The sequence below is a fragment of the Lithobates pipiens genome, unplaced genomic scaffold (genome assembly GCF_037356315.1).
Source record: "Lithobates pipiens isolate NorthernLeopardFrog02 unplaced genomic scaffold, aLitPip1_a1.2 Scaffold_19, whole genome shotgun sequence".
Taxonomy (NCBI): Eukaryota; Metazoa; Chordata; class Amphibia; order Anura; family Ranidae; genus Lithobates; species Lithobates pipiens.
In genome coordinates this window covers 587503548-587564495 of record NW_027507764.1, presented here as the reverse complement: position 1 = coordinate 587564495, position 60948 = coordinate 587503548, and the positions used below count along the sequence as shown (strand labels likewise).

The 60948-nt window shown below is 45.9% G+C and overlaps 3 protein-coding genes across 3 annotated transcripts in view; all 3 read right to left on the bottom strand.

Moving 5' to 3' along the window:
* Positions 1 to 1556: 1556 nt before the first annotated feature.
* On the bottom strand, positions 1557 to 14704 carry LOC143997739 (uncharacterized). Its single transcript, XM_077493527.1, has 4 exons — positions 14450 to 14704; positions 13285 to 13392; positions 4796 to 4867; positions 1557 to 1729 (listed from the first exon to the last, which is right to left on the bottom strand). The coding sequence occupies exons 1-4, from the start codon at positions 14687 to 14689 to the stop codon at positions 1628 to 1630; spliced, it is 522 nt and encodes a 173-aa protein (XP_077349653.1). The 5' UTR covers positions 14690 to 14704; the 3' UTR covers positions 1557 to 1627.
* Positions 14705 to 26777: 12073 nt separating this feature from the next.
* LOC143997740 (uncharacterized) lies at positions 26778 to 39049 on the bottom strand. Its single transcript, XM_077493528.1, has 4 exons — positions 38786 to 39049; positions 31536 to 31649; positions 28010 to 28081; positions 26778 to 26947 (listed from the first exon to the last, which is right to left on the bottom strand). The coding sequence occupies exons 1-4, from the start codon at positions 39023 to 39025 to the stop codon at positions 26879 to 26881; spliced, it is 495 nt and encodes a 164-aa protein (XP_077349654.1). The 5' UTR covers positions 39026 to 39049; the 3' UTR covers positions 26778 to 26878.
* A 17756-nt stretch (positions 39050 to 56805) lies between these two features.
* The window catches only part of LOC143998417 (cathelicidin antimicrobial peptide-like), a 12258-nt gene continuing 8115 nt past the window's right edge, over positions 56806 to 60948 (bottom strand). Inside the window, exon 4 of the mRNA XM_077493969.1 lies at positions 56806 to 57114. Within this exon, the coding sequence (XP_077350095.1) occupies positions 56998 to 57114 (117 nt within the window). The 3' untranslated portion in view covers positions 56806 to 56997. The remainder of the gene's footprint in view (positions 57115 to 60948) is intronic.

The window sequence follows — 60948 nt, the reverse complement described above, 5'->3', positions numbered from 1 at the left end:
ATATTTGTTTACCAGGTGTGCCAGAGGGGCTTGTTCTTGGGGTTGAGAGGCAGAACCTAAAATTATCAAATGGCTCCTATGGGGGTGGCACTACAAGTGGGGGCTCGTCTGCGATACCTTTTGTACTGATATCAAATCTCCAACACGGCACCCCAGAAATCATCAAGATGGACCCTGCTACTGCGATCTAGTGATGTAAAGAAGAAAACGGCAGCTGAGAGTCAAGTGTGGTAATCAAATTCCCTGGGGATGCCTGGACTGAGGAGCTGATCAGTCAAACGGTGAAGACATTGGTCCCAGACAAGAGGGTGTGGGTGATCGATGTTAGACCAAACTGTGGGACCCCCCGCACATATGCACTAATAGGGTGGAAGCGAGGAGTCCCTGACAGTTTCCGAGGGGCCAACGTGCAACTGGATAACAAGGATGAGGCTTTTCTAATCCAGCTGAATGCACCAGATATGTGTCCAGGTAGTCCCAGCCAAGCAGTGTCCGCAGAGGAAGAGGTCACTTTGACTGCACCCCCGGCCATGATTGGGCCGGAGTTCTTCACTGCATTGGGTCAAAATGAGACTGTTCTTGGAGTTGAGAGGAAAAACATAAAACCTAAAATTATCAAGGGGCTCCTACAGGGGTGGCGCTACTTGTGGGGGCTTGTCCGGGATACCTTTGTTCTGCTATCAAATCTCCAAGACAGCCCCCCCTCAAAGCATCACGATGGACCCTGCTACTGCGATCCCGTGGTGTAAAGATGAAAATGAAAGCCGGGAGTCAAGTGTGGTAATCAAATTGCCTGGGAAGGCCCGGATGGATGAGTAGATCAGTCAAGCGGTAAAGACATTGCTCTCGGACAAGAAGGTGTGGGTGATTGATGTTAGACCAGACTGTGGGACATACCGTACATATGCACTGATAGAGTGGAAGTAAGGAGTCCCTGACAGCTTCCGAGGGACGAACGTGCAACTGCGGCTCCTACTGGGGTGGCGCTACAGATGGGATGGGATCAAGGTCAGAATAGGATATGGGACTGTAAGGAAGTTTTGTATTATATTATATGATAAAGGATAGAATAAGATATCTGATAGGATAGGAAAGTATAGAGTATAGAATAGGATATAGGAATTAAAAAGATATGGGAAAGTTTACAGCCTAGGATATAGAATAGTACAAGTAGTGTAGGATATAGGAAGGATAGGATAAGATATAGGATAGTATGGGATGGATAGGATATAGGACAGTATAGGAAGGATAGGATAAGATATAGGATAGTATGGGACGGATAGGATATAGGACAGTATAGGAAGGATCGGACTTAGGATAGGAAAGTAGATATAATATTATAGGAAGGAAATCTTCACACAATGTTTTTTTACTCACAATCTCGATTTCATACATTGGTGAATAATGAGTGACATGAAGAAATGGGACGATCGTCTTTTCATGGTTGAAGACAATGGTGTGTATTGGTCCGGCAATGTGAGCCAAAATGTACCCATCCCCCCCACCATACATTATAACCCGGATCTGGTGCATCAATGACAATTCCGAGAGTCACATGATTTTCATTCTTTATTTTACTCCTTTATGTGACATTTCATAGAGAACGTTCCATAGAATTAATTTCTCTTCATTGAAGGACCGCCCGCTCTTTTGCGCTTCGTAGGAAACCAATACTGCTGTTACAGCCTGGACGGTTGGGTCTACAGGGACGTCGTCTCCTCTTTGAAAACTGAAGGAGAAAGTGAGATTTCACAATAATTACATTAGAAGTCTGATTTACATTCGGGGGGGAGGGGCTCGGGAATGTCACCACCCTGAAGAAGGACTGCTGAGAGAAAACCAATTACACTGAGGAGACAGGTAAACAGCCGTGCACTTACTGTACAGACATTCAATGCAGGAAAGACCTACCTGTGTATGTAATGATTTGTACTGCAGAGTATTTCAGGAGAGGAGAGTTACAGAGGAAGGAGAAGAGTCCTCCAGCAGTGCAGAGTATTTCAGGAGAGGAGAGTTATAGAGGAAGAAGCAGAGTCCTCCAGCAGTGCAGAGTATTTCAGGAGAGGAGAGTTATAGAGGAAGGAGCAGAGTCCTCCAGCAGTGCAGAGTATTTCAGGAGAGGAGAGTTATAGAGGAAGGAGCAGAGTCCTCCAGCAGTGCAGAGTATTTCAAGAGATGAGAGTTATAGAGGAAGGAGCAGAGTCCTCCATCAGTGCAGAGTATTTCAGGAGAGGAGAGTTATAGAGGAAGCAGCAGAGTCCTCCAGCAGTGCAGAGTATTTCAGGAGAGGAGAGTTACAGAGGAAGGAGCAGAGTCCTCCAGCAGTGCAGAGTATTTCAGGAGAGGAGAGTTAAGCCGCGTACACACGTAGCCGTCTGTCCGACGTACTTAGTCTGGCGGACTTCCCGCCAGACTGTCCGTCGGACTTTCCGAACGGGCTACTTGCCCACACACGGCACTTTTTCAGCGGACTAATATGGCGTACTAAGTCCGCTGTACTATCCGCCCTACTTTTGAAATGAACGGACTCGCCCACACACGCGGAGGAAAGTCCGCTCATTTCGAGCACGTCTCCAGGTAGGCGGGGCCCGCGAAGGAGACGTCGCTGGCCCCGCCGCCTGGTATGGACTTAAAGGGGAACCCCAACGCCGAAAAAAATCGGCGTGGGGGTCCCCCCCCAGTCCACAACAGACCCTTGTCCGAGCACGCTACCCGGCCGGCCAGGAAAGGGGGGGGCGAGCGAGCGCCCCCCCTCCTGAGCCGTACCAGGCCGCGTGCCCTCAACATGGGGGGTGCTTTGGGGAAGGGGGGGGCGCGCGGCCCCCCCACCCCAAAGCACCTTGTCCCCATGTTGATGAGGACAAGGGCCTCTTCCCGACAACCCTGGCCGTTGGTTGTCGGTCTGTGGGCAGGGGGCTTATCGGAATCCGGGAGCCCCCTTTAACAAGGGGGCCCCCGGATACCGGCCCCCCACCCTATATGAATGAGTATGGGGTACAATGTACCCCTACCCATTCACCTGTAAAATAAAAGTACAAAAAAAAACACAACACGAGATAAAATACTTTATTGCACAGCTCCGGGGGTCTTCCGTCTTCGGGGGTCTTCTCGCCAGACTTTTTCGCTATCTTCTTCTAGCTCTTTTGCTAGCGGAGGAGTCCGGCTTTCTTCCTCGCCGCCGGCATCTTCTTCCGACTTCGGTTCTTCTGCCGGGCCACCGCGCCTTCTTATAGCTCTTTTACAGGCGGTGGCCCGGTCTTCTGTCGCCGCCTTCCGTTCTTCTTCTTCTTCTTCTTCTTCTTCTCCAGGAGATGTTGACTCGACGATCTCTCTGGCCGCAATGCCAGGGACGCGCTGCGCGGCCACTTATATAGGGACAAGGGGCAGTGTCACATGGGTTTATGTCACATGGGTTGGTGTCATATGGTGACCCCGCCCCCTTACGATGTCACAGTCCTGGAGGCTGCTGGGACTGTCGCCATGTGACATCAACCCATGTGACCAACCCATGTGACATAAACCCATGTGACACCGCCCCTTGTCCCTATATAAGTGGCAGCGCAACGCGTCCCTGGCATTGCGGCCAGAGAGATCGTCGAGTCAACATCTCCTGGAGAAGATGAAGAAGAAGAAGAATGGAAGGCGGCGGCGGCGGCGACAGAAGACCGGGCCACCGCCTGTAAAAGAGCTATAAGAAGGCGTGGTGTCCCGGCAGAAGAACCGAAGAGGGGGACAAGACCCCCGAAGTTGGAAGAAGAGGCCGGCGGCGAGGAAGAAATCCGGACTCCTCCGCTAGCAAAAGAGCTACAAGAAGATAGCGGAGGAGTACGGCGAGAAGACCCCCGAAGACGGAAGACCCCCGGAGCTGTGCAATAAAGTATTTTTATCTCGTGTGTTGTGTTTTTTTTGTACTTTTATTTTACAGGTACCCCATACTCATTCACATAGGGTGGGGGGCCGGTATCCGGGGGCCCCCTTATTAAAGGGGGCTCCCGGATTCCGATAAGTCCCCCCGCCCGCAGACCCCGACAACCAACGGCCAGGGTTGTCGGGAAGAGGCCCTTGCCCTCATCAACATGGGGACAAGGTGCTTTGGGGTGGGGGGTCGCGCGGCCCCCCCTTCCCCAAGGCACCCCCCATGTTGAGGGCATGCGGCCTGGTACGGCTCAGGAGGGGGGGGGGGGCGCTCGCTCGCCCCCCCTTTCCTGGCCGGCCGGGTAGCGTGCTCGGACAAGGGTCTGTTGTGGACTTGGGGGGGGACCCCCACGCCGATTTTTTTAGGCGTTGGGGTTCCCCTTTAAGTCCATACCAGGCGGCGGGGCCAGCGACGTCTCCTTCGCGGGCCCTGCCTACCTGGAGACCCGCTCAAAATGAGCGGACTTTTCTCCGGGCGGGAAAAGTCCGCTCATTTCAAAAGTACGGCGGACTGGCATACACACGGCCGGATTGTCCACCGAAATGCGAGTCCGGCGGGAAGATTGGAGTGCAACACGGCATTCTAAGTCCGCCGTACTTTTGGGTCAAAAAAGTATGCCGGAGGCAACACACGGGGGGATTGTCCGGCGGACTTGAGTTTGCCGGACTTTTCCACCCGCTTGTTTGATCGTGTGTACGCGGCTTAATAGAGGAAGCAGCAGAGTCCTCCAGCAGTGCAGAGTATTTCAGGAGAGGAGAGTTACAGAGGAAGGAGCAGAGTCATCCAGCAGTGCAGAGTATTTCAGTAGAGGAGAGTTATGGAGGAAGGAGCAGAGTCCTCCAGTAGGGGGTGAGGATGGATTTTATGTCGGTCACTTACCTTGGTTATGATGTCACACTGCATGTTCTCTTTGCCGGGTGCAGTCAGGTTCAGATCACAAATTTTAACTTTCTGCGTATTCAGAGAAAATAAGAGCTGAATGTCTCTCACCTATACCAGAGCACCGACCTCCTAAGACCGACACTCCAAATAATCTGCTGTCTGTGCCCGCCCCTCTCTGATGATAGAGACAGAATTTTAACCAAAAATCCTGAAAAAAACCCATAAAACAAATGCTATAAATGAAGTTGCATTTCTGTGAGTAAAATAAGTATTTGATCCCCAAGCAAAACATGACTTGGTAGTTGTAGAGAAACCCTTGTTGGGAAGCACAGAGGTCAGACGTTTCTTGTAGGTGGTGATGAGGTTTGCAAACATCTCAGGAGAGGTTTTGGTCCTCTCTTCTCTACAGATCTTCTCTAAATCCTTAAGGTTTCTTGGCTGCCGTTTGGCAACTCAAAGTTCCAGCTCCCTCCGTACATTTCCTATGGGGTTAAGCTCTGCAGAATCACTAGGCCACTCCATAATCTTAATGTGCTTCTTCTGGAGCCACTTTATTGCCTTGGCGGTATGTTTTGGGTCATTGTCATGCTGGAAGACCCATCCACGGCAAAGTTGGCCTGTACCTTTAGCAGAGAAATAGCCCCAAAGCATCATGTTTCCACCTCTGTGCTTGACTATAAGGATGGTGTCCTTAGGGCATGGGCATCTGCAGAACTTTTTTCAAGGGGGGGGGCATAATTTTAGGGTCACCCATGCGCCGCCCCTTTTCGACAATGTCATTATCACATTATCATGGTCAGACTGCAGATATAGTACAGTCCCTAGGATAAGTAATGGATAATGGCCAACAGGCCCTCTTACCAGACCCAGCGAAACAACACCAGTGATCCCTCCGGCTGGACGATTGCTGACTCGCCCCGGGGACGACTCTGGTCAGTAGTGTGGCATGTCTGTACCATGGCAGTGACTCAGTCTTTCTCTCTGGTGGTGCTGGGCAGCGTGGCTCTCTCTGGCGGTGCTGGGCAGCATGGCTCTCTCTGGTGGTGCTGGGCAGCGTGGCTCTCTCTGGTGGTGCTGGGCAGCGTGGCTCTCTCTGGTGGTGCTGGGCAGCGTGGCTCTCTCTGGTGGTGCTGGGCAGCGTGGCTCTCTCTGGTGGTGCTGGGCAGCGTGGCTCTCTCTGGTGGTGCTGGGCAGCGTGGCTCTCTCTGGTGGTGCTGGGCAGCATGGCTCTCTCTGGTGGTGCTGGGCAGCATGCAGGGGCGGACTGACCATTGGGCTACTCGGGCACTGCCTGAGGGCCCCATACCACTAGGGGGCCCCATCAGGGTTGCCAGCCTCAGTAAAACCAGGGACAGTATGTCAAAAATGTGTTTTTTTGTTGTTTTTTTTTTACATCTGTCTTTGAAATGTCCCTTACCGACATCCTTTTGGTCTAAAAATCCTGAGATTATAGCTGCCCCGCCTCTCCAGTACCTTCTCAGCCAATAAAAATATGTCTGTGTATACTGTGTGTGTGTTTGTGTGTACTGTGTGGCCCCATAATCTGATTGCCTGGGGGCCCCATAATTTCTTATTGTCTGGGGGCCCCATGAGTTGTCAGTCCGCCCCTGGCAGCATGGCTCTCTCTGGTGGTGTGGGGCAGTGTAGTTCTCTCTCTGGTGGTGCTGGGCAGCATGGCTCTCTCTGGTGGTGCTGGGCAGTATGGCTCTCCCTGATGGTGTGGGGCAGTGTAGTTCTCTCTCTGGTGGTGCTGGGCAGTGTGGCTCTCTCTGGTGGTGTGGGGCAGTGTAGTTCTCTCTGGTGGTGCTGGGCAGTGTGGCTCTCTCTGGTGGTGTGGGGCAGTGTAGTTCTCTCTCTGGTGGTGCTGGGCAGCATGGCTCTCTCTGGTGGTGCTGGGCAGTATGGCTCTCCCTGATGGTGTGGGGCAGTGTAGTTCTCTCTCTGGTGGTGCTGGGCAGCATGGCTCTCTCTGGTGGTGCTGGGCAGTATGGCTCTCCCTGATGGTGTGGGGCAGTGTAGTTCTCTCTCTGGTGGTGCTGGGCAGTGTGGCTCTCTCTCTCTGGCTTCTGCCCAGCACAATCCTTGTGCTTTTTCCTGTAGCACTCTCTCCCTCAGCTTTTTTCCCAGGCTGCAGTCTCTCAATCTCTCTCTTGATCGAGCTGTAGCCTCCTCCCTGTGGAATATGGGGCCTCCAATCTTTGGGACTACATGTCCCATGATTCTCTCCTCTCCTACTCTCCTTTGATTGGCCCTTAGTTAAGGCCAATAGGAAGGAACAGAGCGGGCAGGAAGCTGGGCAAGGAACCTGATGAAAGCTGTCGTCTCTTCTCCCTGACAGGAGAAGGGGGGGGGGGGTGACTGGGGGAAACCTGATAGCACCGCCGCCGAGCTCTCTGCTGGACTGAGCACGGAAAAGAGCCCGCAGTCACACTACACTGATAGGGGGGGCTTGGCAGAACCTTGATGGTGTCACCCCACTGGCGGGTTGCACGCGGGTGTGGGCTGCCCGCACCCCGATAGCGATGGAACTGTGCTGAATTTAAGACCTCATCCCTGATTCCAGGGGGGGGGGCACTTGACTCCCCTTGCCCCTACCTGCGGACGCCCATGACTTAGGGTCATAGTCAGCATTCTTCTTCCCTAAACACAGCAAGTCAAGTTAATGCCAAAGAGCTCAATATTGGCCTCATATGACCACTTTCTCCCAATCCTTCTCTGACTCATTTAGATGTTTATTGGCATGACTGTACATGTGCCTTACTGAGGAGGGGGACTCGCCTTGTTTGGAGGAAGAAAAATGCTGACTATGACCCTAAAAACACCATCCCTACAGTCAAGCACGGAGGTGGAAACATGATGATTTGGGGCTGTTCCTCTACTAAAGGTACAGGCCGACTTTTCTGCATTGAGGGGCCAATGGACGGGGCCATGTATTGTAAGATCTTGGATGAGAGCCTTTTTGGGTTGGGGATGGGTCTTCCAGCATGACAATGAACCCAAAACATACCCCCAATGCAACAAAGGAGTTGCCCAAGAAGAAGCACATTAAGGTGAAGGAAAGGACTAGCCAGTCTCCAGACCTTAATCCTATAGGAAATGTATGGAGGGAGCTGAAACTTCGAGTTGCCAAGAGACAACCAAGAGACCTTAAGGATTTAGAGAAGATCTGTAAAGAAGAGAGGACCAAAATCCCTCCTGAGATGTGCAAACCTGGTCACCACCTACAAGAAACGTCTGACCTCTGTGCTTCCCAACAAGGGTTTCTCCACCAACTACTAAGTCATGTTTTGCTTGGGGATCAAATACTTATTTTACTGACTGAACTGCAACTCCATTTATAACATTTGTATCATTTTCTTTCCTGGATGTTTGGTTGATATTCTGTCTCGATCATTTACAATACACCTATGATAAAAATGATAGACCCTTCATTGCTTTGCAAGTGGGCAAAGCTACAAAATCTGCAGGGGGTCAAATAATGCCTTGGTCCTTAATGCCTACATGTTGCACACATGGGCTCCCTGCACGGCGATCGAGCTGTCAGAGAGACATCAGAATCAGAGATACAAAGTGATAATATTGTTACATTGTATTACTCTGTATCATTGATATTACCTGTCATCTGCATGTGGCTTTTAGTCATATAAACAAATGTAGCGCCCTGCTCCTAATAGGCCGACGCTATAAGTGTAAATTTAGATTTGTCTGAGCTGTAGTTTATTTCAGACTGATTATGTTAAATTTCTGGTTTCTGTTCCAGTTGAGCTGGGTTGTGTCGTTTTCCACTTGGCCCGTGGGTGGCGCTCTCCTCATCATCGGTCAGTGTTGGAAATGCAACAGTCTGGGTGTTTTGATTACCTCAGCCCAGTGGGAGTGGTTTACCCGCCGTGCATTCTGGGAGAGGGTACTTAAGGGACAGACACTGGGGTAGGGGATTGTTCCCGGACTTAATGGGCCTCCTGCCCTAAGGTGTACAGTAACCACTCAACTGTGGCTGGCCCGAGGCCTCGTCACTGAAAAGTAGGCCCAGAAGTTCTGGGGCCTTCTGATCCAGGGGTGGTCCTGTGCTGTCTTGCCTGTGGGGAGAAGCCGAGCAATTGGAGAAACCAGGGCAGTACTTTTCTCAGAGAGGATCGAGGAACAAGGCTGGTATCTCAAGAAGAGCCTGGAGACTCAATTGTAGGACGCACCAGGCCTGTACTGGCCATCGGGACTACCGGGAGATTCCCGGTGGGCCGATTGGCTCAGTGGGCCGCTGGGCCGGTTGTCAGTTTGAGTTATATTGTGGTCTCTATATTTAACGCCGGCGGCGGCCGCTACTTGATTAATAATTTATTGTCACTGTCCACGGTAATTGATTAATAATTTATTGTCACTGGTCACGATAACTGATTAATAATTTATTGTCACTGTCCACGGTAATTGATTAATAATTTATTGTCACTGGTCATGGTAATTGATTAATAATTTATTGTCACTGTCCACGGTAATTGATTAATAATTTATTGTCACTGGTCACGGTAATTGATAATTTATTGTCACTGGTTATGATAACTGATTAATAATTTATTGTCACTGGTCACGGTAACTGATTAATAATTTATTGTCACTGGTCACGGTAATTGATAATTTATTGTCACTGGTCACGGTAATTGATTAATAATTTATTGTCACTGGTCACGATAACTGATTAATAATTTATTGTCACTGGTCACGGTAATTGATTAATAATTTATTGTCACTGGTCACGATAACTGATTAATAATTTATTGTCACTGGTCACGATAACTGATTAATAATTTATTGTCACTGGTCACGGTAATTGATTATTAATTTATAGTCACTGGTTACGATAACTGATTAATAATTTATTGTCACTGGTCACGATAACTGATTAATAATTTATAGTCACTGGTCACGATAACTGATTAATAATTTATTGTCACTGGTCACGATAACTGATTAATAATTTATTGTCACTGGTCACGATAACTGATTAATAATTTATTGTCACTGGTTATGATAATTGATTATTAATTTATAGTCACTGGTTACGATAACTGATTAATAATTTATTGTCACTGGTCACGATAACTGATTAATAATTTATTGTCACTGGTCACGGTAATTGATTAATGATTTATTGTCACTGGTCACGATAACTGATTAATAATTTATTGTCACTGTCCACGGTAATTGATTAATAATTTATTTGTTTGCGCAATTGCGTATAGTTTATATACTGTTTTTGTGTGTGTTCGCAAAATTAAAGTGGGCCGGTCTGGATGAAGCCCAGGGCCAAATTTTTATCCCAGTCCAGCCCTGGGACGCACGCCCGGTCATCTACCTCACAGTATCGCCAGTGTCCTATCATATAGTGTCCCCCATCTGGGGACAGCACACACAGATTCCAAAAATAGCCGAAGATGAACGGCGCCTGCGCCATGAGTCCAGGTTATAGCCCCACCATCCAAGTGTACATAGAGTTGGAATATAAAAGAGCCGAGCGCAGCGAGGCCGAGCCCGAAGCGTGGCGAGCTAAGCGGCTAATATATCGGCAGCCCTATGTCCGCTTGGATGGTGGGGCTACCAATTCGACTCATGGCGCAGGCGCCGTCCATCTTTCGGAGATTTTCCGAAGCTTCTTCTGCTCCGTACTGCGCAAGCGCTGCGCATGCGCGGTACGGGGTAGGACAGTATCCGATACCAGAACACTATATGCCAGAACACCGGCTTGGCTGAGAGAAACTGGTACTGTGTGACTATACTCTGACTTTGCAAAGGTCATTGGTTACATAATCCTGTGGCAGAGGATTGTGCAACGGTTCTACTATATTTCTTCAAGTCTGTGGCAGAGACGATGACCGAGCATCGTACCGGCTGCTAGGTCAGTGAGAGAGTCCTATCCGGTGGTTGCTAGATCCAGTCTGTGGAAGCTGCTTGTCCTCTGGATCAAAGAAGTGATCCCAGGGCCGTCTTTAATATTGATTGGACCCTGGGCAAAAGTTTTCTTAGGGCCCTCCTCCCCCCCATGCAATTTCGCTCTCCGCCTTCTCTGAGACATACAATAAATAGCAGCTAGACTTAAAATCAGTTTACTGTATCAGATCAGGCAGTGATTGCAATTGGTTGCCAGAGGTTACAGCATATCATTACTGCTTACTGACTGGTTGCTAGAGATTACAGCACTCCCTAAGAGCCGGTTCACACTGCGGGCGATGCGAGGCGACACGACTTGCCTCGCCTCGATCTGACAAGTCGCCCCCGTTCTGTACAATGGAACCGTTCTGAGAGGAGCGACTCGAGTCGCTCCGACTCAGAAAAAAGGTTCCTGTACTACTTTCGGGCAACCTCGGGGCGACTTGCATTGACTTCTATACAGAAGTCATCTGCAAGTTGCCGCTGAGGTCGCGGCAGGTTGCGGCGAGGCAAGTCGGTGTCGCCTCGCATCGCCTGCAGTGTGAACCGGCCCTAAGGCTCACTGATTAGTTGCTAGAAGTTACAGCACATCTTCTCCTAACTGCAGGGGGGCGTGATATACCTATGAATGCTGCCTTTATTCACATATCAATGCAGTTGGCCTCAGCTATTTACATATGAATGCCAGTATTTACATGTAAACACAGGTCTGCTTGTGAGTCATCTGTACACAACAATAGGGCAGAGCTGGGCAGCATTAATAGCAGCACAGGACTAAAACTTCAAGGGACAAGGGAATGTAAACTGGGATAGTTGGCAAGTATGAGGCTGTATCTGCTTTGGGCCCCACAACAATGACAGGGCCCAGGGCAGCTGCCCCTTTTGCCCTGCCTTAAAGACGGCCCTGCATGATCCGCAATACAAGGTACCTGAATCTCCCCAAACCCTCCATCACTAAACTTGAATTTTGCTAATAAAAGCATTGGGAAAAAGAAAGTGGAGATGACATCTGTGAACAACTTTCCAATGGGACCCCCTATGACGGGCACGGTGGAACACTGAGGTAACATAGTTACATACATAGTAAGGTTGAATAAAGACACCAGTCCATCCAGTTCAACCTGAGTGAGTGTCTACAATTGTCCCTATCCCTGTACATTGAACACTCCCCCCTACACCCTCAAGGAGCCCACAATCCAAGGTCCCCATTCATATACTAGGGCTAATTTTGGACAGAAGCCAATTAGCCTACCAGCATGTCTTTGGAGTGTGGGAGGAAACCGGAGTACCTCAATGCGACGGATCCGATCCCACACTCCGATTGAGTGCTTCCATCAGTACATCCCGCTTCCTCCAATCTGACTATCAGAGAGATATATTCTCATAGCTGCATTGAATACAAGTCTAGCCGAAAATAGCTTGTAGAATCTTGAACCCTTTATTGGACAGAATACAACTTTTTATACACATTTTACACAAGGGGGTAGATAACGAGGTAGGGCTGCTCATGGATTCTCCCCCCTCCCCTATAGCAACAACTTAAAAGACAATTACACAATTAACATGTTAATTACCCCAGCACTTAAAGAGGAAGTAAACCCTGATGAGTTTACTTCCTCTTTCATTCCTTGCAAAGCATAATGGACTACTATGCATCGCATCGCATCGCATAGTAGTCCATTATGTGTCACTTACCTGACACAGGAGCCAGCGAAGTCACCGCTGTCCCCTGTAGCTCGGCGCATCCATCTTCTCGGTGGGTCTCGCTGCCCCGCCGATATCATTCGACGAACCCGCAATAACGTCCCTCCCGTGCATGCGCACGGGAGCCGACATGCGCAGCATCTTCGTCGTTGACGATGCCGCGCTCAGTGCGCATGCGCCGTAGACAGCGGTGCCTGTCTTTTGGCAAATATCTCCTAAAACCGTATATATTTAGGAGATATTTCTTGGACCTACAGGTAAGCCTTAATCTAGGCTTACCTGTAGGTCAAAGTTGGTTGTAAGGGCTTACAACCACTTTAAGGCAGCCTAGGTGACCAGACAGTCCGTCTCCGGAGCTCAATGTAATCAGCTCCTTCAAGGATTGTGTATTGTTCAAAATTAACAACCTAAGAATAGTATTTACATACAACCTGGGAGATACTGTGGATAAATATTACTTACTTACATTTTAAGTAATCCAAGATATATTTTCTCACATAAGAGTTGTACGGGGAGGTGAAACATGGGTTTCCCAACCTTTCCAAGGGATTCTGGGTTCCATGTGCCCTCCCGTCACAGCCTACCTGCATGTCTTTGGAGTGTGGGAGGAAACCGGAGTACCCGGAGGAAACCCCCCACAGGCACAGAGAGAACATGCAAACTCCAGGCAGGTAGTGTCGTGGTTGGGATTGGAACCAGCGACCCTTTTTATTGCTAGGCGAGAGTGCTAACCACTACACCACTGTGCTGCCCCTGTGCTGTAACGGTAAGCCCAAAAGAATTAAAATATCAGCAGCTCCTTCGGGGGTCAGTGCTACACAAAGATTTGCAGTTCACATGAAATACTCTCAGATAAAACTCACCCCATCCGGTTTAAATTCACACCGCGCTGCGTCACCTCCCTCCGACTTCAGACACCTCGTCTCCATTATTCCCAATCTCAGGATCTTTGTTCCCTCCTGGAAGAAGATCTGCAATGGGGACGAGCGCAAATAGACTTTTTAGATCTTGTCAACGCTAAGCGATCCGGGAATATTGATAAAAGTGACAAAGGCTCCATATTTAGGATGTATCCGGTCTATAAACCAGAGGCTCTGGGTCGATATTGGATATGGATAGTATTATTAATAAACATCTTCCAGCCCAGGCAATCTTGATCACTCGATGTACAGCGGGATAAATGGTTCTATATTTAGGATGTATCCGGTCTATAAACCAGAGGCTCTGGATGGACAGTTGGATAAATGGTTCTATATTTAGGATGTATCCGGTCTATAAACCAGAGGCTCTGGATGGACAGTTGGATAAATGGCTCTATATTTAGGATGTATCCGGTCTATAAACCAGAGGTTCTGGATGGACAGTTGGATAAATGGCTCTATATTTAGGATGTATCCGGTCTATAAACCAGAGGCTCTGGATGGACAGTTGGATAAATGGCTCTATATTTAGGATGTATCCGGTCTATAAACCAGAGGCTCTGGATGGACAGTTGGATAAATGGCTCTATATTTAGGATGTATCCGGTCTATAAACCAGAGGCTCTGGATGGACAGTTGGATAAATGGTTCTATATTTAGGACGTATCTGGTCTGTAAACCAGAGGCTCTGGATCGATATTGGATATGGATAGTATTATTAATATACATCTTCCAGCCCGGGCAGTCTTGATCATTCGATGTGCAGCGGGATAAATGGCTCTATATTTAGGATGTATCCAGTCTATAAACCAGAGGCTCTGGATGGACAGTTGGATAAATGGTTCTATATTTAGGGTGTATCTGGTCTATAAACCAGAGGCTCTGGATGGACAGTTGGATAAATGGTTCTATATTTCTGAACATTTTTTAAGGAATTAACACATTATTACATTTATAGGAATATTGGAAAATCCTTGAAAAAATACAAATGCCCTTGAAGCCTCCATCCCCCAATTTATTGCCCTTAAAGCCCTCCAAATCCTGATCTTTTGCCTTTAAAGCCCTCATTCCCCCCCCCCCCCCCCCCATATATTGCCCTGTACTCCACCTGTATAGGTATGGCTGGAAGGTCCTCCAGGGGTTTATAGAAATAGAGGACATCCTCCCTCTGGTTGTAGAGATCCAGGGCCTCTCTGATCCGTCCTTCCTGGTCCGGAGACGGAGAGTGAGCCACCTCCAATGTGACCACCGAGAGCCACACCACACACTGCCAGACCTTCATCTTGTGTCCTCCGTAATGGTGGTTTGTGTGTCTGATTCCCCCTCTATTTATCATCCGCACCTCCATCTTCCTCTTTTTTTTTTTACAAGTCTTGCACACTCTGTTTATCCGTTTATTGCTCCATTAATAACATCTTTCACAACACGTTCCAAAAAAAATAAAAAATAAAGTACATACTGCTATACATTTAAAGTAGCACTCCAGCCAGGCTTCGAAAATGAAACCCTACTAGGGATGGTCCTTATCATGGTGGCTAAGTGATTATCACACTTCAGGGACAACTACCTAAGAGGGAGGATTTTTTTGGAGGGATTTCCTGTCACTTCCTGTTGTGTCTACAGGACAGGAAGTGACAGAAAATCTCTTCATTAGGACACAGATTGACAGGGATGTTTTTTGCCTTCTCTATCCAAAATAGAAAAAGCTTTTGACTTGAGATCTACTTGCCGGCACAAAGCTGGTTCTGCCTTCCAGTGCATCCAGTAGGGTGCCTGTTGCATCTCCTTCTACTCCTGTTACCATAAAGGCAACCAGTTTTTGGCCTTGACAGCGAAGCCTCAGGGCCAGTTCTGTAGGACTCTAATGCCCCGTACACACGAGCGGACTTTTCAACATCCAAAGTCCGAAGGACCGAGTCCGTCAGACTATCCGATCGTGTGTGGGCTGCAACGGACTTTTGATTCGCCAAAGTCTGACGGACTTTAGAAATGAAGCATGCTTCAAATTTTCCCGACGGAACTCCGCCGGACCCGGTCCCCTTCGAAAACTCCGCTCGTGTGTATGCTACTCCGACGGACTAAAACCGACGCTAGGGCAGCTATTGGCTACTGGCTATGAACTTCCTTATTCGAGTCCAGTCGTACGTCATCACGTTCGAATCCGTCGGAGTTTAGTGTGATTGTGTGTGGCCAAGTCCGTTCGGCCGAAAAGTCTGTCAGAACTCCGTCGGAATTCCAGCAGAACTCCGACGGAACTCCTTTGGAAGTCTGTCGGACTTAAGTCCGCTCGTGTGTACGGGGCATAAGGCCTTTTCTCAATAAGATGGCATGCCCATGTTTGCAAGAGGTTGTTTGCTGCTGAGGATTTTCAAACGCCTTCTGTCACAAGTAGAGATCATGCTGCTTCCACTTGGTGAAAGGTTCACGGTATCTACTCCAACCTCTTGTGGTCCCAAGCCAAGGGGCGATGTTGTTCCCAACAAGTTTGTTAGGTACGGACCTGGGCCAACCACCTAGGGGTCCAGGTCCCATGAGGTTGTCTGTGCCCACTTGGTGCCTGCATGTGACCCCTGGAAAGGGGGGGGGGGGCTGCCCTTCCAGGAGTGGGAATTGGCGCCTACGGCAGTGGCCTTGCTGTAAATACAAAGAATTACCGCTCTAAGGTAATGACTTCTCCCAAAACAGCTGTCTCCACAATCCCACTAGGCTTGTGCAATTCGTTTCGTAACGAATCGAAATTCGGCCGAATTTTGCATCTTTCGGACATTCGGATGCATCCGAATGTCTGAATAAAAAAAATAACAAATTACAACGAATACGAAAGAAATATAACGAATGAATTCGACATGATTCGAAATGATTTCAACTGCATTCGACATTATTTCAACCACATTCGAAAATATTTTGTGACCCGAATTTAGGGCCATGTATCTTGGGGTCACTTGGTGCTAGACACTTCAAATTTGGATATGTTGTAGTGCTAGTATTATTGTGTTTGCATACCAAATTTGACCCCGAGATATGTAGCCCCAAAATCGGGTCGCAAAATGTTATTAGTTATTAGAGCAGAGAATGACATTTTGCGACCTGAATTTGGGGACACATATATCGGGGTCACTTATAGCTAGAAACCCCAAATTTGGTATGCAAACACAATTGTACGAACACTACAACATATCCAAATTTGGAGTTTCTAGCACCAAGTGACCCCGAGATACATGGCCCTAAATTCGGGTCACAAAATATTTTCGAATGTGGTTGAAATAATGTCGAATCATGTTGAAATCATTTAGAATCCGGTAGAAATATTTTCAAATTTGGTTGAAATATTTTCAAATGTGGCCAATTTTTCGAATTCGGTAGAAAACTAAATGAAATCCGAAAACGAATTTAAGGAAGTTAACGAATATAACTAAAAGAAATGAATGAATTAACGAATTAAAACGAAACTAAACAAATTTTTTCCTTTTGCACATGTCTAAATCCCACAGGGTTTCCGGCTCTGTTTGCAACAGGAACTGAAGTAGAAAAGATGCAGCTGGATAGCCGCACTCCGAATTACTCAACTTTATTTAAAAAAATGTAGCTAATGCTATGACTAAGCACCCTGTTCGGTGTGAAACATGTCAGCGGCTGTGCGGTTAGTCTGTTTGCCAGCCAAGATGCTATGATTTTAATTAAATTTTTGAAATAAAGTTGAGTAATTCGGAGTGCGGCTATCCAGCTACAGGTTCTTTTCTACTTCAGTGGCCTTGCTGTAGCCAGGGTTTCCTTGCTTTGGTAGATGTAAAAGATGCTGCCTAAATGTTCCAATTTTTATCTCCTTACCTAAACTTTTCTTGTGATGGAGGACTAGCATTTTCAGTGCAGGGCCCTACCATTAGTGCTGCCCACAGCCCAACTATTCTGGGGTACCTGGATTATCTGCTGCTCATGGGGCAATGTTATATAACAAATCCTTATATTTCCCACCACTCGATATTATCCATGTGTTTGTAGCATGGAATTATCATGTAGGGAACCGCGTCTGACGGTTCGTTTCATTATGTGTGCTTGTTATCGGCTACTAATCGGCTTACTTGTACTGCAAACAAGGATTTTGTCACTTCCAGCTTCGGCTTGTGTGTTGACAAGGTGTTACCAGCTTGTAAATCAGCCGATCAAACTGATATAAGTTTGAGCATATGCATTGGAGGCAGGGGCGGACTGACCATTGGGCCACTCGGGCACTGCCCGAGGGCCCCATGCCACTAGGGGGCCCCATCAGGGTTGCCAGCCTGTTTTTTTTTTCACATCTGTCTCTGAAATGTCCCTTACCGACATCCTTTTGGTCTAAAAATCCTGAGATTATAGCTGCCCCACCTCTCCAGTACCTTCTCAGCCAATAGAAAGATGTCTGTGTATACGGTGTGATTGTATACTGTGTGTGTGTGTGTTTGTGTCTACTGTGTGGCCACATAATCTCTGATATCCTGGGGGCCCCATAATCTCCTATTGCCCGGGGGCCCCATGAGTTGTCAGTCCACCCCTGATTGGAGGCCAGAGGGGAGAGATACTGGGTCCTATAACACCCATAAAGAAGACCTTCTACCACCCATGCTATCACAAGGGATGTTGACCATCCCTTGTGATAGCAATAAAGTTGATTTAAAAAAAAAAAAAAAAAAAGGACAATTTGAATAGAATTAGGCCAAAAAAATAATCATTTAAAGCACCCGCCCTATGCTCATACGTAAAGGCGAACGTGCAGTCCTGTGGATCGCACAGCACATGTAAAGCATCGCTGTGAATGTCAGCGCGTGAACAATAATTCTAGCACCGGACCTCCTGTGTTCCTCTAAAATGATAACCTGCAGACTTTTATGGAGAATTTAATTTTTTTTTTATTTTGTTGTCGTTCCACCGCTGTGTACGAATTTAAAGTGTGACATGTTTGGTGTATGTGTAACATCATCTTTTATATTTTACCAAAAAATATATATATATATATATATATATATATATATATATATATATATATATATATATATATATATACATATATGAGTATTATATTGTGTTTGTGCTCACTAAAATTTATTTATTTTGTTGTCCTGAAAATTTGCAATAAATTAACCGCCGTGCAATTATCGTGCGACGTAAAAAAAAAAAAAAATTGCTACATTTGATATTTTATTCTCTAGGGTCTCTGCTTAAAAAAAAAAATTATAAAATGTTTGGGGATTACAAGTAATTTTCTAACAAAAAATAAATAAATCAATCAGATGCATGTTTTTTTTTTTTATATTTTACAAAAAAAAATGGGTATTATATTGTGTTTGTGCTCACTAAAATGTATTTATTTTGTTTTCCTGACAATTTGCAATAAATTAACCACTGTGCAATTGTCGTGTGACATAAAAAAAAAAGATATTGCAACATTTGATATTTTATTCTCTAGGGTCTCTGCTTAAAAAAAAAATATATATATATATATATAAAATGTTTGGGGATTACAAGTAATTTTCTAACAAAAAATAAATCAATCATTCAGATGCATGTTTCTTTTTTATATTTTACAAAAAAAAAAGGGTATTAGATTGTGTTTGTGCTCACTAAAATGTATTTATTTTGTTTTCCTGAAAATTTGCAATAAATTAAGCACTGTGCAATTGTCGTGTGACATATATATAAAAAAAAAAAAAATGCAACATTTGAAATTTTATTCTCTAGGGTTTCTGCTTAAAAAAAAAAAAAAGATATAAAATGTTTGGAGATTACACGTAATTTTCTAACAAAAAATAAATAAATCAGATACATTTTTTTATATTTTACAAAAAATAAGGGTATTATATTGTGTTTCTGCTCACTAAAATGTATTTATTTAGTTTTCCTGACATATAAAAAAAAAAAACTTGCAACAAATGATATTTTATTCTCTAGGGTCTCTGCTTAAAAAAAAAATTATAAAATGTTTGGGTATTACACGTAATTTTCTAACAAAAAATAAATCAATCAATCAGATGCATGTTTCTTTTTTATATTTTACAAAAAAAAAAATGGGTATTATATTGTGTTTGTGCTCACTAAAATGTATTTATTTAGTTTTCCTGACAATTTGCAATAAATTAACCACTGTGCAATTATCATGTGAAATAAAAAAAGATATTGCAACATTTGACATTTTATTCTCTAGGGTCTCTGCTTAAAAAAATATATATAAAATGTTTGAGGATTACAAGTAATTTTCAAAAATAAATAAATCAGATGCATGTTTTTTTTTATTTTTATTTTGTATTTTACAAAAAAAATGGGTATTATATTGTGTTTGTGCTAACTAAAATGTATTTATTTTGTTTTCCTGAAAATTTGCAATAAATTAACAACTGTGCAATTATCGTGTGACATAAAACAAAAAAAAAAAATTGCACCATTTGATATTTTATTCTCTAGGGTCTCTGCTTAAAAAAAATAAAAAAAAATGTTTGGGGATTACAAGTAATTTTCTAAAAAAAAAAAAAAAAAAAAAAAATCAATCAGATGCATTTTTTTTTTTTTTTTTTTTTTTTAATTCATTCATTTATTTTTTAATTAAAATATTTTTTTTTTTTTCTCATGTTGGTTGAACTGGATGTACAAAGGCAAATGCACACATCGCTCCCGCACGCACACAAACAGCGATCGTCCCTCACATGTGAGGTATCACCACAAACGTCAATATTTCTAGCACCAGACCTCCTTGGTGAATCTAAAGTGGTAACCTGTAAAGGCTTTTAAAGCGTCGCCTATGGATAGAAAAATGTACGTCTTTTGTCGCCATTAGAGTTTAAAAGTGTGACATGTTTGGTATCTATTTACTCGGGGGAACATCATCTTTGATATTTTACCAAAAAATGGGGGGATGTTTTGTATTTTTTTGGTATTAAAATAAAAAAAAAAGAGAACCTGTCATGCCCTATTTCTATTACAAGGGATGTTTGTTACATTCATTGTAATAGGAATAAAAGTGATAAAAAAAAAAAAAAAAATGTAAAGCCAAAGTGTAAAAATCAAAAAAAATAAATATAAAATAAATTAAAAAAAAGTAAAGCGCTCGCACGCAGAAGCGAATGCGTACGTCGCACCCACATATGAAAAAGGCATTCAAACCACACATGTGAGGTATCACAGCGAATGTCCAATCACGGGCAGTAATTCTAGCACCAGACCTCCTCTGTACATCTAAATTGGTAATCTGGAAAGGCTTTTGAAGTTTCCCCAATGCATAGAAAACTTTACATCGTTTAACCACTTTCAGCCCCCGGACCATTTTGCTGGTCAAAGACCAGACCACTTTTTGCAATTCGGCACTGCGTCGCTTTAACTGACTATTGCGCGGTCGTGCGACGTGGCTCCCCAACAAAATTGACGTCCTTTTTTTTTCCGCACAAATAGAGCTTTCTTTTGCTGGTATTTGATCACCTCTGCGGTTTTTATTTTTTGCGCTATAAACAAAAAATAGAGCGAAAATTTTGAAAAAAACGCATTATTTTTTACTTTTTGTTATAATAAATATCCCCCAAAAATATATAAAAAAACATTTTTTTCCCTCAGTTTAGACCGATACGTATTTTTCTTCATCATATTTTTGTTTAAAAAAAAATCGCAATAAGCGATTATTGATTGGTTTGCGCAAAAGTTATAGCGTCTACAAAATAGGGGATAGTTTTATGGCATTTTTATTAATATTTTTTTTTTTACTAGTAATGGCGGCGATCAGCGATTTTTATTGTGACTGCGACATTATGGCGGACACATCGGACATTTTTGACACATTTTTGGGACCATTGTCATTTATACAGCAATCACTGCTATACAAATACAGTGATTCCTGTGTAAATGACACTGCCAGTGAAGGGGTTAACCAGTGGGTGGCAGTGTAGGGGTTAAGTGTTCCTAGGGGCATGTTACTAACTGTGGGGGGGCTGGGCTTTCATTTAGTGAACACTGATCTCTGCTCCAATCACATGGAGCAGAGATCAGCGTCACTAGTTGCTAGGCAGAACGGGAAATGCTGTTTACAACAGTATTTCCTCGTTCAGCCCCCCCCCCCCCGTGAGACGATCGCAGGTATGCCTGCGGCGATCGAGTTCGGGGGACCAGCGGCACAGACTCATGGGGGTCCCGACCAGCACGCGAGCGCACTGCCAGCGGCGCGCTCGCGATGGCAGGGAGGCATTAAAGATTGGACGTACCTGTACGCTAATATGCCTGCCTGTGCCATTCTGCCGACGTACATCTGTGTGCGCTGGTCGGGAACCGGTTAAAAAAAAATCACATAGTTTGTCGCCATTGCACGGGCGTGCGCAATTTGCAAGCATGACATATCTGGTATCTGTTTACTCGGCATGACATCATCTTTTATATTTTACCAAAAAATTGGGTTATGTGTTTTTTGTATTTTTTGTTGCATTCAAATTAAAAAAATATAGAATAGGATAAGATATATGATACCAATAGGAAGGCTTTAAGAAAGGATAGAATAAGATATATGATAGAATTATAGAGTATAGAATAGGAAATAAAAGGATATTGGAAAGTTTACAGCCTAGGATAACATATAAAATAGTACAAAAGTATAGGATATAGGTTGGGATGATATAGGACACAGAATAGTAAAGGATATAATATAGGATACTATAGGAAGGATAGAATATACTGTAGGACAGTATAGGAAGGATAGGATATAGGACAGTATATGGAAGATAGGATATAGGATGGATAGGATATAGGACAGTAGGGATGAGCCGAACACCCCCTTGTTCGGTTCGCACCAGAACCTGCGAACAGACCTAAACTTCATGTGAACTTTAGAACCCTATTAAAGTCTATGGGACTCGAACGTTCACAATCTAAAGTGCTCATTTTAAAGGGTAATATGCAAGTTACTGTCCTAAAAAGTGTTTGGGGACCCGGGTCCTGCCCCAGGTGACATGGATCAATGCAAAAAAAGTTTTAAAAACGGACGTTTTTTCAGGAGCAGTGATTTTAATAATGATTGAAGTGAAACAATAAAAGTGTAATATTCCTTTAAATGTGGTACCTGGGGGGGTGTCTGTAGTATGCCTGTGAAGGGGCGCATGTTTCTGGTGCTTAGAACTGTCCCTGCACAAAGTGTCATTTGTGCAGGAAAAAAAGTCTTTTAAAATCACTTGCGGCTAAATTGTCGGCTCCCCGTAATACAGAGAACACTCAATGAGTGTTCTCTGTATTATCCGACAATTCATTTATTCATTGATAAAAAAAAAAAAGCGTGGGGGTTCCCCTAAATTCAATTACGAGGCCCTTCAGGTCTGACATGGATATGAAGGGGAACCCCGTGTCAAAATAAAAAAAAAAAAATGACGTGGGGGTCCCCCTAAATATCCATACCAGACCCTTCAGGTCTGATATGGATATTAAGGGGAACTCCGCATCAAATTTTAAAAAAAATTGACGTGGGGGTCCCCCTAAAAATCCATATCAGACCCTTTATCCGAGCACGCAACCTGGCAGGCCGCAGGAAAAGAGGGGGGGACGAGAGAGCGGCCCCCCCTCCCTCCTGAACTGTACCAGGCCACATACCCTCAACATTGGGAGGATGCTTTGGGGGTCTGTGACCCCTCAAAGCACCTTGTCCCCATGTTGATGAGGACAAGGGCCTCATCCTCACAACCCTGGCCGGTGGTTGTGAGGGTCTGTGGACGGGGGGCTTATCAGAATCTGGAAGCCCCCTTTAACAAGGGGACCCCCAGATCCCGGCCCCCCCCTGTTTGAAATGGTAAGGGGGTACAAAAGTACCCCTACCATTTCACAAAGAAAGTGTAAAAATGGTTAAATAAGGCAAACACACTTTTGAAAAATTCCTTTATTAAAAATAAAAAAAATTAAAAAAAGATTCCAGCGGTGCTAATCCACTCTTGCTATCCAGTGACGGGTCTCCGGGGTCCAGCGATGAATGATCATATCCAGCGACGGGGATCTCTCAGTCCAGCGCTGTCCATACATCCTTCTTCTGTCTCCACTCCGGAGACACTGCGGAGATCCCAGCGCTGACGTTTCTTATATTAGGAGGGCGGGGCCACCCGTCACCTGACCCCGCCCCTCTGACGCTGGTGAGGGAAGCCAGGGGTTCCCCAGTGACGTATGGGTGACCCCGCCCCCTCTGATGTAACGCAGGTTTCCGTTACATCAGAGGGGGCGGGGTCACCCACACGTCACTGGGGAACCCCTGGCTCCCTTCACCAGCGTCAGAGGGGGCGGGGTCAGGTGACGGGTGGCCCCGTCCTCCTAATATAAGAAACGTCAGCGCTGGGATCTCCGCACTGTCTCCGCAGTGGAGACAGAAGACGGATGTATGGACAGCGCTGGACTGAGAGACCCCCCTCGCTGGATATGATCATCCATCGCTGGACCCCGGAGATTCGTCGCTGGATAGCAAGAGTGGATTAGCACTGCTGGAAACTTTTTTTATTTTTTTTTATTTTTAATAAAGGAATTTTTCAAAAGTGTGTTTGTCTTATTTAACCATTTTGACACTTTCTTTGTGAAATGGTAGGGGTACTTTTGTACCCCCTTACCATTTCAAACAGGGGGGGGGGCCGGGATCTGGGTGTCCCCTTGTTAAAGGGGACTTCCAGATTCTGATAAGCCCCCCGCCTGCAGACCCTCACAACCACTGGCCAGGGTTGTGAGGATGAGGCCCTTGTCCTCATCAACATGGGGACAAGGGGCTTTGAGGGGTCACAGACCCCCAAAGCATCCTCCCAATGTTGAGGGTATGTGGCCTGGTACGGTTCAGGAGGGAGGGGGGGCCGCTCTCTCGTCCCCCCCCTCTTTTCCTGCGGCCTGCCAGGTTGCGTGCTCGGATAAAGGGTCTGGTATGGATTTTTAGGGGGACCCCACGTCAATTTTTTTTAAAATTTGATGCGGGGTTCCCCTTAATATCCATATCAGACCTGAAGGGCCTGGTAATTGAATTTAGGGGAACCCCCACACTTTTTTTTTTTATCAATGAATGAATGAATTGTCGGCTAATACAGAGAACACTCATTGAGTGTTCTCTGTATTACGGGGAGCCATGATTTTAAAAGACTTTTTTTCCTGCACAAATGACACTTTGTGCAGGGACAGTTCTAAGCACCAGAAACATGCGCCCCTTCACAGGCATACTATAGATACCCCCCAGCTACGAAATTTAAAGGAATATTACACTTTTATTGTTTCACTTTAATCATTATTAAAATCACTGCTCCTGAAAAACGTGAGTTTTTAAAACTTTTTTTTTTTGCATTGATCCATGTCCCCTGGGGCAGGACCCGGGTCCCCAAACACTTTTTAGGACAGTAACCTGCATATTACCCTTTAAAATTAGCACTTTAGATTTGTCCCATAGACTTGTATAGGGTGTTCCGGCTTTTCGAATTTGCTGTGAACAGCCCAAATTGTTCACTGTTCGCTGAACAGGCGAACAGGCAATGTTCGAGTCGAACATGAGTTCTACTCGAACTCAAAGCTCATCCCTATAGGACAGTATAGAAAGGATAGGATATAGGACAGTATAGGAAGCATAGGATATAGGACAGTATGGGAAGGATAGAATATAGGACAGTATAGGAAGCATAGGATATAGGACAGTATGGGAAGGATAGAATATAGGACAGTATAGGAAGCATAGGATATAGGACAGTATGGGAAGGATAGGATATAGGACAGTATAGGAAGCATAGGATATAGGACAGTATGGGAAGGATAGAATATAGGACAGTATAGGAAGCATAGGATATAGGACAGTATGGGAAGGATAGGATATAGGACAGTATATGGAAGATAGGATATAGGATAGTATAAGAAGGATAGGATATAGGACAGTACAGAAAGGATAGGATATAGGACAGTATGGGAAGGATAGGATACAGGACAGTATGGGAAGGATAGGATATAGGATAGTATAGGAAGGATAGGATATAGGACAGTAAGGGAAGGATAGGATATAGGACAGTATATGGAAGATAGGATAGTATAGGAGAAGAGAATATAGGACAGTACGGGAAGGATAGGATATAGGACAGTATATGAAGGATAGGATATAGGACAGTACAGGAAGGATAGGATATATGACAGTATATGGTAGATAGGATATAGGACGGTATAGGAAGGATAGGATATAGGATATAGGACAGTATAGGAAGGATAGAATATACTGTAGGACAGTATAGGAAGGATAGGATATAGGACAGTATATGGTAGATAGGATATAGGACAGTATATGGAAGATAGGATATAGGATAGTATAGGACGGATAGGATATAGGACAGTATAGAAAGGATAGGATACAGGACAGTATGGGAAGGATAGGATATAGGACAGTATAGGAAGCATAGGATATAGGACAGTATGGGAAGGATAGAATATAGGACAGTATGGGAAGGATAGGATATAGGACAGTATATGGAAGATAGGATATAGGATAGTATAAGAAGGATAGGATATAGGACAGTACAGAAAGGATAGGATATAGGACAGTATGGGAAGGATAGGATACAGGACAGTATGGGAAGGATAGGATATAGGATAGTATAGGAAGGATAGGATATAGGACAGTAAGGGAAGGATAGGATATAGGACAGTATATGGAAGATAGGATAGTATAGGAGAAGAGAATATAGGACAGTACGGGAAGGATAGGATATAGGACAGTATAGGAAGGATAGGATATAGGACAGTACAGGAAGGATAGGATATATGACAGTATATGGTAGATAGGATATAGGACAGTATAGGAAGGATAGGATATAGGACAGTATAGGAAGGATATAATATACTGTAGGACAGTATAGGAAGGATAGGATATAGGACAGTATATGGTAGATAGGATATAGGACAGTATATGGAAGATAGGATATAGGATAGTATAGGACGGATAGGATATAGGACAGTATATGGAAGATAGGATATAGGATAGTATAGAATAGGATAGGATATAGGACAGTATGGGAAGGATAGGATATAGGACAGTATAGGGAAGATAGGATATATGACAGTATATGGTAGATAGAATATAGGACAGTATAGGAAGGATAGGATATAGGATAGCATAGGACAGATAGGATATATGACAGTATAGGGAGGATAGGATATAGGACAGTATAGGGAGGATAGGATATAGGACAGTATAGGGAGGATAGGATATAGGTTAGGAACACATATATAATATTATGGGAAGGAGATCTTCACACAATGTTTTTTTACTCACAATCTCGATTTCATACATTGGTGGATAATGAGTGACATGAAGAAATGGGACGATCGTCTTTTCATGGTTGAAGACAATGGTGTGTATTGGTCCGGCAATGTGAGCCAAAATGTACCCATCCCCCCCCCCCCATAATACATTATAACCCGGATCTGGTGCATCAATGACAATTCCGAGAGTCACATGACTTTCATTCTTTATTTTACTCCTTTATGTGACATTTCATAGAGAACGTTCCATAGAAATCATTTCTCTTCATTGAAGGACCGCCCGCTCTTTTGCGCTTCATATGATACCAATACCGCTGTTAGAGCCTGGACGGTGTGGTCTGCCGGGACGTCTCCTCTTTGAAAACTGAAGGAGAAAGTGAGATTTCCCAATAATTACATTAGAAGTCTGATTTACATTCAGGGGGGAGGGGCTCGGGAATGTCACCACCCTGAAGAAGGACTGCTGAGATAAAACCAATTACACTGAGGAGACGGGTAAACAGCCGTGCACTTACTGTACAGACATTCAATGCAGGAAAGACCTACCTGTGTATGTAATGATTTGTACTGCGGAGGAACAGTAAAGTGCAATCACTGTGCAGCACTACAAAGCAGAAAGGTCCTCCCATGTATACAATTCATTACTACCCATACATAGAGGTCAGAGCAGAGTATATCAGGAGAGGAGAGTTATAGAGGAAGGAGCAGAGTCCTCCAGCAGTGCAGAGTATATCAGGAGAGGAGAGTTATAGAGGAAGGAGCAGAGTCCTCCAGCAGTGCAGAGTATTTCAGGAGAGGAGAGTTACAGAGGAAGGAGCAGAGTCCTCCAGCAGTGCAGAGTATTTCAGGAGAGGAGAGTTATAGAGGAAGGAGCAGAGTCCTCCAGCAGTGCAGAGTATTTCAGGAGAGGAGAGTTATAGAGGAAGGAGCAGAGTGCTCCAGCAGTGCAGAGTATTTCAGGAGAGGAGAGTTATAGAGGAAGGAGCAGAGTCCTCCAGCAGTGCACAGTATTTCAGAAGAGGAGAGTTATAGAGGAAGGAGCAGAGTCCTCCAGCAGTGCAGAGTGTTTCAGGATAGGAGAGTTATAGAGGAAGGAGCAGAGTCCTCCAGCAGTGCAGAGTGTTTCAGGATAGGAGAGTTATAGAGGAAGGAGCAGAGTCCTCCAGCAGAGCAGAGTATTTCAGGAGAGGAGAGTTACAGAGGAAGGAGCAGAGTCCTCCAGCAGTGCAGAGTATTTCAGGAGAGGAGAGTTATAGAGGAAGGAGCAGAGTCCTCCAGCAGTGCAGAGTATTTCAGGAGAGGAGAGTTATAGAGGAAGGAGCAGAGTCCTCCAGCAGTGCAGAGTATTTCAGGAGAGGAGAGTTATAGAGGAAGGAGCAGAGTCCTCCAGCAGGGGGTGAGGATGGATTTTGTGTCGGTCACTTACCTTGGTTATGATGTCACACTGCATGTTCTCTTTGCCGGGTGCAGTCAGGTTCAGATCACAGATTTGAACTTCCTGCGTATTCAGAGAAAATAAGAGCTGAATGTCTCTCACCTACACCAGAGCACCGACCTCCTAAAACCGACACTCCAAATAATCTGCTGTCTGTGCCCCGCCCCTCTCCCAGATCATTGGAAATCAGTGGGGGGGGGGGGGGGGGAGGTACAATTGTGTTACATTGGGACTGATCATGTGATCAAAGCAGGCCAACCCTCATACTCAGAAATGACTGCACTATCACAATATCTCCAGGGCAAAAGCAGGCAAGAATCTGAATGTAAATTATCCGAAATTCTTAAAAGTAGAATTAACAGTATAATTTCACTTTAAATAATTTGGTTGGGCAAAACTAGCAAACTGGCTGTATACTGTAAGGGAAGTATCGGCAAAAGTACGAGCGACTTCTGTAGACAATAAGAATGGTGCCGATGTTCGTAGCGAACGTAAGATTGACTCGAACATCGGGTGTTCGCTTGTTCGCAAACAAACCGAACATATGGGGCGTCCGTGGCAAGTTCGAGCGTGGCGAAGCTCCCCGTAATGCCCTGCGAGATCGCAGTGCATTGATGGCTGCTGATTGGCCAAAGCATGCACCTGACCTGCATGCTTTGGCCAATCACAGAGCGCTCTACTGTGAGAGTCATGATTGACCACTCGCAGGGTGCCTTTGGCCAATCATGGCTCAGGGGGCTAAGTCCACGTCCCACACTATATAAGGCTGCTTACACGGAGGCCGTATGTAGTGTGATACGTGGAGGAGACTGAGAGAGCTTGAGCCAGATTAGGCAGGTTAGTATATACAGTATATATACAGTGCAGTCAGTGTAGACTATGAATAAAGTGCAGTCAGTGTAGACTATATATACAGTGCAGTCAGTGTAGACTATATATACAGTGCAGTCAGTGTAGACTATGAATAAAGTGCAGTCAGTGTAGACTATATATATACAGTGTAGTCAGTGTAGACTATATATAAAGTGCAGTCAGTGTAGACTATATATACAGTGCAGTCAGTGTAGACTATATATAAAGTGCAGTCAGTGTAGACTATATATACAGTGCAGGCAGGGTATTAATACTGTGTATCTCTCTCTCTCTCTCTACATATATATATATATATATATATATATATATATATATATATATATATATATATATTTCTAGCAAAAAAATACTGATTTTAACTTTGTAAGAAACAAGTGTCAGAAAAAGCTTTAGAGGTTAAGTGGTTAAACTTCCCTCATTTACACACAGAAGTTTATCCCTTTGATCTAAAAAGGAAGAGTTACAATGTTTCTATTTATCTACCAGCACAGACAATGTTATTAAAAGACTTGCCAGACTGCCCATTTTTTTTCTTTTGACAGCTGAGTGAGCAGAGAAGTCTCTACACTTGTTTCATGAAAGAATTGGGAAACGCTGCAATAGAGATCATTGGGGGGGGGGGGGGGCAGGTTGAATCGAGATCACGATTTTTTAACGATTAATTGTGCAGCTCTAGTGTACAGTATATAAGACAGTGCATTGAAGTGGTTAAGGGGAGCCCTATGACAGAATAAAAAAAACAAAACAAAACGTCACGACAACCCACCTCCCAAAATCCATACCAGGCCCTTTGGGTCTGGCATAGATTTTATGGGGAACTATCACGTACCTGGTAGTAGAGCCTGATTGGGAGAGCAAGGCCTCCCTTACACCTCTGACTCGGGGCCTCTGATAATGTGAACAGAAGGCGCCGGCGTGCAGAGAGTCGCAGAGTCGCACGAGTTGCACAAGTGACAAGGAATCTTGCAGGCAGCAGGGCGGATGTCCTAAATGGCTGGAGAAGATACCAGAAGATCTTGGCAGGCAGCTGGCGCGGGTGACAGCAACAGATAGCAGGGTCAGCCAGGCTGGGTCATACACGGCAAGACAGTGCAGGCAGGAACGTAGTCAGGAGACAAGACAGGTCTGGAACCAGATGAGTGCAAACAGGAGCCAAGGGAGAAGAGAGGAGCCAAGGGAGAAGGGAGGGGCCAAGGGAGAAGGGAGGAGCCAAGGGAGAAGGCAGTAGAAGAGTCATAGGACAAGCTGAGATCAATGCAGATGGAGTTCAAGGGATGGTCAAAACAACCCGGGTTAACACAGAGATCAGGACACAGGTTTCACATGTAACAGAGCACACAGGAGCTGAGACAAAGCAGCACTGGAGGTAGGTACTTACTGGGTTTAAATAGACCGTTTGGCGCCAGCGACAATCACGGGCACGTGGGTGCGCACAAGCCTTGGCGCGCATTGGGAATGCGCCAATGCTTGTTTCCTTTGAGCGTTATTCTGCGCTTTGGAGTACTTCTAGAGGGGCAAACTTGTCTGCTGGCATGTGCACCCTGACAGGAACTCCACTCCAAAATGTAAAAAATAAAAATAGGGCCCCCCCCTCCCAAAATCCATACCAGGCCCTTTGGGTCTGGCATAGATTTTTAGGGGAACTCCATGGCAAAATGAAAAAAAAATTGGCGTTGGGTCCCCCCAAAATCTATACCAGACTCCTATCTGAGCAAGCAGCCTGGCAGACTAGGAAAGGGAGGTGGGACGAGTGAGCGCCCCCACCCCCCATGAACCATACCAGGCCACATGCCCTCAATGCCTTCAACATGCTCTCCATGTCTAGGTAGGTTTGCAGTTGTGTCATACTCTTTCCATTTTCCGATGATGGATTGAACAGAGCTCCGTGAGATCTTCAAAGCTTGGGAGATTTTTTTTTTTATAGCCTAACCCTGCTTTATACTTCTCCACAACTTTGTCCCTAACCCATCTGGTGTGTTCCTTGGCCTTCATGATGCTGTTTGTTCACTAAGGTTCTCTAACAAACCTCTGATGGCTTCACAGAACAGCTGCATTCATACTGAGAAATAAATGACACAAAAAAACATTTATCGTTTTCCTTCCACTTCACGCATTTTGTGTTGGTCTATCACATAAAATCCCAATAAAATACATTTACGTTTTTGGTTCTAATATGACAAAATGCGGAAAATGTCAATGGGGTGTGAATACTTTTTCAAGGCGCTGTAATTATACAGCACACACAGCAGCTCTAGATTCTGTCTGCTTGAGCCTAGGGGGAGGCCAGTCTGTGAACATGGATAGTTTCCTCGGGGTGTGTAGTATGTAACAGGGCACAGTATGCACACTTCTGCACGCTGGATTATATGCCACTACACATGGGGTGATTAGGGTGTGCCCGGGCACACCCGACACACCTCCTGAGCACGCCTATGATGCCTACATGCTGCACAAGAGGGTCTCCCAGCACAGCGATCGAGCTGTCACAAACTATCGAAATTAAGAGATACAAAGTGATAATATTGTTACATTGTATTATTCTGTATCCTTCATCATCAGAGGAGTGACCTTTCCTCTGCATGTTCCTCTCCGTCATAAACAAAGACTTCACATTTCACATGAAATACTCTCAGATAAAACTCACCCCATCCGGTTTAAATTCACACCGCGCTGCGTCACCTCCCTCCGACTTCAGACACCTCGTCTCCATTATTCCCAATCTCAGGATCTCATCCTTTGTTCCCTCCTGGAAGAAGATCTAGAATACGGATGAATGCAAACAGACTTCTCAGACGTTGTCACCTCTAAGTGATCCGGGATTGTTGATTAGAATGAAATCGGCAATTTTCTATTCCATTTTTGATTAATAAAAAAATAAAAATAAGTCCTTAGATGTGACTTGTGATGTAAATGTAATTATTCCTGATTTCTCGGGTGACATTGAAGTGGACCTGTCATCAATCAGTCATCACATCTTCCCCCATCACCAAATCATATTATTATTTATTATTATTAATGAACATCTTCCAGCCCGGGCAGACTTCATCACTCGATGTACAGCAGGATAAATGATTCTATATTTAGGATGTATCCGGTCTATAAACCAGAGGCTCTGGATGGACAGTTGGATAAATGGCTCTATATTTAGGATGTATCCGGTCTATAAACCAGAGGCTCTGGATCGACAGTTGGATAAATGGCTCTATATTTAGGATGTATCTGGTCTATAAACCAGAGGCTCTGGATGGACAGTTGGATAAATGGTTCTATATTTAGGATGTATCTGGTCTATAAACCAGAGGCTCTGGATGGACAGTTGGATAAATGGTTCTATATTTAGGATGTATCTGGTCTATAAACCAGAGGCTCTGGATGGACAGTTGGATAAATGGTTCTATATTTAGGATGTATCTGGTCTATAAACCAGAGGCTCTGGATGGACAGTTGGATAAATGGTTCTATATTTAGGATGTATCCGGTGTATAAACCAGAGGCTCTGGATCGACAGTTGGATAAATGGCTCTATATTTAGGATGTATCTGGTCTATAAACCAGAGGCTCTGGATGGACAGTTGGATAAATGGTTCTATATTTATGATGTATCTGGTCTGTAGGGATGAGCTTCGAACATCGGCTGTTCGCCCGTTCGGCGAATTCCGAAAACATTATGGGCCGTTCGCGCCAGATTCGTGTGGCGCTCACGGCCCACAATGCACTGCGTCATCGCAGTGCATTGCTGGCTCATGATTGGCCAAGCATGCACTGTGACCCCGCATGCTTGGCCAATCACAGCGCCAGCAGCGAGGAGAGCCATGATTGGCCACAGGCATGATGCCTGCGGCCAATCATAGCTCAGGCTGTGTAGTACACGCCCCACACTATATAAGGCCGCCAGCGCGGCGGCCTAGTGTAGTGTGTTGGCGTCTGAAGCAGTTAGTGGGTGTTCTGTGTACCTTCAACACAGTACACACCGATCGTTTTCGGCCGATTTTCCATCTTGCTGTTGTGTAGTGGTTGTTGTCTGTGTGCCCTGACCGCAGTATACACCACTATATTCACCTCACCTATATAGCTAGTGATCTATCTTTTATAATAGAGCTTGCAGTCAGTAGTGTTAGGAGCTTGTGCGTGCTGTCTGCGTGCTCTGTACCCAGTACATACCGCTATATCCACCTACATAGCTGTTCTCTATTTGAGCCCACTTGCCATCTGCAGGAGTTATTGGAAGTTGTGTGTGCCTCCAGCACAGCACAGTATACATCTGTATATACCCCTTTATCTCTGGTGTTCTATAATAAAGGCACTTGCAGGAGTTAGTGGGTTTTTTGTGCCTCCAGCACAATATACACCTGTATCTACCCTTTATTGCTGTTCTCTAATAGAGCCATCTGCAGGGCTTAGTGGGTGTTGTGTGACTCAATTACAGTATACCCCTTTATCTCTGGTGTTCTATAATAAAGGCATCTGCAGGAGTTAGTGGGTGTTGTGTGACTCCATTACACTGCTGTTTTACCCAACTCCCTTCAGGCCATTACCATGTCTGGAAGGCCAGCAAGGAGAGGCAGACAGGCGCGAGCCGATAAAAGAGGGCAAGCAGGCTCTGTGTCTAGAGACAACAGTGCTGGTTGTGGACGCGGTGCATTGTCATCAGCACGTGGCCATGGGACACGCTTGTCCTTCTTTTCGGCAGCTGGACATGTTGAACCGCAACATGCCAACGACTTAGTAGAGTGGATGACCAAGCCCTCTTCATCCTCCTCATTCTCTCTCACCCAGTCTCAGGGTACTAGCAAAGCAGCTGCCAACGCATCGTCTTCCCTCCTCTAAATGTCATCATCAGTGACTCCTTCCCTAGACCCACCACGTCCTCCTGAGGAGTCTCCTGAACTCTTTGAGCACAGTGTTGGGTACATGCTCCAGGAGGATGCCCAGTGTTTTGCAGGCTCTGATGATGACACTCAGCTAGAGGAAGGCAGTAGCGTGAATGCAGAGAGAGGGGATGCTCAAGAAGGACAGCAATCTGGCAGTCATGTTCCACAAGCTGCAGCATACTGCCAGGTTTGCTACAGCGATGAAGAGGGAGGGGATGATGAGGACACTGACTCCACGTGGGTGCCTGGAAGGAGAGAGGAGGAGGAGGAGGAGGAGGAGGCACATGTCCAACGAGGCAGGATGCCCTCCGGGGGCCAGCTTAGGGGCAGCACACCGACTGAATCACACCGCAGAGCTCCGCCTGTGCAGGGCGCTGCCTCTGCGCGTTATTCTAAAAGTTCTTTGGTGTGGGCCTTTTTTGAGACGAGTGCATCAGATCGCACCGCTGCTATTTGCAACATATGTCTCAAGCGTATCTCGCTTGGCCAAAACATCAGCCGGTTGGGCACCACATGCTTGACCAGACATATGTTGACCTGCCATGCAGCTCGTTGGCAAGCATACCTCAAAGACCCACACCAAAGAACAAAGCGGACCTCTCCTTGCTCCTCATCAGCTGGCATCTCCAACCCCACTAGACCTTCAGTCCTCTCTGAAACCTGCTCTGAGAGGAATGAAGGTGTAGAATTAGGTGTGTCACAGCCAAGTGCTTCCGGGAACTCTGCTAGCGGTACACCCACGTCCGATTATAGCAGGCAAATGTCCCTGCCCCAGCTGCTGGACCGGCGAAAGAAGTTCACTCCCAGCCATCCACATGCCCAGCGGTTGAATGCTAGCTTGGCTAAATTGCTAGCACTTCAACTGCTGCCTTTTCAGTTGGTAGACTCGGCCCCCTTCCGTGAGTTTGTACAATGTGCGGTTCCTCAGTGGCAGGTCCCCAAACGCCACTTTTTCTCACGGAAGGCAATTCCGGCTCTCTACCGGCATGTGGAAGGCAATGTCCTTGCCTCGCTGGACAGGGCGGTCAGCGGTAAGGTGCATATTACCGCTGACTCATGGTCCAGCAGGCATGGACAGGGACGTTACCTGTCTTTCACGGCCCATTGGGTCACTCTTCTGGCAGCTGGGAAGGATGCAGGACAAGGTGCAGTAGTGTTGGAGGTTGTTCCACCACCACGTCTCCAAAATGCTACTATTGGTTGTGACACACCTCTCTCCTCCACCCCCTCCTCTTCTTCTTCCTCCATGGCCTCTTCCAGTGCTCTGTCCTCAGAACCAGCGGTGCTTCGTAGGCGTTGCAGGGGCTACGCAAGTACGCAGGCAAAACAATGCCATGCCGTGCTTGCGCTGGTTTGTTTGGGGGACAGGAGCCACACTGGGGTGGATGTTTTGTCAGCTCTGCAGGGGCAGGCCGAGAGGTGGTTGACGCCATGCCAGCTTAAGCCAGGAATGGTGGTTTGTGACAATGGCACCAACCTCCTCTCCGCCCTCCGACAGGGACAACTGACCCATGTGCCTTGTGTAGCTCACGTCCTTAACCTGGTGGTGCAGCGGTTCTTGGGCAGGTACCCCGGCTTACAGGATGTCCTGAAGCAGGCCAGGAAAGTCTGTGTGCATTTCCGCCGATCATTTAATGCCTGTGCTCGGCTGGCTGAGCTCCAAAAGGAGTTGAACCTGCCCAAGAACCGCCTTATATGTGACATGCCCACCAGGTGGAACTCAACAGTGGCCATGCTGCAGCGGCTGCACACGCAGCAGAGGGCGATCAATGAGTACCTGTGCGACTACGGCACCAGGACAGGGTCAGGGGAGCTCAGTTTTTTTCTCACCACGCCAGTGGGGCATGATCAGGGATGCATGCACTGTCCTGTCACCGTTTGAGGAGGCCACAAGGATGGTGAGCAGTGACAGTGCATGCATCAGTGACACTGTACCTCTTGTCCACCTCTTGGAGCATACGCTGCGTGGAATAATGGACAGGGCACTTGAGGCAGAACAGAGGCAGGAAGAGGAGGACTTCCTTGCCTCTCAAGGCCCCCTTTATCCAGACAGTGTTCCTGCTGTGCCACCCATCACACAGGAAGAGGACGAGGAGGAGGAAGTGGAGGAGGATGATTGTGTCAGCATGGAGGTGGAGGCTGGCACTCAGCATCAGCAGCAGCAGCAGTCTTGTAGGGATGATTTACAGTCCCAAGAAACACGTGGACTCGTACGTGGCTGGGAGGAGGTAGCTGCGGATCATGTTGTCCTTAGTGACCCAGAGGACTCCGGACCGAATGCCTCAGCTAACCTACGCTGCATGGCCTCCCTGATCCTGCAAAGCCTGCGGAAGGATCCTTGTATTCTTCGGATCAAGGAGAGGGACCATTACTGGCTGGCCACTCTCCTTGATCCACGATACAAGGGTAAGGTTGCCGACTTTATCTTGCCATCGCAGAGGGAGCAGAGGATGAGACATCTCCGGGAGGCCTTGCAGAAAGGTCTGTGCAAAGCGTTCCCAGAGACTGGGAGGTTACAAACTCCTGGTCCTGGACAACGTGTTGCTGAGGCATCGGTCAGAAGGAGCGGTGGAGAAGGTGGCCGTCTGACCGATGCTTTCAGACAATTTTTTAGTCCGCAGCCCCAAGGTATGATTGGTTCCAGCACCCATCGCCAGCGTCTGATTTACATGGTGCAGGAATACCTAGGGGCAAGGTCAGACTTGGACACCTTTCCCACCGAAAATCCTCTGGCTTACTGGGTCTTGAGGATGGATCACTGGCCAGAGCTTGCACAGTATGCAATTGAGCTACTGGCCTGTCCTGCATCCAGAGTTCTTTCGGAACGCACCTTCAGTGCTGCTGGTGGCTTCGTTACCGATCACAGGGTGCGCCTGTCCATCGAATCAGTTGATCAACTGACCTTCATCAAGATAAATCAGTCTTGGATCACCCACAGCTACCAAGCACCTGAAGCTGATGTAACCGAATAATTTTTTTTGAAATACCACATCCCTTCAAGACTGCCTATGCTGATGCTGAGTGACTGTCCTGTTATGTTGATTGTCTATCCTCTTCCTCCTCCGCTGATATGTTGGAAGAACATTTCTGGTTCTGGGTGATGCCTAAGGCCCAATTTTTCTGCCCCTGTTTAACAGGGGCGTTTAAGTACAATTTTTGATGCAATGCTTTGCAGCAGGGCTAATTCCTGCAATAAAACTAGAGTATATGGCAGAGGTTGCAGTGTGGTGGCACCAGCACCAGTGCCTAAGGCCAAATTTTTCTGCCCCTGTTTAACAGGGACATGTAATTACAATTCTTGATATAATATTTCACAGGAGGGCCCCTTCCTGTGCCCACCCAGAGTAACGGTGAGGACTTATAGCGTTGTGGCACCAGCACCACAACCACCAAAGGTCAATTTTTCTATCACTGTTCAACAATGGCATGTAATTACAATTCTTGATATAATCGTTCACAGCAGGGCGCTCCAGCGCCCACCAAGAGTCACTTTGAGGGCTTACAATGTTGTGGCAAAACCAACACCTTGTTCCGCCATTTCTGCAGAGCATATAGGGCAGGCCCCTACTTTCAAACATCCAACTTACAAACATCTCCTACTTGCAAACGGAAGGAGACAACAGCAAGTGAGATGAAAAAAGATGGACGACATAACAAATTATACAGCGGTGATAACCCTTCCCTATGTTTTCCAAAAAGCTTAAAAATAGTTTTTTTGACTGGAGCTACACTTTAAAAATGTACCAGTTGAAAATTACAAACAGATTCAACTTAACACAACAAACCTACAGAGTCCCTGTCTTGTTTGCACCGCCTGTATACTGCTGTTCTGAGTATATAGGGCCTGGGGGCCACACGCCTTTCCTTTTTTAATATGGGTACAGGGTTCCCCTTAATATGCGTACAAGACCCAAATAGGCTGGTAATGGGCAGGGAGGGCTACCCATGCCATTTTTCTCAATGATTTTCAACCATATTGCAGGAACCAGATATAACATTAAAACCGCAAGCAGTTTTAAATGGTGTTATTTCCGTTTAATGTCATTTTGTGCAGGGACTGTTCTAAACATGGGAAACACGTGGCACTTCACAGCCATACTATAGACACCCCCCAGGCACCATATTTAAAGGAATATTTCACTTTTTTTTCCACTTTAATCGTCATTAAAATCAGTGCTCCCGCCAAAACGGCCATTTTTAAAAACATTTTAGGCATTGACCCATGTCCCCTGGGGCAGGAGCCAGGTCCCCAAACACTTTTTAGGACAGTATCTTGCATATTAGCCGTTAAAATTAGCACTTTTAATTTCGAACGTTCGAGTCCCATAGACTTCAATGGGGTTCTAAAGTTCGTTCGAATTTGGGGTCCGTTCGAAAGTTCTGGTGCGAACCGAACCGGGGGGTGTTCTGCTCATCCCTACTGGTCTGTAAACCAGAGGCTCTGGATGGACAGTTGGATAAATGGTTCTATATTTAGGATGTATCCGGTGTATAAACCAGAGGCTCTGGGTGGAGAGTTGGATAAATGGTTCTATATTTAGGATGTATCTGATCTATAAACCAGAGGCTCTGGATGGACAGTTGGATAAATGGTTCTATATTTAGGATGTATCTGGTCTATAAACCAGAGGCTCTGGGTGGAGAGTTGGATAAATGGTTCTATATTTAGGATGTATCTGATCTATAAACTGAGGCTCTGGGTGGACAGTTGGATAAATGGCTCTATATTTAGAATGTAACGAGTCTATAAACCAGAGGTTCTGGATAGACAGTTGGATAAATGGTTCTATATTTAGGATGCATCTGGTCTATAAACCAGAGGCTCTGGGTGGACAGTTGGATAAATGGCTCTATATTTAGGATGTATCTGGTCTATAAACCAGAGACTCTGGATGGACAGTTGGATAAATGACTACATTTATTACATTTATAGGAATATTGGAAAATCCTTGAAAGAATACAAATGCCCTTGAAGCCCCCATCCCTCCCCCCCCCCCCCCCCATGTATTGCCCTGTACTCCACCTGTATAGGTATGGCTGGAAGGTCCTCCAGGGGTTTATAGAAATAGAGGACATCCTCCCTCTGGTTGTAGAGATCCAGGGCCTCTCTGATTCGTCCTTCCTGATCCGGAGACGGAGAGTGAGCCACCTCCAATGTGACCGCGCAGAGCCACACCACACACTGCCAGACCTTCATCTTGTGTCCTCCGTAATGGTGATTTGTGTGTCTGATTCCCCCTCTATTTATCATCCGCACCTCCATCTTCCTCTTTTTCTACAAGTCTTGTGGAATCTGTTTATCTGTTTATTGCTCCATTAATAACACAACAAATGTCTTTCACAACACGTTGTTCCAAAAAAATAAATATATATATATATATACTGCTATACATTTAACCACTTGCTTACTGGGCACTTAAACCCCCCTCTTGCCCAGACCAATTTTCAGCTTTCAGCGCTGATGCACTTTGAATGACAATTACGCGGGCATACAACACTGTACCCAAATGAAATTTTTATAATTTTTTTCCCACAAATAGAGCTTTCTTTTGGTGGTATTTAATTACAGCTGGGAGTTTTATTTTTTGCTAAACAAACAAAAAAAGATGCAAAAAAATAAAAAAAATAAAAATCATGTTTAATAGTTTGTTATAAAATTTTGCAAACAGGTCATTTTTCTCCTTCATTGAAGTGCGCTGATGAGGCAGCACTGATAGGCTGCACTGGTGGGCACTGATGGGCTGCATTGGTGGGCACTGATAGGCTGCACTGGTGGGCACTGATAGGCATAGTTAAGGTGGCACTAATAGGCACAGATAAGGTGGCACCGATGGGCACAGATAAGGCGGCACTGATGGGCAAAGATGGGCACAGATAAGATGGCACGGATGGGGGGCACAGATGGGTGGCAAGGATGGGTGGCACGGATGGGCACTGATAGGTACCACTGATAGATGGGACTGATGGGCACTGATAGGTGGCACTGATAGGTGGCTCTGATAGGTGGCACTGCTGGGCACTGATGGGCGGCACTGCTGGGCACTGGTAGATGACACTGATGGGCACGGATATGTGGCACTGGGGTGCAGCACCTTTGTTGAGGCAGATTGTGGGCACTGCTGGGTGGCACTGTGGGCACTGCTGGGTGGCACTGCTGGGTGGCACTGTGGGCACTGCTGGGTGGCACTATGGGCACTGCTGGGTGGCACTGACGGGGGGCACTTACTTTTTATTAATGTGGCACTGGCAGGGGGCAGGTGGGCACTGGCAGGGGGCAGGTGGGCACTAGCAGGGCTGGCCGTGATCGGGACTGATGTCCCGATCACGGCCGCCGGTGATTGGCTTTTTTTTTTCTCCTCGCGCTGACAGCGCAAGGAGGAATAATAGCTGATTACCGGCTCCGTTATATCACATGATCAGCTGTCATTGGCTGACAGCTGATCACGTGGTAAGGGGTCGGGATCGACCCCTTGCACGGATCGGTGATCAGGCGAGTCTCATAGACTCGGCGATCACAGAGCACGCCGCGCGCGGCCCTCAGGGTGCACGGGACTACATCAATAGACGTAGTCCCGGAAAAGGAGATCCGCGCTGTAGCCGTCATTCGGCTATAGCGCGGGTCTCAAGTGGTTAAAGTAGCACTCCAGCCAGGCTACAAAGATAAAACCCTACTAGCAATGGTCCTTATCATGGTGGCTAAGTGATTATCACACTTCAGGGACAACTACCTAAGAGAGGATTATTTGGAGGGATTTCCTGTCACTTCCTGTTGTGTCTACAGGACAGGAAGTGACGGAAAATCACTTCATTAGGACACAGATTGACAGGGATGTTTTTTGCCTTCTCTATCCAAAATGGAAAAAGCTTTTGACTCCAGATCTACTTCCCGGCATAAAGCTGGTTCTGCCTTCGAGTGCATCCAGTAGGGTGCCTGTTCCATCTCCTTCTACTCCTGTCACCATGGGGCAATCCTTCGACGCTCGCAGGTTTTGGCCTCTATAGGGAAGCCTCAGGGCCAGTTCTTTAGGACTCTAATGTCGCGTACACACGAGCGGAATATCAGAAAAAGTCTGACGGAAGCTTTTCATCGTATATTCCGATCGTGTGTGCGCCTCATCTGACTTTTTTTTTTTTTAATATTCCGACAGACCTAGAAATAGAACACATTCTAAATATTTCCGACGGAACCAATTCCTATCGGGAAAACCGCTCGTCTGTATGCTGTTCCGACGGGCCAAAAACGGCACATGCTCTGAAGCTAATACGAGACGGCAGCTATTGGCTACTGGTTATTGAAGCTCCTTTATGTAGTCCCGTCGTATGTGTTGTACGTCACCGCGTTCTTGAAGGTTGGACTTTGGTGTGATCGTGTGTACGCAAGACAGTCGGAACTCAGAAAAACCTTCAGAGTTTATTCCAACGGGAAAACCGGTCGCGTGTACGCGGCATAAGGCCTTTTCTCAATAAGATGGCATTCCCGTGTTTGGAAGAGGTTGTTTGCTGCTGAGGGTTTTCAGTCGCCTTCTGTCACAAGTAGAGATCATGCTGCTTCCAGCTGGTGAAAGGTTCACGGTATCTACTCAAACCTCTTGGGGTCCCAAGCCAAGGGGCGATGTTCCTTCTATGTTGTTCTCAACCAGTTTGTTGGGTACGGACCTGGGCCAACCGCCTAGAGTGGTCTGTGCCCACTTGGTGCCTGCATCTGACCTCTGGAAAAGGGTGGGCTGCCCTTCCCGGCAGTGGGAATTGGCGCCTACGGCAGTGGCCTTGCTGTAGCCAGGGTTTCCTTGCTTTGGTAGATGTAAAAGACGCTGCCTACGTGTTCCAATTTTTACCTCCTTACCTAAACTTTTTTTTGTGATGGGCGACTGGCATTTTCAGTGCAGGGCCCTGCCATTAGTGCTGCCCACAGCCCAACTATTCTGGGGTACCTGGATGATCTGCTGCTCAAGGAGCATCTTTATAACAGTGTTGCCAACTGCCTGTATTTTTATAGGCAGCCTGTAAAAACAGGGCACTTTTCTCCTGCCCGTAAATGCCCGTAGCAAGAGAAAACTGCCAGTAAAAATGGCTGCAATCGGCTGGGGTCAGAACTGCGCATGAAGATCCCCCAAGACGATCCGATCCTGAGCTGACCCTGCTATCGGCCGGAGCAGGCGGGTGGTGCTCGGCCGCCGGGGGATGGGGGGCGGATCTGACAAAGGAAACATAGTTATGCAAATAAATCTAATACAATTAAAGATGCCTGTCTCTGGGGGAGTGACCTATAATAGGACAAGCAGATCACCTTACCAATCCCAATATACAGTACCCATCAGGTCCATCAGAACTTGACATTACCACATCCAGGGGACCCATGTGACATAGCACCCCAACACTCAGGGGACCCATATTCTTAGCATCTATCTTCCCTCAGCATGCAGGGGACCCCAATCCCAGGATCCAATATGAGGAACCAAGCATCCAAAACACACTCAGGGGACCCCTTCTCTGCTGGGGACAGGCATCCTATCTCCGCTGCAGAAAGGGACACTCATCTCCCCTGGGGAATGGAACCCCATCTCCCCTGGCGAAAGGGACCCCATCTCCCCTGCGGACAGGGACCCTATCTCCCCTGGGGACAGGAGACTCCATCTCCCCTGGCAACGGGGACTCCATCTCACCTAGGGACCCCATCTTCCCTGGGGACCAGGACCCGCCTCCCCTAAGAATGGGAACCTGATCACCCTGAGTGTGCCAACCTCACTGCCCTGCCTGCCATGTGTCCGGGGACAAGAACCCTCATCTTTCGGGGGACAGCGACCCCCATCTCCCCTGGGTACAAGGACTCTATCTCCCCTCGGAGAATGGGACTCCTTCTCCCCTGGGGACAGAGACACCTATCACACCTGGGGACAGGGACCCCTATCACCCCTTGGGACAGGGACCCCTTCTCCCCTGGGGATGGAGACCCATCTCTCCTGGGGATGGGGACTCCATCATGCCTAAGGACAGGAACCCCATCTCCCCTGGCAACGGGGGCTCCATCTCACCTAGGGACCCCATCTTCCCTGGGGACCAGGACCCCGCCTCCCCTAAGAATGGGAACCTGATCACCCTGAGTGTGCCAACCTCACTGCCCTGCCTGCCATGTGTCCGGGGACAAGAACCCTCATCTTTCGGGGGACAGCGACCCCCATCTCCCCTGGGTACAAGGACTCTATCTCCCCTCGGAGAATGGGACTCCTTCTCCCCTGGGGACAGAGACACCTATCACACCTGGGGACAGGGACCCCTATCACCCCTTGGGACAGGGACCCCTTCTCCCCTGGGGATGGAGACCCATCTCTCCTGGGGATGGGGACTCCATCATGCCTAAGGACAGGAACCCCATCTCCCCTGGCAACGGGGGCTCCATCTCACCTAGGGACCCCATCTTCCCTGGGGACCAGGATCCCACCTCCCTAAGAACAGGAACTTCATCACCCTGAGTGTGCCAACCTCACTGCCCCTTGCCTGATCCTCCTGAGTGTGCCAACCTCACCGCCCTGCCTGCCATGTGTCCTGTGTGAGGGCCCTCCTGTAACAGCTCTTATCAGGACTTTACCCCACTGTGTGCTCCCCCTACATGGATACATGGATGTGCTCCCACTACACGAATGACCCCTCTGTGTGCTCCACATACATGACCGACCCCTCTGTGTGCTTCCCCTACATGGGTGACTTCTCTGTGTGCTCCCCCTACATGATTGACCCCCTCTGTGTGCTCCACCTACACGGGGGACCCCTCTGTTTGCTGCCCATACATGTCTGCATACTCTGACCACCTCCTGTATCCTATGCACATCCTCTGACCACCACCTTTACCATTTCCGTATCCTCTGACTTCCTCCTTTATCCTGTCCACATCCTCTGACCACCACCTGTACCATTTCCACATCCTCTGACTGCATCCTGTATCCTGTCCGCATTCTCTGACCACCACCTGTACCATTTCCACATCCCCTGACCACCTCCAGTATCCTGTACGCATCCTCTGACCACCTCCTGTATCATGTCTGCAGCCTCTAACCACCTCCTGTATCCTGTCCACAGCCTCTAACCATCTCTTGTATCATGTCTGCAATCGCTGACTACCTATTGTCTTTTATCATGTCTGCAGTCTCTGAGGTGAAGTCTGGAGGGGAATCAAGAGTGAGAGCGCCACCAGGGTGGGGATTACTGGAGGAGTCAGACGTGTATGAACTAACTGAGCCCTGCACAGTGCACCTGAGAGGAGGTCAGTGACAGTGCTGTCAGGCCAGTCTGAGGAGGGGTCACTGATGTAAGGGGGAAGTGAATACAATAATATAAGGGGGCACTTATATAAAGGTTTCCCCTTATATCAGTAACCCCCTCCTTACCTTACTGTATTCACTCTGTGGAAGGTGGTCTCTAGTCACTAGAGCCCCCCCCCCCCCACATCACAGTTCCCAGCATTACCCTTTACATCAGAGTCTGCAAGATTCCCCCTTACAGTGCAAGGGAACTCAGATGTAAAGGAAAATGCTGCAGAGCATGATCTAAGGAGAAATTATGATGTAAGGGGTGCTCTGGTCACCAGAGACCACCTTAAATCAGAGTCCACTGCATTGCCATTTACATCAGAGTTCGCACTTAAATCAGGGTCTACAGCATTGCCCTTTATATCAGTGTTCCCCTTTACCTCAGGGTTCGCAGAGTTCCCCCTGTATGATTAAACGGGATGAAGGCCCAGAGACATGTTCAGGGAACACAGAAGATACATGGGTTAGATGAGAAAGGATGGAGGCCCAGAGACATGTCCAGAGTACACAGAGGATACATGGGATAGATTAGATGGGATAAAGGCCCAGAGACATGTCCAGAGTACACAGAGGATACATGGGATAGATTAGAAGGGATGGAGGCCCAGAGACATGTCCAGAGTACACAGAAGATACATGGGATAGATTAGATGGGATAAAGGCCCAGAGACATGTCCAGAGTACACAGAGGATACATGGGATAGATTAGAAGGGATGGAGGCCCAGAGACATGTCCAGAGTACACAGAAGATACATGGGATAGATTAGAAGGGATGGAGGCCCAGAGACATGTCCAGAGTACACAGAGGATACATGGGATAGATTAGAAGGGATGGAGGCCCAGAGACATGTCCAGAGTACACTGAGGATACATGGGATAGATTAGAAGGGATGGATACCCAGAGACATGTCCAGAGTACACAGAGGATACATGGGATAGATTAGAAGGGATGGAGGCCCAGAGACATGTCCAGAGTACACAGAGGATACATGGGATAGATTAGAAGGGATGGAGGCCCAGAGACATGTCCAGAGTACACTGAGGATACATGGGATAGATTAGATGGGATAAAGGCCCAGAGACATGTCCAGAGTACACAGAGGATACATGGGATAGATTAGAAGGGATGGATACCCAGAGACATGTCCAGGAAACACATATGATACATGTAGGGTTGCCTCCTGTACAGTGTCAGTGAATCAAAGCTCCTCCCCTCCTCCTCCGTCTCAGTTCTGTACATACATGAGGAGAAGGGGAGCAGGGACACACTGATATCAGGTCTGTAGATGGAGAAGGGAGGGGGAGAGAGTGGCTGGAAAGGAGGACAAGGTAGAAAATATGTGGAGTGATCGAGGGGTTAGGAGGATATGTACTGGGGGGCTTTGGCACGGGGAAGACAATGCTAGAAGTGTGGATTGGATTTGAAATCTGACAACCTCTCCTTGCACTATCTCTCTCCCTTCCAAAGGAGAGGAGAGTAATAGAGAAAGGAGCAGAGTCCTCCAGCAGTGCAGAGTATATCAGGAGAGGAGAGTTATAGAGGAAGGAGCAGAGTCCTCCAGCAGAGCAGAGTATTTCAGGAAAGGAGGTTATAGAGGAAGGAGCATAGTCTTCCAGCAGAGCAGAGTATTTCAGGAGAGGAGAGTTATGGAGGAAGGAGCAGAGTCCTCCAGCAGTGCATAGTGTTTCAGGATAGGAGAGTTATAGAGGAAGGAGCAGAGTCCTCCAGCAGTGCAGAGTATTTCAGGAGAGGAGAGTTATAAAGGAAGGAGCCGAGTCCTCCAGCAGAGCAGAGTATATCAGGAGAGGAGAGATATAGAGGAAGGAGCAGAGTGCTCCAGCAGTGCAGAGTATTTAAGGAGAGGAGAGTTATAGAGGAAGGAGCAGAGTCCTCCAGCAGAGCAGAGTATTTCAGGAGAGGAGAGTTATAGAGGAAGGAGCAGAGTCCTCCAGCAGTGCAGAGTATTTCAGGAGATGAGAGTTATAGAGGAAGGTGCAGAGTCCTCCAGCAGTGCAGAGTATTTCAGGAGAGGAGAGTTATAGAGGAAGGAGCAGAGTCCTCCAGCAGTGCAGAGTATTTCAGGAGAGGAGAGTTATAGAGGAAGGAGCAGAGTCCTCCAGCAGTGCAGAGTATTTCAGGAGAGGAGAGTTATAGAGGAAGGAGCAGAGTCCTCCAGCAGAGCAGAGTATTTCAGGAGAGGAGAGTTATAGAGGAAGGAGCAGAGTCCTCCAGCAGTGCAGAGTATTTCAGGAGAGGAGAGTTATAGAGGAAGGAGCAGAGTCCTCCAGCAGTGCAGAGTATTTCAGGAGATGAGAGTTATAGAGGAAGGAGCAGAGTCCTCCAGCAGTGCAGAGTATTTCAGGAGAGGAGAGTTATAGAGGAAGGAGCAGAGTCCTCCAGCAGGGGGTGAGGATGGATTTTGTGTCGGTCACTTACCTTGGTTATGATGTCACACTGCATGTTCTCTTTGCCGGGTGCAGTCAGGTTCAGATCACAGATTTGAACTTCCTGCGTATTCAGATAAAATAAGAGCTGAATGTCTCTCATCTATACCAGAGCACCGACCTCCTAAAACCGACACTCCAAATAATCTGCTGTCTGTGCCCCGCCCCTCTCCCAGATCATTGGAAGTCAGTGGGGGGGGGGGGGGGGGGTACAAATGTGTTACATTAGGATCATGTGATCAAAGCAGGCCGACCCTCATACTTGGCACTCAGTTTAGAGAAATTACTGTATTGGACTTGTAGGGAGGTGCAATCTACTTTCTCCCCCGCAGGTGGCATTCTTCTGCAGCTGCACTGCGGGTGGAGATGAAGTAAAGGGGAACATGGTTCCTCTATGGTTTCCTTGGTGACTGGGGAAGTGATCCAGTTGGATGCTTCTGTCCCAATGCGACTCTAGCAGCCATCTTGGGTCAGGCAGAGCCTTTTTAAGGCCCTGACTCCCCAGGCTTGGCACGCTTTTTGCGAGTTGGTAGAGTAGGGACAGGTACCCCGCCGGGTAGGGGCAGAACTAGCAGCAGGGAAAGGAGAGGAGGGAACGCATAGGGCTCGTAACTTCTCTGGACAACAAGACGGCCAGACCGCATTCTGCTCCTCGTTGTCAGTTCTTCTGAATCCTGCTCTTTACAAGCTGTCGGACCTGTCAGTGTTCCTGGCTGGGCTGCCTTCCCACCGAGTTATTAGTGAACTGTCTTTGCATTATTTCAATACAAGTTCTTTCCTCGCACTGGGGCTCTGTGTGTTTTTGCCACTGTTAGAAAAGTTTTAAATGTTTATTGTGTGACTATTAGAAAAACAATAGTCCTGAGACTGATTTGTGAAAAAGCTTACTTCTGAGCACATTATTGTATTAACTCATTGTATTGTTTTGTCCTAATTAACTCCATAGTAAGTAGGATGATTACATTTAACTAAATATGATAGCCTAAGAATGCACGGAACATGTATAGCTTATAAAGTGCAAGCCTGTGCCATGACACGTTATTTATGTTCTTTCAACCAATAGAAGCACAGAGATGTTATTCTTGTGGGATATGTGAGGGCGGAACACTTTCTTTTGTTGGGACTTTTTCTTCAGCTTTCGTGCTGTAAGCATGTCTCCCTGTTGTGGGCCACATCAGAAATAAATTTTCCTGCTTCTCAGAACACCTGATGTTTTTTTTACTGATCACAAGGGAATTTCCTAACATTTTTGGTCTTTCGAGCCGGGAGCAACACGCTGGTTTTCAGATCAGACGGCCCGACAACACTTCGGTGAGTATTGGACTTTGAAGCTCACCGAACCTTACAAGTCCCCCCAATCAATGTTATTTGGTGAAAAAGGGGCGGGGCCATAGATCTGAATTCCACTGTCTGTTTCCGAACCTTGTGTGATCCAGTCCAGGTGTTTGAGAGGTAAGATAATTTAAATTATTCTTAATTCTTTCTGAGTCTTTTCTTCTCTTTCTCTTGCTTCTGGTTTAATGTGTTGTAATTGCCGACATTGGTATTGATCGTATAATATCTAGATGATCCAGTGCTCGTAGACAGAGACACTTGGGGACGTTGTCTAAGGTAAAAAATTACGTCGCCCGCTGTCCGGACAGATAACAAAAAGATTTGAGGTATACCGAATGTCAGAGGTTGATTGCCTGACTATTTTTAGCGCTGTTCTTCTGTGTGTGTTTACTTTATCTTTGTTGATGTTTTTTTTTTCTTTTGTATTGACATGGTTTTTGTGCTGCATATTTCTAAGCAGATAAGAAAACATTCTTCCCCTAAGCATTGCACTCCCCCTCCCCCTCCCCTCATGGAAGGATGTTTTCTTTAAGAAGTGGTAAAGTTAACCCTTGATTAGCTATGACAATACAGAAGGGTTATATTGTATATATTGAAACTTAGCATAAAAGAAAAAGAAGGTATATGGCATTTTGGAGTAAATAGAATGTTGTAGAATTATCAGGTGGCTCGATGAATGTGAAAAGAAATGAAAAAAAAAAAAAAAAAGGCTGAGGATGTTTTCATTGCAAGAAGCTGTTTCTCAGAAACAAGAAAATGCAGATTGCCTGACAGAGGTTAATTTGTGCATCTGTGAAAATATTAGGACTTTTGGTGGGAAAAAGAGTTTGAAAAATAGTCTTAAAGTAAATATTTATATTGGATTGGAGTTATTTTTAGAATTCATAGACTTTCAACTGTGAAGTGTTAATGATGCAATGCTGTTTATATTTGGGTACATTTATAAAGTCAAAAGGCAAAGTTCAAAAAAAGTATAGGTTAAAAATGGCGGCGTATTGGCTTCAGCATGCTAAAATTAGGGTAGAAGGACAAAGGACAAAGGAAAAATGCCAAGCCCAATTGCCCCTAGTGGACAAAGAGGATGATCTCATCTGCTGTACCCAGAGACCACCTCCCTATGGTGGTCCTCCCCCTCAGGTGCAAGTAACTGCCCAGAGTAACACCTTCCCTGTGACATCCACCCCTGTCAAAGGAACCGCCTCTGAACAAAACCCCAATTCCACTTCCTCAATCTCTCCAGACAGTAGTTCAGTCTTGGAGATGAACAGATCGATCCTTGAAACATTAAATGACGCCATAACTCATGTATTAGGTGCCCCAGCAGGAGCCAAGAGACTAAGTAAACCTCCTATTAGGTATGGTGTGGAGGATGGTGAGGAATACCCCTTGATAGAGGTCCCAAACCCAAGGGGAGGACAGAATGATGCACTGGGCCAGCCATATCCCTTGACTATGACTGTTTTTCGACCATGGACTGACAGTGATATACAAAAGGCTACAGAACACATAAAACATCCAAAATTAGGTCCAGCTGAATTCATTGAAAACATAGAGGGATTACGGAACAGTTATAAATTGAATGGGGTGGAAGTAGAGAGAGCCCTGAGGAGAGTATTAGGGTCAGATTGGGCTTCGGTAAAGGGGGATTGGGACCCCTGCGCCCCAGCAAATGCACATGGACGGGGGGATCCATTGCCTCCAGAAAGCCCAGACTTAGGAAACAGGTTGACTGCCCTACTGAACAGATGCCAGCTTAGATGGGTATAACGGACTGATTGGCAAAAAAATAAATAAATATGACAGTACAAGAAGACAAAGAAAGTGTCAGTGACTACCTAAATAAATTACGAGAGATTTTTAGAGTGCTCTCCGGGCTCCCCGAAGCTGAAGATGTGAATAGTGCATATTAGCAACAGCTAAAGATTGCTTTTTTAAATGGATTGAAACAGGATCATAAGGATTACATTGTTTAAAACATGGTTACTTACCGAACTGCATCAGTTTTAGATGTTTTACAATATGCTAAGCATTCTGAGAAGTATTTGAAAGCAAAAGCAAAAAAGAATGTGAAAATAAAAGGTTCTTATGCAAGGTGATGAAAGGGAGGAGGATGCAGAAGAGTACACTGCTGAGGCAGAACTAGAGGGGTCTCATAGAGGAAGGATTACTCTACAGAAATAGACAGTGCAACGAGAGTACTTCCACCCTGTGTACAAGCACTGGTAGCATCAGCGGTGTAGTGGTTAGCACTCTCGCCTAGCAGTGAAGGGGGTCACTGGTTCGAATCCTAATCATGACGCTGCCTGCCTGGAGTTTGCATGTACTCCCTGTGCCTGTGTGGATTTCCTCCGGGTGCTCTGGTTTCCTCCCGCCCTCCGGAGACATGCAGGTGGGTTGATTGGCTTCTGTTCCGGTTTGGCCCTGGTATATGAATGGGGACGTTGGATCCTTGGGGGTGGAGAACGATGTGGGTGTACAGGGGTAGAGGCTGGACACTCGCTCAGGCTGAACCGGATGGACTGGTGTCTTTATTCAACTTTACTAACTGAAAAGGTACTGCCACGAAGTGATCTGAAAGATGTACCATTATCTAACCCTGACATGATACTTTTTGTTGATAGTTCTAGTAAGAAAAATGCAGATGGCACAAATGCAAAAGGATATGCAGTAGTGACACAGGATGAGATTTTGGAAGCGGGGCCACTACCAAAACATTATTCAACACAAGTTGCAGAACTTGTAGCACTGACAAGAGCATGTATACTGTCAGAAGGAAATTTGTAACCATATACACTGACAGTCAATATGCCTTTTCAACAGTTCATGTTTTTGCACAACAATGGAAAAACAGGGGGATGGTCACCTCCAGTGGTAAACCAATTTCACATACGGACTTCATTTTAGAACTCCTAGATGCAATACAGTTACCAAAAAAGCTTGCAATCTGTAAATGTCAAGCACACACAAAATATACGGACCCCATCTCAAAGGGAAATAAAAGGGCAGATGAAGCTGCACATAAAATAATGACGAGAAATCATAGTGATAGATCATACAGTCCTTACTGATATGCAGCAAAATGCCCCCCCCCCCCTGGGGAAAACAATATTGGAAAACAAAGGGTTACACAATAATTGATGATATTTACACATCACCTGAAGGGAAACCGGTATTACCAAAATCTTTATTTAGGTATGCAGCAGTATTGACACATGGAGTAACGCATGTGTCAAACAGGGGGATGACTGAGATGTTAAATAAAGTATGTACAGCCTATGGATTCACAAATTATAAAAAAAAAAAAAAAAAAAACTTTTTGCTCTCAATGTCTTATATGTGCAAGACACAATGCTCAGGGAGGTATAAGACCACAGAAAGGGAAGTTCCCTACACCACAATATCCATTCCAACACATTTGCATGGATTTTATTGAATTAGACAAATGTGAAAGGAAGAAATATTGTTTGGTACCCAGGCACCCTGACCAAATGGGTGGAGATATTCCCGACAGGAAGTGCAGATGCACAGACTGTAGCCAAAGCATTACTAAGAGATATTATTCCTAGATTTGGAATCCCTGAAAGGATTTACAGTGATAATGGACCCCATTTTGTAATTAAAAAATATACAACATTTGATAGAAGTAATGAGAATTAAAGGGAAATACCATTGTGCCTATCATCCCCAATCAGCTGGATTGGTAGAAAGACATAATGGCATTCTAAAAAGCAAACTGAGAAAAGTTATGGAAGAAATAGGTAAAAATAATTGGATGTATTGCTTACTAGTAGCTGTGACCAGTATGTATATCACACCCCCAAAAGAAGATGAAAAGGTGCATGTGGGAGATTGGGTCTCAATAAAAAGTAATAAGAAAAAAGCAGTGGTACTCCCCAAGGTGGGATGGTCCTTTCAAAGTCCTTTTAACTACCCCTACTGTGATAAGGATTGTAGAGAGGTCTACCTGGATTCACCAGTCCCATTGTAAAAACGTTTTACAGGCAGAGTAGGGCCAGTTGGCTACAAGAGGTCCAGAAAGTCCGGCTACAAAGGGAGGTCTCACACAAGGTGGGACTTGTCTCAAACCGGTGAAGTCTCCCTCCCCTTCCAACTCCCCTATCCTATCCGCTGGAACTCTGTAGCTGGTTAGGATGAAAGGGACAGTAATTATCCTTGGGTTACTGGTGACACTAGGAGAGGCATCCATAAGAGGGGGTAGGCGCTATGGAAGAGTAGAGGAACTTTTGAATTAGGAAAGAACAGGAAAAGCATTAAATCCAACCTTTATAGAGGGAATAACTAGCACTATACTGGTAGACTTCTGTCAGATTGCAGATTGTGGGGATACAACTGGGGCTAGAGGACTTCTATGGGCAGATATATATATCTGCTGACTCTGGAATAAGGCAGGATGTCAAGCATGGGATCAGGCCCTATGGACTACAGCGCATCAAGATTGGGGGTATAATCAACCAGGAGCTAAAAAGAGTGGTATAAAGGAGAGACTCATAATCACAAAAGCGGCCAACTCCCCCTGCATACATAGTAAGAACTGTAACCAACTATTAATAACATTAAAGGAGCCGAGGAAGGAAGATCAGCGGTTATATTCCATGGGAGCATGGGTGTCAGGAACATTTTTCCCTGAGGTATTACTACCTAATAAAATTAAACAACAGGAAAAAGTAGACTCAGAAGGGAAAGAAGAAGGCCATACTAAAATAGAAGTTCTGAGTATAACTATAAGATTCACTAACGTAACAATAGAAGATGCCATAGCTTTGGAGACGGGCTACCAAGAAAAAAATGAGTGGTTAGAATGGTTGAGGTACACGGTTAGAACTCTGAAAAAGGAAAACTGTTTAGTTTGTGCCGGAGCCAGACCACATTTAGCAACAGTTCCTTTTCCTCTAGATCACAATACAGATCCAGAAGGTTTAAAATGTATGTTGCAATTGTATAATAAGAGCTATAAACCTGAAATAAATTCTACTTGTCACACATTGAGTTTGTTGTTTCCCCCAGTACAGAGACCTCAGATACCTCCAGCGGTTACCGCTTATCCGGGCAACTTTACTTGTTTTGCACTCCCAGGGAACCGTAGCGAGGTGGATCTTGGGTCACTACCTGATGACTACTGTGTGGAGAGGATTAACACGGACAACGGTGACTGGGTTGGACATGACATTCAGAGAGCTGATGTCTGGTGGATGTGTGGGGATAAGAAACTGCGAGCTAGACTACCGGCCGATGCCCAAGGGGATTGCGCTATGGTCCAGCTGGCTATGCCCCTGAGAATCCTGTCAGAATACCCGTGGACTAAGAGTCACCGACAGTATCGTAGGGACACCTCTCCCTTGGGGTCATTTGACTCTCAGATCTACATAGATAAGATTGGGGTTCCTCGCGGGGTGCCGGACGAGTTTAAAGCCAGGAATCAGGTGACAGCTGGGTTTGAGTCTCTTCTCTGGTGGGTGACTATAGATAAAAATGTTGACTGGATTAATTATATATATATTATAACCAACAACGATTTGTAAACTATACTAGGGATGCTGTGAGGGGCCTAGCAGAACAGTTGGCCCCCACATCTCTAATGACCTGGCAGAACCGAATGGCTTTAGATATGGTCTTAGCTGAAAGAGGAGGGTATGCAAAATGTTTGGTAGCATGTGTTGTACATTTATCCCTACAATACAGCTCCTGGAGGGACAGTGACCAGAGCCTTGGAAGGACTGACTGCGCTATCGAATGAATTGGCGGAAAACTCAGGTATTAATGATCCATTCACAACTTGGCTTGAAGGATGGTTCGGTAAATGGACTGGATTTATCATATCATGTTTGATCTCAATCGCTGTGGCTTTGGCTGTTTTGGTCACTTGCGGATACTGCTGCATTCCCTGTATTCGAGGACTTTCACAAAAACTCATTGAAACTGCAGTCTCAGGAACAATGTATCAAACCCTCTCTACCTCTGAGGAGACCTATGTGGACATTGAAGCTCAACTTAATGACATACAGTCCGAAAGTGTATAACACAGGGACTATCATCGAAATGTGTGGAGATAAAATAGTCACACAAAGAGGAGGGAATGTTAGAAAAGTTTTAAATGTTTATTGTGTGACTATTAGAAAAACAATAGTCCTGAGACTGATTTGTGAAAAAGCTTACTTCTGAGCACATTATTGTATTAACTCATTGTATTGTTTTGTCCTAATTAACTCCATAGTAAGTAGGATGATTACATTTAACTAAATATGATAGCCTAAGAATGCACGGAATATGTATAGCTTATAAAGTGCAAGCCTGTGCCATGACACGTTATTTATGTTCTTTCAACCAATAGAAGCACAGAGATGTTATTCTTGTGGGATATGTGAGGGCGGAACACTTTCTTTTGTTGGGACTTTTTCTTCAGCTTTCGTGCTGTAAGCATGTCTCCCTGTTGTGGGCCACATCAGAAATAAATTTTCCTGCTTCTCAGAACACCTGATGTTTTTTTTACTGATCACAAGGGAATTTCCTAACAGCCACCAAAACCACACAGCACCCCACCTACAGACTGTCACAATATCTCCAGGACAAAAGCAGGCAAGAATCTGTATGCAAGTTATATGAAAAGAATATTAATTCTCTTTTTTTTTTTTTTTTTTAGGGTGGCCTTCCACTTTAAGGGGGGATATGATCTCCATGTATAAATATATAAGGGGTCCATATAGTGAACTTGGGTTATTCACTTTACAGTCAACAAAGAGGACAAGGGGGCACTCTTTACATCTAGAGGAAAAGAGATTTCATCTCCAAATACGGAAAGGTTTCTTCACAGTAAGAGTTGTGAAATTGTGGAATAGTCTCCCTGCAGAGGTGGTTCTGGCCAGCTCAGTGGATTGCTATAAGAAAGGTCTGGATTATTTCCTAAGTGTACAGAATATAACTGAGTGACATTTATAGGTAAAGTTGATCCGGGGAAAATCCGATTGCCTCTCGGGGGATCAGGAAGGAATTTTTCCCCTGCTTTAGCAAATTGGATCATGGCTCTGCTGAGGGTTTTTTGCCTTCCTCTGGATAGGTGATCTGCATAGGTGGGTATAGAATTGTGTATATGGGATTGTATGATATTATTTTTTTTTATTTTTTTTGTGGTTGAACTGGATGGACTTGTGTCAACTTTTATCCACCTAACTATGTATAAAAATAAAAAGACATCTATTTTTTCTCCCAGATGCAATATACTTGCTGTATCCCTCAGAAATTGCCGGCTGCCCAAAAATGCTTACCCTGTTTCCCCGAAAATAAGACCTAGCGTGATTGTCTGTGTTGGCTGCAATATAAGCCCTACCCCCCCCCCCAATAAGCCCTACCCTGTTTCCCCATAATAAGCCCTACCCTAAAAATAAGACCTACAGGGACTTTAACCACTTCCCGACCAGCGCACGACGATGTACGTAGACAGAATGGCACGGGCAGGCATATTGGCGTACATGTACGTCCAATATTGAATGCCGCCCTGCCATCGGGAGCGCGCCGCCGGCGGCGCGCTCCCGCGCTGGTCGGGACCCCCGTGAGTCCGGTCGCGTGCCCCGCGGACTCGATCGCCGGGGGCATCCCCGCGGTCGTCTCACGGAGCGGCCGAATGGAGGAAATGCTGTCTAAACAACATTTCTCCATTCTGCCTAGCAACTAGTGACGCTGATCTCTGCTCCATGTGATTGGAGCAGAGATCAGTGTTCACTAAATGAAAGCCCAACCCCCCCCACAGTTAGTAACACGCCCCTAGGAACACTTAACCCCTACACTGCCACCCACTGGTTAACCCCTTCACTGCCAGTGTCATTTACACAGGAATCACTGCATTTATATAGCACTGATTGCTGTATAAATGACAATGGTCCCAAAAATGTGTCAAAAATGTCCGATGGGTCCCCGACAATGTCGCAGTCACAATAAAAATCGCTGATCGCCACCATTACTAGTAAAAAAAATAATAAAAAATTATTAATAAAAATGCTATAAAACTATCCCTATTTTGTAAACGCTATACCTTTTGCGCAAACCAATCAATAATCGCTTATTGCGATTTTTTTTTTACCAAAAATATGTAGAAGAATACGTATCGGCCTAAATTGAGGGAAAAAAATGTTTTTTTTATATATTTTTGGGGGATATTTATTATAACAAAAAGTAAAAAATAATGCGTTTTTTTCAAAATTGTCGCTCTATTTTTGTTTATAACGCAAAAAATAAAAACCGCAGGGGTGATCAAATACCACCAAAAGAAAGCTCAATTTGTGGGGAAAAAAAGGACGTCAGTTTTGTTTGGGAGCCACGTCGCATGACCGCGCAATTGTCAGTTAAAGCGACGCAGTGCCGAATCGCAAAAAGTGGTCTGGTCTTTGACCAGCAAAATGGTCCGGTCTGCAAGTGGTTAACTAGGGCTTATTTGGGGGGGTAGGGCTTATATTGCAGACATCACCGACAATCACGCTAGGTCTTATTTTCAGGGAAACAGGATAGTATCCGTGGTGCAAAGGAATGAAATATTTGTCTTCAATCTCCAAAAAAAATCCAGGTGCAACGTGCTCACTCTCTTCCTCGCAAATTGCTACCTATCCAGTGAAGGTTTATAAGGCGTCTATCTGCCTCCTGACCCCTGCGTCAGACCCACATGGATGTACACTCCGGGATGTGTGTGGAGGTTCATGCAGACATTAGAGTGTAAGCTCCTCTGGTACAGAGACTGATGTGACTGGGGGGACATTAGAGTGTAAGCTCCTCTGGTACAGAGACTGATGTGACTGGCTCAGTGATCTCTGGTACAGCGCTGCGGTATATGTCAGAGCTATATAAACGTATAATAATAATAATAATAGTGTGTGACCTTGGGGGGAGGGGACATTAGAGTGTAAGCTCCTCTGGTACAGAGACTGAAATAAAGCTCGGCACAGATTTCGGGAATATCATTTTATTTGGATTAATTTGCAGAAATGTTGGAAGCAAATAAAAAGCATCATCCGATACAATTCCTCACACACACAGTATACAATGTATCCACGATAGAGAACATTTCTGATGAAGCGGAGATTGCGCGGTGTACACGGGGAGCGATGGCGGGCGGCGCTCGTATTGCACCGATGGCGTGGTGACCGATCATTTAAATGGGATACTGACGATAGGGAGCTGGAAGCCGATAGATGTGACCTTCTTTTTCACTTTGCAGAAGAATTTGCACTTTTTCTTTTTGCTGGATCGCTTGCTGCGTGAATTCTGAACAAGACAAAAAGCAACAGTAATTTTCACACACCTGCCATCTACAAAGTTACAATGTACAGTCTGATCACTGGGGGAGGGGAGACTGAGAAAATGACTCCTCCTCCTTCTACAAAGTTACAATATACAGTCTGATCACTGGGGGGAGGGGAGGCTGAGGAAATGACTCCTCCTCCTTCTACAAAGTTACAATGTACAGTCTGATCACTGGGGGAGGGGAGACTGAGGAAATGACTCCTCCTCCTTATACAAAGTTACAATGTACAGTCTGATCACTGGGGGGAGGAGAGACTGAGGACATGACTCCTCCTTCTACAAAGTTACAATGTACAGTCTGATCATTGGGGGAGGGGAGACTGAGGAAATGACTCCTCCTCCTTCTACAAAGTTACAATATACAGTCTGATCACTGGGGGGAGGGGAGACTGTGGAAATGACTCCTCCTCCTCATACAAAGTTACAATGTACAGTCTGATCACTGGGGGGAGGGGAGGCAGAGGACATGACTCCTCCTTCTACAAAGTTACAATGTACAGTCTGATCATTGGGGGAGGGGAGACTGAGGAAATGACTCCTCCTCCTTCTACAAAGTTACAATATACAGTCTGATCACTGGGGGGAGGGGAGACTGTGGAAATGACTCCTCCTCCTCATACAAAGTTACAATGTACAGTCTGATCACTGGGGGGAGGGGAGGCAGAGGAAATGACTCCTCCTTCTACAAAGTTACAATATACAGTCTGATCACTGGGGGGAGGGGAGACTGTGGAAATGACTCCTCCTCCTTATACAAAGTTACAATGTACAGTCTGATCACTGGGGGGAGGAGAGACTGAGGACATGACTCCTCCTTCTACAAAGTTAAAATGTACAGTCTGATCACTGGGGGAGGGGAGACTGAGGAAATGACTCCTCCTCCTTCTACAAAATTACAATGTACAGTCTGATCACTGGGGGAGGGGAGACTGAGGAAATGACTCCTCCTCCTTCTACAAAGTTACAATATACAGTCTGATCACTGGGGGAGGGGAGACTGTGGAAATGACTCCTCCTCCTTATACAAAGTTACAATGTACAGTCTGATCACTGGGGGGAGGAGAGACTGAGGACATGACTCCTCCTTCTACAAAGTTAAAATGTACAGTCTGATCACTGGGGGAGGGGAGACTGAGGAAATGACTCCTCCTCCTTCTACAAAGTTACAATGTACAGTCTGATCACTGGGGGGAGGGGAGACTGTAGAAATGACTCCTCCTCCTTCTACAAAGTTACAATATACAGTCTGATCACTGGGGGGAGGGGAGACTATGGAAATGACTCCTCCTCCTCATACAAAGTTACAATGTACAGTCTGATCACTGGGGGGAGGGGAGACTATGGAAATGACTCCTCCTCCTCATACAAAGTTACAATGTACAGTCTGATCACTGGGGGGAGGGGAGGCAGAGGAAATGACTCCTCCTCCTTCTACAAAGTTACAATATACAGTCTGATCACTGGGGGGAGGGGAGACTGTGGAAATGACTCCTCCTCCTTATACAAAGTTACAATGTACAGTCTGATCACTGGGGGGAGGAGAGACTGAGGACATGACTCCTCCTTCTACAAAGTTAAAATGTACAGTCTGATCACTGGGGGAGGGGAGACTGAGGAAATGACTTCTCCTCCTTCTACAAAGTTACAATGTACAGTCTGATCACTGGGGGGAGGGGAGACTGTAGAAATGACTCCTCCTCCTTCTACAAAGTTACAATGTACAGTCTGATCACTGGGGGGAGGGGAGGCTGTGGAAATGACTCCTCCTCCTTCTACAAAGTTACAATGTACAGTCTGATCACTGGGGGAGGGGAGACTGTGGAAATGACTCCTCCTCCTTCTACAAAGTTACAATATACAGTCTGATCACTGGGGGAGGGGTGACTGAGGAAATGCTTCCACCTGCCTGCAGTAGACTGATGACATCATCTTAGCCTAAGCAATGTCACTGACTGGAGGTCAGGGCTGGCTTTTTAATGATAAAAGGCGGAGCTTTTCTGAACAATGATACTGGCCCCGCCCCTTTGATTAATTGGATTTCAGTTTTTTTACAATCATGGAGGCTGAGCACCACATGTGGGCGTTACCTATGCAAATACAATCTGCCTTAGGAACGCCCACTCCTCCAGACTGACATCCGCCCATCAAGGCATTTACATATTTGCATAACCCCTCCCACTGCTTGAATCAAGACTGAGGGCTCCATAGTACTGAGGAAGGGAGCTGGGATGATGTCACTAAGTGATGTACAGCCCCCTGCCTGCCCATCCCCCCAGCCATGTTCTGCCTGCATTGCATAGGGAAGCACAGAGACCCGGTAATGACATCAACGGCTCTAAAAAAAAAATGTAATGCATATGAAAAGGTTTTATTTATTATTTTCATTAGCATGTAGATGAGGGGGAGGGGGAGGGAGGGACCAGGGAAGACATTATAATAACCACTTGCCCCATGGAAGATTTACCCCCCCCCCCCTTCATGACCAGGCCACTATTTGAGATATGGCGCTGCATTACTTTAACTGACAATTGCGCGGTCGTGCGACGTCGTACTCAAATAAAATGTATGTATTTTTTTCCCCACAAATAGAGCTTTCATTTGGTGGTATTTGATCACCTCTAACGTTTTTATCTTTTGCGCTATAAACAAACAAAACTGACAATTTTGAAAAAAAAAAACAATTTTTTTTTACTTTCTGCCATAAAACACATCCAATAAAAAAGTAAAAAAAATAAATTTAATTTCTTCATCATTTTATTCCAATATCTATTCTGCTACATGATTTTGGTAACAAAAATCCCCAGCAAGCGAATATTGATTGGTTTGCGCAAAAGTTGTAACGTCTACAAACTGTGGGATATATACTGGAGTTTTTATTTATTATTTTTAAACTAGTAATGGCGGCGATCAGCAAGTCATAAACAGGGCTGCGATATTGCGGCAGACAGTTGGACACTAAGTGACCCTTTTTGCCCCACTGTGGGAGCCAGGGACTCCAATGCAGCATTCAGTGCTAAAAATATGCACTGTCACTGAACTAATGACATGGGCTGAGAATGGCCAAAAAAAGGGTTAAATGTGTGCCTAGCCAGTGTTTATGCGTACTACGTGTGCCCCTGTCACACTGGTGTGACTTGTCAAACGATTTGATCTACTGTCCGCAATGGAATCGGTCTAACCTGTGCGACTCTGGCTCCATCCGAGGTGCGCCAATTCGGAAAGTAGTTCCTGCACTACTTTTTTGCAAGTTCAGGTGAGACTTGCATAGACATTCGTGGATGAAGTCACACAGATGTCTTCCAAGTCGCACACGGCTGCAAGTGAAGTCGCGTGATTTTAAAGTCGGATTCAGTGTGACTGAAGAGGAAAGTCATACATTTTATTCCCTGCTTTGCCCCCCTAGGAGGAAGTGCAGAATCACATATACCCTGTTTCCCTGAAAATAAGACCTAACGTGATTGTCGGTGATGGCTGCAATATAAGCCCTACCCCCCCCCTTACTAAGCCCTAGTTAAAGTCCTTGTAGGTCTTATTTTCAGGGTAGGGCTTATTTTTGAGGAAACATGGTAGGGCTTATTTGGGGGGTAGGGCTTATATTGCAGCCATCGCAGACAATCACGTTAGGTTTTATTTTGGGGGAAACAGGGTATATAGGGCAGCCCTTAAGTGGATAATATATATATATATATGTGTGTATATATATATATATATATATATATATATATATATATATATATATATATATATATATATATATATATATAAATCAGATTAGACTTCAGCCTTAACAACTTG

What these genes read in the sequence shown, in the direction of transcription:
- LOC143997739 (XM_077493527.1), bottom strand. Translation starts at nt 14,689, where the DNA reads ATGGAGGTGCGGATGATAAATAGAGGGGGAATCAGACACACAAACCAC. An exon ending in TTCCAGCCATACCTATACAG is followed by an intron (nt 13,393 to 14,449) that starts GTGGAGTACAGG and finishes TCCCCATTGCAG; the next exon opens with ATCTTCTTCCAGGAGGGAAC. An exon ending in AGTGTGACATCATAACCAAG is followed by an intron (nt 1,730 to 4,795) that starts GTAAGTGACCGA and finishes TTTCTCCTTCAG; the next exon opens with TTTTCAAAGAGGAGACGACG.
- LOC143997740 (XM_077493528.1), bottom strand. Translation starts at nt 39,025, where the DNA reads ATGGAGGTGCGGATGATAAATAGAGGGGGAATCAGACACACAAATCAC. An exon ending in GTGAATTTAAACCGGATGGG is followed by an intron (nt 28,082 to 31,535) that starts GTGAGTTTTATC and finishes CTGAATACGCAG; the next exon opens with GAAGTTCAAATCTGTGATCT. An exon ending in AGTGTGACATCATAACCAAG is followed by an intron (nt 26,948 to 28,009) that starts GTAAGTGACCGA and finishes TTTCTCCTTCAG; the next exon opens with TTTTCAAAGAGGAGACGTCC.